We start from the raw sequence: 69966 nt of genomic DNA on the forward strand, positions 1-69966 counted from the left end.
AAACAAACTTTCAACACAAAGCTCTATTGACATGAGCAGTTTCACGAGGCAATGCTGCTGATCCGACTAAAAGATTTCTACAAATTTGCAAAATTAACAGGATTGACAGATTAAAAGTTTTGTACAGCATTATTTCCACTCAATTCTCCATTTCTTGGCCATTCTCTTCAGTCTCATTGTACCTATCTGCACTACATGGACTTTCTATCAAGACCCAAGCTGAGCAGCAGTTATCCTGCCAGAAAAGAACCAAGCTCTGCCAAGGCTGAAGAACCAGAGGAGCCTCTCAATCTGCAGTTTCAATGATTATGCATATTTGTGCCATTCACCTCCAAACACAGTGATTTTCTGCTGCTTCCTGAACACTTCTACCACAAGCTGACAAGGGCACGTTCATTATCCAAACCATATTAATACATGAAGGGACACCACCTGAAAAAATAAACTCCTCACTAACATCATTAAATTTTCCAGAGCACAGCCATCTACCTTACCTTCAGACATGTCAGGAAGCCCTGGGGAGGCATTAGTCCCAGAAGTGAGTGTCCTAGCCAGAACAGAAGGAAGCTTCCTCATGATGCACAACCTATAGGCAGAGCAGAAGAATTTAGTGTCATTAAAAATAATCCCATGAAAATAATTTAGGATTTAATGTTGGATTTATGCTGGTGATTTTAGAAGCACAGGTCTTTACTTTCAGCTTGATTTTTAGAACTAGATACTATCAGTTCAACAGTTCCACTAATTACTTGCTACTAAAACAACAGAGGTGCCCTTAATGCTGGTAAAACTCCAGTTAATGCTGTGGATTCTCCAGTGCAAACAAGGGTCTCATTCCCCTTGAAATTCCAATTGACACCTTTCGTTATCTAAATACAAGAGAGAAGAATGCTTCACTGGTAGTAATTGTTCTCTTCACTGACTATTCAGATGCCCTGAGACAACCAATTTAGACTCAACACTAGTTTCTACCTTGTAGCATCTTAACACAGATGGGATCCATGTGCCTCTAGGAAATCATCCATGACCTTAACTATGCACTTCTCCTGCACTTGGCTGGTGTGCATAGCAGTGGAAGGAGGAATATACCGAAAAGGATTTCACAAGATCTCACAAGCAGTCCCGTTCAGCTAAGCCTGGTTTTCTCCTCCAAAGCCATAACCATTAAGCAAGAAGGGACAAGCATGAAACCCTTCAGAAAATGCAATCCACCCACAATTCACTAATTATTCTACAAGGTAACTAGCCAGCACTACTCCTCTAGGCAAGCATAACTGTGGTAACACAAAACACACAGAGGGTGTGTAAACCCCCTGGTGACAGCTCACAGCATCAGCCTAACAAGGAATATGGATTACTGGTCCCTTCATTTTCTTCCTCCAGGACTAGGGTTCCACCTCAAAAAAAGGAAAGGTGGCAGGTCCTCAGGCACCAACAGAAAAGCAAGGCCATTTACACATCTCACTCTCTTTCTCCCTTCATGTATGTGTACGCTATCTACACATATGTATCATGTACACACAGGCCTTCACTGTCTGCAGATGCACATGGAGGCCTTAAGAGAGTAAAAAGGAAAACAAACACACACACACACACCAAGTAACAAAAAAAAAAAAAAAAAAAAAAAACCAACACAACACTCTGAAGGCAGCGGAGTCCCGTATGCACAGGAATGAGGTGAATGGCGATACGCCTCTGTGACTGCTGCAGCCTCGGGACTCGGTGTAGCACGGCACGGCACGGCACGGCCAGCAAACGCCTTCCCGCCGCAGCCGCGCCCCGCGGGGCCCCTCACGCCCGAGCCCGCGCTGCCCGCGGCGCTGCTCCGTTCCGGGTGCCCCGCCCTGGCCGCGCCCCGGCCCCTCATGGCGCCATCTCCCCCGGCCGCCGTTCCCCACCGCGCCGCAGGACGCGGGGCCGCCTTACCGGGCGGGCAGCATGGTGCTCGCCGGGTCTGTCACCGCGGGGCCTGCCCAGCCACACGGTCCTCCCGCGGCAGACTCGCGGCTCGCCGCGCACAGCACGGGCTCCGGGCCGCCCGCAGCTGGCAGCCCTCGCTCTGCCCCGGGATCGCCGCACCACGGCCCCGCTCCCTGTGGCGGCCGCTCCCCGGGGCGGAGGTTAGGGCAGGACACCGTTAGTCGTCGGGCGGGCCCGGCAGAGCGGGCGGGCCCTGCCGGGGCTTGCTCTTAATAAACGTCGTTATTTTTTTCGTTTTAATGCTCCATTTTTTTCACTGTGCCGTGAGGAAGGCGGGCTGGCGGCGCTCCGCTGGGCACTGTGCCCGGAGCCTGAGGCGAGCCCCAAGCCGTCACACGGCCTCCTGCTCCGGCCCGTCACTTGGTGGCACTGCTAGGGAAGGGAACTGCGAGCCTCGGAATTTTCCAAGAGTCTTAAAATCGTGAAGAGTGACGTTATCACTCTGTGCCATACCCTGAAGGAGGGTGTACCAGCCCCAGGCAACCAGCGACAGGACGAGAGGACACAGTCTTATGTGTGTCAGGGGAGATTTAGGTTGGACATTAGGTAGAACAATTTCTTCACGGAAAGGGTGTTTAGACACTGGAATGGACTGCCCAGGGAGGTTGCTGGAATCACCGTCCCTAGAAGTGTTTAAGGAAAAACTGGGTGTGGCACTCAGTGCCATGGTCTGGGTGACACGTTGGTGTTCAGTCACAGGTAGGACTAGATAATCATCTCGGGCCGTTTCCAACCTAATTCACGTTGTGAAAATACAGCTGTGTGCTTTGCACAGCCAAACAATCAACAAGTTCAAGCAATCAGATTTATTTTTTTTTTTATTCCTGGGAGCTGAAGAAACTTAGAGAGCGACGACAAGGGCCCTGCACTGGGGTGTGTGGCAGAGGGGCAGCCCTGGCTCAATACCAAGACACCACAGAGCCCATAAGGACCAGAGCATTTGTCATAATCGTGTCTGCACCTCCTGGGGACTGGAATATATACCTGTGTCCAGGTGCAGCCCATGGCTTCCACACCAACCACAATGTTTGTGGTTCTTACTGGCCATTTCAGCTTGCCAACAAAACAGTGTATACAGGAGGTACAAGGTAGCCATGAAGTTGCTAAGCACACTTTGCTAAAGACTTAGTAAATGACCAGCAAGATTGGATGAGGATATGAGAAAACTCTGGCAAACACAAAGTACATTGACCAGAGTATTCCTCACATGTAAGGGTAACACCTGAAAACTAGATGGTCTTTAAAGTGCCTCCCAACCGAAACCATGCTGTGATTCCGTGAAAAAGCTGAGGGCGCTATCGCAAAGCTTCTCGCTCATCTGGTCGTGGGAAAAAAATGTGGAAACCTGGTATGCATGTGTGCTGAAAGTTCAAAAATCAAGGTGCCACGAAAAGAATCACCTCTAGGCAGTGCAGAAGCCTGTGCCAAAGACAATCTGTGACTGTGATACATAATGCAAACAACTACTCATTGTGCAAACCCCTCTTAGTTAAAAGGAAACATTTCACAGGTTTCTTTTTAAAACCTGAGATATTTCCCCCTGATTTAAGTACACTGCAGGATCAGAGCCAAAGGGACTTCTACTGTATCCAAATACAATACTTCTATTGTATCCAAAACTGAGGCCTGGCTGGATTTTTTCCCATCATTTATTTCTATAACTTTTATACCCCAAATCATTTGCACACATGATATAGATGATTTTTGGATTCAGGCAGATAATTAGTTATGTCTAAATCCCAAATGCGTTAAACTGCGTAATTACAAATGGCAAATAAGATGCATTAGCCTACAGGAATAGGGTTCTAATGATCTAAAAAATGTTTTCAAAGATAATAAAGAAAAATTATGGGCCTTTTATTGCCAGCATGTGGAAATTCATGTAGCTTGATCACATGAAACTGTTAATTTTGCATTTACCCTGAATTCTGAGCATTGCTTATGCAGTATTTATTTAGTATTTGGACTATTTTGACAGAGATTAATATTTTTTTCTATGTGCAGCCTAGTGCTGATAAACTGTAATTTTAAGTGGCTTGAATAAAACATCAGAAGCAACTGTGAACTTATAAATATCAATGCAAGGTTTAAGGATTAAGAAGAAAACATCCAGTTGAAAACAATAAGAGAATCCCAAATGTCCCAAAATCATGAAAAATTACAGGTCAACACTGAATATTAATTGCATTTTCCATATTTTGCTCCAGACATTTGACAGGACATACAACTTGGATTAAAATACTTGGAAATATTTATTAGTACAATCACAAAATCATTAATTCACTACATTTAAATGTGGAATAAGGATTTTTTTTTCTCGTTCTCCTCTTATTTATTACAGAGAACCTCTGAGGCATGAGAGAGGCATTCATACAGGAATGCAAGGAATCTTCCTAGCAAAGGAGGAAACCAAAAATTAAAACGGGGAAAGGACTGATTAGTTGAACAGTAAAGAAGGCTGGTGCCCACTTTGAGCCTTTTTGCCCACCCTCCAAGGAAAGAGAACATTAGAAAATTTAGATGCAAATAAAAACATGCTTTTGATCCAAGTGCAGATGGGGTCCCATAACTCTCTGAATAAATTGTTCCATCACCATGAAAGGATCTGGGGGAAATGGCTTGGTTATTTCCTGTATCTTCAGACTAGAAAAGACCTCCATCTCTGGGCAGGATGTGGGGAAAACTTGCCTCAGTCACTACATGCACTCCATATGCTTTTATTAACAGCTGTTTATAAAAGTTCCTGTTGCATGATAGAAAAAAGAAAGTGCCACTTGCTATTTTGCAAAAATTTTTCTGTTTCTCCTATGAGTAATATTTAGGGGAAGATACAATAAGAATAATAGGAATTATGCACATTTGAGATAGTTCTAACCATTTTAACTTCTCAAACACCAAAGTCCAACCCTCTTGGAAATGCAGATGGATTCACAATCAACAGATTCCCCGTGGAAAGCTGCTGGCTGGTACAGAAGAGCTAATCCAGAGTTCAGTGCATATTTCACTATAACAGATTATTTCAACATTGGTTTACCTTAAATTCATTTGCTACCCACCTGCCAGCACACATCTTTGCACAATTTAAAAAAATGTTGATCCTTTCAGGAGACTTGCCATTACTCATTCCTTGGAGAGAAGGGCAGGTAACAGGCTGTGACCACTGAAGGATAAAATCCAAGCCCTGTGCAGGTCATTAAAGATTTCATCATTGGCCTCAGCTACGTCAAGATGACATGAAACCTGCTCAAAGACAAACAGACCAGAGACAAAAGGAAGAAGCTGTAAAACACATGCCAAATCAGTCTGATTAATTCACAAACTGAGTTCTTTTGGAACCTTTTTGTAAAATACCCTTAGCATTCTAATTAAACTTACTTATTCTAGAAAAATACCCTTAAGAATACATAACTAAGTAATTATACTATAGTCTCTGAAATATAAATATCTTAGCTATTTTAATTTTCCTTTTTTTACTAAATTTTCCACATTTCCTATTGTTTCATGAAACTTTTTTTGACATATCATGATTTTTTTAAAATATTTTTCCTCTGCCTTGTGAATTTGAAAGCTAAATCAAATGAACTGTATTATCTCGAGCAACACAATATCAGCATATTTCTGAGCAAATTAAAGCAGGACTTTCAAAAACAGTCAAGGGAGAAAATGTTTGGGTCTTTTTTTGCTGAGACTTCAACTTCTAAATCATGTGACTTTTCTGACTTGAGAAGAAAGAAACCAGACACTTTGTTTTCTTACACAGCAGTAGGTTTCCTGACAATGTGACTTCCTCTTTGTCAAGAAATGCAAAACAAAGAGAGTTGAGATAACACAAAGGCTGTTGTCTTTCACAGAGACAGTATTTCCCACTTCTGATCCCAGTCTAATCATTTCTAGGGAACGAAAATATCCGTATTCATTAAAGGTATGTTGTTAAGCAGAGTCTGTTCCTTGATAGTTTATTCAGATGCAGTCGCCCTACTAAATGCCCTGTCCTGAGGGATTTTCAGACTCACAAACCATGAAATAAATTTTAACTTTTCTACTACTAGCCACTGGCAGTTGCTTAGTAATATGGAAATTATTCTGTTCTTTGGGCATCTCTATTCTTGCTCTAGTAGAGGGTAAAGTGAGCCAGTTAGGGTGTTTGCATAAATCCTAAATTACTCTCCCAGGCCTTCAGGCACTTTCCACTGTGTGCCCCGAACACACACTTTATACACACTTCTTTATACAATCCTTTTGCAGTATCATGTTCCATGCTGGTCCTTCTCTCTAAGTGAAGGCCAACCTTGTAGCTTGTCGGATACATGAAAAAATGTGGGTGTGTTGTGACTTAGTGTCTTCCCATACCCCAAACCACTCTTAAAACAAGTCAAATAAAGCTAAATGGAAGATAATGAGCTCCTTTACAATATCTAAGAATGTACATGACAGTGGGCCAACTAATAGAAGAGCGTGAACAGAAAACCACACATATGGCAAAGAGTTGCGCTTCTCTGGGTAGCCCAGCTGTAGGTCCATGGACCACACGGTCATCAAGATCATGATCCAGCTCATTCCTCAGCACACAGCAGTATCCCTAGGTAATGTCCAGAGGAAGCACAGGGCTGAGGATAATTCCTCCATCCTTTCATACTCCAAAGTCATGTCGTGGAGTCCACTCAGATGAAGTTTCCTCATCACACCCACCTCTCTCCTCAGTGACATCCATTCTCCATCGGGATGGCGTCGGAGCCTCCCTTATGGCAGCTCTCCCTGCTTTAACCCCACTCCTTCGTGTTTCTCCCAGCACAACCCCTTCCCCCCAGTCAGGCGGGTTACGGTGCGTGTGCCAGCCTGGGAAACGTCCCAGCCGCAGGGTTAACCTTCCGTGGTTTGAACCTTTCTCCGTAAGGACGCTCCTGCCCGGGGCGTACCCCGGCGCCAGACACGCTTCCCCGCGCCCGGTTGGGTACAGATCACTGCTCCGCGTTCCCCGCAAACACCGAGGGGTTTTTCGCTCTCTGCTCACAGCGGTGCATGAGCTGCCCCAGGGCCGCCCGCGCTCTGCGGCCAGGGCGGCGCCAGGGCTCCTCACACTGCCCCGGGCTGAGCGCAATGGCGGGCTCGGTTTTCGGGGTCCCGCGGCAGCCGGTGCGGGAGAAGCCGGGTCGGCGGTGCGGGAGAAGCCGGGTCGGCGGTGCGGGGGAAGCCGGGTCGGCGGTGCGGGGGAAGCCGCAGGGCGGTGCGGGGGAAGCCGCAGGGCGGGCGGTGCGGGGGAAGCCGCAGGGCCGGCGGTGCCGGGGCTCCCTGAGGGCCGGTCCCACCCAGGCAGAGCCGCCGGGGTCGCGCCCTGCAGCTCCGCCCAGCCCCGCCAGGGGGCACCGTGCGCAGCGGGGGACAGGGCGAGTCACGAGACGGCCGCAGCTGTTGCCGGCAGGCCCGGGCAACATTCCGGGGAGGGGCGCGGCCATTGGCTGAGGGCGAGCACCGCGGGCGCTCCTATTGGCTGATGGTCGGGGAAGGCAGGGCGAGGACGTCTTTAAATAGGGCGGCCGAGGCGCTGGGCTGCACTCTCCGAGCCGGGGAAGCAGCTGTAGCGAGCCGGACCGTCAGCAGCCGAACGCCGCCGGGACATGCTCGCAGCCTGACTGACCGCAGGTGGCCGCCGCGCCCGGGACACGAATGAAGAAACAGCTGCTCCTCCTGTTCACACACCGGGGACTCGTCAGCCGAGGGGGCCGCAGGGGGAAGCGTCGCCGAAAATGGCCTCGTTCAGCATCCGCGCCGCGCGTCCCGAGGACTGTCCCGACCTGCTGCGACTGATCAAAGTGCGGGCGGGGCGCGGGGCGGAGCGGGGGGACAGCGCTACCCGGTGCCGGAGCAAAACAAACTCTTGCGCAAGGGAGGGGGGCTGGGGAGAGGCCGCTCACAACCTCCTTCTCTTCCAGGAACTGGCGAAATACGAGGACATGGAGGACCAGGTGGTGCTAACTGAGAAAGGTACGGAGGCTGCAAGAGCTCACCCGGTTGGCGGCCGGGTGACAGTGCCTGTGTCTCAGGTGCGTGTGTATTCTACTTTTCTAGAGCTGCTTGAGGATGGTTTTGGCGAGCACCCTTTCTACCACTGTCTGGTTGCAGAAGTGCCGAAAGACCAGTGGTCATCTGAAGGTGAGGCTTCCTGATACTTACTTTTGGACGCTAAATACAGAGAAGCATCATTTGCTTAGTATTAGTGATTGTAGATGAGGTTCCACCATTGGACTGGGGTAGGAGGACTAGGTTAACTGGTAAAATTCAATAATGTATAGTGATACTCTGCTGAAGTGGTTGCTAGTCCTGAAAGCATGGGAGATCAGGTATAGCATAATGTGCTTGACTCCAATTATTAAATGGCTTTTCTTGTTTGACCCTGACTTACCTTTATGTAATTCTGTTGAATCACATTTTTTTCTTTAATTTGTCCCCAATCTTCAGGTTACAGTCTCTAGCTTCGCCATGTACATGGCCCTTCTGTGTACATGGATGGGCGGGGAGGTAACTAAAAGATCCGTTACACAATAAAGTAGATGATCATAATATGAGGTAAGGCCTACAGGGACAAGTGCTATTCCCAAACCTTTACCAAAGACACAGTAGATGGCAGAAACCTGTTTGCACGCTTCTATTACAGTATGTGCAGAGTGTTATGGCAGATGTAGTTAAAATACTCAGGGTTTGTGTTTTGAGTGGGCTGTTGTTGGAAGAGTTGGCTGTGGCTCAAGAGTTGGCTCAACTCTTGAGCCATCGAGTTGCAATTGAAGCTGCAGCTTTACTTACCTTCTTGGTGCTGAAGGTAAAGAAAACAGTGTGATGCTCAGTGGAAGCATAAGTGGAAGTGCTTGAAATGCTGCTGTAAAGGTGGCCTGTAAATAGGCCTTCTGGCACAGTAGTTACTGAGAAATATACATAGAAGGATCAGTGTTTTCCAGGGTTTGACAGACTGTTCCTAAGGAAGCAGAGCTGGGGCAGTCATCTAGATTGTGAGCTGCTGTGTAAAGTACTTGTCTTCCAGACTAGAAATGAATCAGTAGGGTGTGCATTATTTTGTAGAAAAAGGCCATGTTTGCACTTACTATGACAGTGCTTTTGAGGATTTCAGGGTATGGACAGAGCAATTTTTTGTTTTATTAAGTTGATACAAATTTGCCAGAACTTGTGTTTTCAATTGTGTGCTTATTTGCAAACTTCACTTTTAATTGTATCCTAGTTTCAAATGTCTGCATGTCCCAGAGAATCTGTATGTTTAAACATGCATGTAAAACTTAGTATTTTTACCTTGTAAACTCTGACTAGCTGAAGTTACACCCTTTGTTTCAGAAACATGCATTGTGGGCTTTGCCATGTATTACTTCACTTATGATCCATGGATTGGAAAACTGCTGTACCTTGAAGATTTTTACGTGATGGCTGAGTACAGAGGTACCTATTGCAAAATTAGATGAGTTAAAGCCCATAGGGCTTCTGTAGATGTAAAACTTAAGCTTCTTGTTTCTTGGTTTTTTTTAGGACTTGGTATTGGGTCAGAAATTCTGAAGAACTTGAGTCAGGTATGTGTAAGTGCAAAGTCTAAACAAGAATTAAAGGAGGTGGCAGGACTCTAGACAGCTTAAAACATTGCCTAGAGTCTGGTAAGCTGAGAAATGCTGCAGTGGCTGCTGGAATGAACTCAGTGGCTTATGGCAGTAGCCAGTTGCTGAGTAATCTGGCTGGGTGTCACTGGGGCCGTCCCCAGGTGCTGTAACCGTGTGGCATTGGCTTTGCAGGTGGCTGTGAAGTGCCGCTGCAGCAGCATGCACTTCCTTGTTGCGGAGTGGAATGAACCCTCCATCAGGTTCTACAAGAGAAGGGGTGCCTCAGATCTGTCCACTGAGGAGGGCTGGAGGCTGTTCAAGATTGACAAGAAGTATCTCTTGAAGATGGCAGCAGAAGAGTGAGAGATTATTCCAGCAAATACGTATTTTCTGCGAATATATGTGCTCTCTGAATAAACTTCTTGCTTTCTGTGTATGTACAGTTTGTAGTGGAATAAAGTAGTGTGGATGCTAATAATGGCAGTGCAGGTGTGGTTATAGAGTAATGGTACTGTGATCTGGAGCTGAGGCATCTGTGAAGTTCAGTATGTGCTTGTGTGCATCCTTTACCAGTGTGGGCTTGTAATCCCTGTATATGGAGACTTCATTCTTGTAAGTGTCATTCAACTGTGTACAATGTACACACTGGTAGGGTTTGTTTTAATTATTGCCTTTTATAAAAATAAAATAGTGTTTTCACTTCATGGTAGTAGTTTTGACTTCAATTCTCACATAAAGTTTTCCATCAAATAACATGCACATTAATAAAAGACTTGATTGACGTCAGCCTTCTCACAAGTTAAATGATTTACTATGGTCTCCCAGGGAGATAAAAAGGCACTTGTGTGCCTGTGGGACCTGATGGCAAGGTTTGAGCACCTGACTGTTTGAAAGGGTTTGAGATCAACCCCTGGTGGTGCAGGGCATCCTGCCTTGTGACCTATATTTTTAGGTATGTTTGGAATCCCTACAGTAAGGTGCTGCTCTCTGGACAACTGTTCCAGAAAGTCCAGAGCTTGGGCCTTCCACTTACCTGCAGAGCACCTCAGCTGGAAGGGCACAGCCTCGAAGGGAAAGATGCATCCTGGTATGGTTTCAAGGCCTGAGTAGCAAAAAACTAGTTCTGACTAGTCACATGAAATGAAAGTATATTTACAAACCACACAAAAAGCTCCATTTGTTACTCTTAGACCCCCAAACTCAAATGTTTCATGTGCAATGTGTTTCTGATCATGATTTCAGATCAGGTTCAGCATTTGTGCTGAGCTGTAAGGGGTAGGAAACCAGCCCTCTGTTTTTTAGCCTTTGCACAGTAGCAGGTGAAAACAATGCTGCTCAGCAATTTTTTTAGTTGTCTTTGAAACAAATTAGCAATTTTGCAGTACTGTGTTTGCACTTCTCGTAAGCTGATGGTGAAAGTGGATGCATCAAACTTTGTGCTGCTCTCCTCTTGCTCTCTGGTAACCCTGCAATAAAAGGCTTTTTGTTTTTGGCCAGCATTGCTTTCACTTCAAAGGAAGAGACTTAGCTGCCTTGCAATATGAACATAATAACATAAAACAAGGCTTTAAACCTGTTGGTCACTGCATAAATCATGTGTCACATGGAAGATAGTTCCTTATCCTAGACAGTAGTGGGCTGTGACTTTCAGTCATGGGAAATGCTGAACTAATTGTAAGAATAAAGTATCACTCTGCCCAGGGCCAACAGAGAGCTGTGCATGAAACTGTTCTTATTTTCTGCTTTGTTTTTAGCTGATGTGTAGCCACCAGTATGCCAGCTCTGCCTAGATGTGAGGTTTGGCTGTCAGAGGTTGCTTCAAGAATAAAAAATAACAGGAGCTCTTGGAGGAGAGCAGAAGGTAGCTCTTCCTTAGGGGGCTGGTGGATAAGAAGCTCAACATTGTCTTGTCTTGCACTCACAACCCAGAAGATCTGGGCTGCATCCAAAGCCCTGTGGGCAGCTGGTCAAGGGAGGGGCTCTGCTCCTCTGCTCCACTCTGGAGACCCATCCAGAGTGCCGCACACACACAGCAGCCTGAGGCTCAATTCCTCTCCTACCCAAAGGAGTAGAAACGTGTTTCTTGCTTGGCCGAAGGTTAAATGCCAAGCTACAAACCTCCCTACCCTTGCTGAGCCTGTTTTCTTCTGGAATTCAGTAAGCCCAAAGAAGTGAGAACAAGCATACCCAAGGAGAGCAGCCCAAGAGCTGGTGATGGAGGCAGAATGGGAAAGAGGAGATGGTCTCTAGCAGTTTTCACTGAGCATCAGGGTGTTGTATCTTCTTGGTGAAGATATACCATTCTCTGAGCTACATTAACCATCTCAGCACATCTCAGCTCAGCTCATTGCTACTGCATCTCAGTCCTAGTGCAATCTGTTTTGAAGTTATTTTAAGCTTGTGCTCTGGCTCCATTTATCAGCCCAGAAGGTGATTGCTAGTAGAGTAGTTTAAGAGTGGTTTGATTTTGAAATTAACAGGTCATTAGATATCTAGGGCAGGCCTGCTTAAATCTCAGGCCCCAGACTTCTGGAGCATAATAAAGCTATCAAAGCTGCATGACTGAATGGAACAAGCTAACTAATTAGGCATCATAATTAGAAAAGTAAATAGCTTAGTCAAATTTTCAATCAATTTTAAATTATCATATCTTGTTCGTCTTCTGCCAATGTGGCTTACCATTGCATTTTCTAAATGAATTCTAATGGAATGGATTCCCAGGCAGTCACAGAAAACAAGGGAGGCAGTGCTAAATGGGGATAATTTTAAACATTCACACGTGAAAGGAAATACAAAGACCAACCTTTCAAATATGGCTTTTGCTGAAATCTTACTAAGAGGCAAGGTTTTTAAAACCAGTAGAAGTATTCTTACAGTTTTGGTAAGAGTCTGCAACAGTGATGCAGTAATGGCATAGGTTAAGAACGGACCAATTTTCAATTCCATCAGTAACTTTTCCTCAAGCTACAGGAGGACCAAAGTGCCTCTGCAACTACAACTGACACATACAGCAGAGTGTTTTCTGTGGCTTTGGGTGCTGGAGAGACCTCACCTGGTGTGACTTTCCTCGTTTCCAGGACCACAGTCACACCGCCAAGCTGAGTGCCAGCCTGTGACGGGGGCTGAGCCACAGCAGCTGGCTTTGAGCAGGTCACTGGTGTCTCCCTGGAGCCCATGGCAGCAGAGGCGCGGGGCTGGCGTGTGCTCGGCGCTCAGCCAGCCTGCGCTGCTCCCGGGCTGCAGCGAGCCTGCCCCCGGGGCAGAGCTAGGGAGCGAGTGTTCGCAGCGCTGATAATATCTCCAGGGAGCCGAGGCAAAGCTCCTCCTCGCTCTCCCTCTCAAACTCGTGCCCCGGGAAGTTCTCTTCTCACAGAGCCAGCCAGCGGAGCATTTCGCAATGGCAGTTTCCACATTCCCGTGGGTGGGGACAGAAGGGTGGCCTCGGACAGACTCGCGGCCGGGGGATGCGTCAGGACCGTGCAGAGGGAGCGCCGGGCCGGCCGCCCCCGCTCCGCTTCGCCTTTTCCTGTTCACAGGCTCCTGCACAATGATCCGAGCTGTAGCCATAGCGACGACGTGGAAGGAGGCTTTTTTTTTTTTTGTCTACATAAGTTACAACAAAATATATGTGAGGAAAACAACCCTTCCCCCTCCCGTCATCTTATAAAGAGCCTTCGATGTAATTCAAAAAACCTATGCGAACTTTAGCCGTGAAAGAGCACGTGTGGGCTTTACTGCGTTCGTGCCCGGTGCTGGGCCCTGGAGCCCGGCCCGGGCAGCCGAGCTGTCCGCCCAGGGCAGGCGCCAGCTCCGCACGCAGCGGGACCCGGGAGAGCGCGGCCTAATTCCCGCGGGGCAGGCTGCCTCGGGCTGCAGGCCAGCCCAAGGGTGTGTGTCGTGCCTCCCTTTCTTTGAGGTGAGCAGAAGCTTTATTTCCTTCGGCTCGCTCAAGCTGCCTCCCCACAGCGCTCGCTCCCCGGGGCTGGGGCTCCGGGCCCCTCACACGATGGCAGCGCCGAGGGGCCAAACCCGCGCGTTCAAACACTTCACCTCACGCAACGGACTAGGCTGTTTGTTTTGCTTGCCTGGGCAGGATTGCTTAATTTTTTTTTTTTTTTTTTTTTTTTTTTTTTTTTTTTTTTTTTTTTTTACCTCGGAGGTCAGAGATGTGGCTGCAATTTAAAGGAAAGCCTCAGCTGCTGTCTGAAACCAAGCAGCAAAGCAGCACCGAGCCTGCTGATAATGTTCAGTCTTGCTGCAAACTCAAAGCAGGCTCTAACTTCACCATCCAGGCGAGATTCCTTCCCAGGACTCTTTCTCTCACCAAGAGAGAAAAGAACGTTTTTTGCTGTCCAGACGTTTTTTGGTCACTACAGCCTTGATGGAGGGCTTCAGAACCCATCGGGAGCCCAGACTTGTCCCCACAGGGCGCTTGTGGAGGAGGTGCGGGGCTGACACAGTGGATGTGGGCTCCGGGCAGGAGCACTGCGGGATGCACCTCTCCCGACCCCCAGGCCTTGCCCTGCTGAGCTCTGACTTTTCCTGCAATCAGAAACATTCTGTGTTTGATAGCAGAATAAAGCACAGGTACACACCTCAATTGAAAATAGTGGTGAGGGGAAAGAAATTCCATCTTCAAACCAGTTTTGGTTTCATTTCACAGATTTACTCCAGGCCAAAGCAAGAAACAAAAACTCCAGGGGATAATTAGCTTGTGAGGATGGAAAACACCGTGTTCAGAAACTGCTCTTAGGTAAATGGTTCTGTTTATTTTGTTTGGAACTTTGCGTATTTCGATTGTTGATATAGCAGGTGTCAGATGGTCACATCCACTCAAAGGAAGTCTCTTCACCACTAAAACAGACTAAAAATAACATGCTTTGGTAAGACAAAACTGGGCGCCCGTCCTCTCCTGAAAGTTTGCTGTACAGCATGCTGAGGGGGGTTTACATCTTCAGAATCACCTCCAAGGAACCCACTGTGCAGAGATGAGACATGAATCCCTAGAATTCCTACTAGAAAATTTCCTCAGAGAAAAAAAAACCAAAACATTAGACACAGTAGCTTTCCACATGAAAGCCCATCAGTGTTTCCAAGTGACTGGATATTGCAGTGTTATTTTCAAAACACACTGATAAAACTGCAGGGTGAGACTTTGGAAAGCTGGTTACTATAATTGGACACCCAGATACCACTGTGGGGGTACCTTTGAACAGACTTTATTGCTCTCATAAAGAGCAAACTCCAATCTGGACTCTCTGTGATCTCCCTGAACTTCCAGATTTGGCCCACTTGCGTCACTGACACACAAACAGCACCACACACCTTGTGCAGGAGGAAACAAGACTCGTAGTTTTGGTCTGCAGTCTCATGCCTTTTGTAATCAGTTCACGTGATAGGATTTGGGTTTCTCCCCCAGCCAGCTTCCTGCTACGTACTAGCAAAAATGTAGGAGAACATTTCCAACCACTGCCTCAGTGTGTTTTAGCTACAGTTGCAGGTACATGGGCCTTTTTCAGAGGTAATGTAGAGAGATGGATCAGACTCTGCATTCATCACTCCTAGAGGTCATAACCTCCATACAGAGGTGTAACTTTGCCACTGGGGCAGAAAATGTAAATTAAAAAGGAGGCAGGAGAAGAGATCTGCAACAGTGCAGGGGCCAGGTGTGGGGGCTGACCACAGCCTGCCACAGGAAGTCACACACACACAACAGAGGAAGCAGCATCAAGGGAAACAGTTTAGGCTTTTTTCTTTCCAGATAATGTAATCAGAACAAACTGAAATACTTATTTCACGAAGTCTGAGAGGCAAATTCTTGGGATACATTAATAATTTCTGGATTATTTTTACCTCCCAGTGATTTCATTAGCCATAACTTAATGGATTAGCAAGTACTAATTTTGGATTTGGTGGTGTAGGAGCAGGAATTATTTGTTGCTGAACAGCAACAGGCATAACTAGAAGATGGAAACAGCAACAAGTGCTAGGATCAAAGAAATAATACCTTATTACTCCAATTATAAACAAAACCAAAACTAGCTGAAGTTTTGAGGGATAGTGTCTATTCTTAGCTAGGTAAGAAAGCCCACCCATTTTATGTAACTACATATCTCTGAAAGCTGTAAAGCTGCCAGACTGTAAAACAGGATGATAAACCAAAGTCCACTGCATTACAAAGTACAGCTGGTCCAAATGACAGTGAAGTCAGGACAAGGATAAAGCATCCTAAAGGAAAACAAAAATAAATTATGTAAGCAAATACTCAGGATTTATAGGCATGAGTTGATTACTTCGCAGCACAAAGTAATAAAATTATTCTGTATTTGCATGCCGTGTTTGCCATCACCACAACTTGAAGCTTGATTACAGAAGTCCTGTAGGGACCCAGAACTCCAGAGCTCCTTTACTTGCCATTTGGACTTTGGGCTTGTCATCAAGCTATTGTCTGCTGTTAAAAGCCAAAGCATTTTTCAGCCCCACAGCTCAACATAATGAGGTATCCCTGCTTCAGTCCCAGGCAGGGCCAGCTTTGCTTCTAGGCACCCATAGCCATGTGCCTCTCCAGCAGTTTGGGCAGCTGGGGCTTCCCTTACACAGGCTTATATCTGGTTTCTCAGCTGGGGTATTTTCTGCAATAAGCACAGGATTGCAGAAGTGAAAGGTCCTTTTACACAAGTCTAAAAACAAGTAGAGGTGTAGAGGAGGATGTGACATTATCTCCTGTTTGTTCTTAAAGAAACTGTAGAGCCTTTTGTATCCAAGCAGTGATGGTCCTTTCATTTAAGTTATAAAGCATCAGGTGCTCCTGTTTACAGAAGTAAAGAGTAGAAATCAAATATAAATGCACCTCAGGTTCTTGCAGCTTGCAATAAAAGGTTTAGAAGCACCAGCATGCTGTGGGCTGTGCTGGACCAGACTTCACCCCTTGCCAGAGTGCAGACACAGACCCTCAGCTAGCTGGGCTGCCCTGCACGTGCAAAGCTCCAGCACCATGGGGACAAGTGGCACTTGCAGCTGGTCCTTCTGTTTCATTATCTTTTCCAAGCTCAACCATGGTGGCCTTACATAACTCTAAATAGCACCAAGCTCATCACAGATGCTGCAGGATGTTTCAGAAGAGTTTCTGTGGGAGCTGGCACAGAACAGAGGGGCATGGATGTGTCCCTGAGCCACTGGAAGCTCTCAAGCCCTTGGCACCCAAGTACTTGCTCTGCACTGAAGGTTGCACTTAGTACTCCGCAGGAGATGCCTCGGGAAACAACTACAGACAGCTCCAAGTGTCAAATCCTCCTAGTGTTGTTTCTGGTGAGACTGCAGCCAGCTAAACCTGCCTGGCTGCAGCGTGGGAGACACCTGCAGCTCAGCACCTGCCAACACACACACACAGGCACACACCATGCCAGCCAATGCCAAGACTGCGCCCTTTTCCAGGAAGGCTGAGCCCCAGCAGTCTCATGGCATGGGAAACAATGTTTGAGGAGAACCTGGGTTTGTCTGAGGCTGCTTCTCTGCAGCGGGGCTGAGCTGGGGCAGTCAGGATTTAGTGCCTGCTGGGACACCACAGCCAGAGTCACAGCTGTGGCCTCAGTGTGGCCCATGGTGGGAGCATGGTGGAGGAGAAACCCGCTGAGGCAAACACAGGCAGATGTGGGGGCAAGCGTGGGTTTGTCCTTCCCCAGGATTTTAGGCATGCCAGGGGCAGAGCAGGGCTGGCAATGGGTCTGCTCTGATGCTGGGCCCCCTCAGCAGCTACTCGGCATCACAGGGAGAGGAATCTCAAACTTCTTCAGACGGGGAAGTGCCTTGTCTGAAGGGGCTTTCAGACTGGAACGTGAAGGCCAAGGGTGTGTTACAGTGCTTTGGGCAGCAGCACACTTGGCTGCCTGTCTCACATGGGTAAAACATACACTGAGTTTTGTAAGTGAAGAAATACAGCACCCTGCAGTGAAGCAGCAAGTCTTCCCAAAAACAGCTTTCTGCAATGCAGCTGGCATGAAACATCAATATTTTTTCCAGAGAGTCTCTTTTACCAAAACACTGCAAACTCGGTAAACCATTGCAGGCCAGGGAAGTACAGCCAGGATGTCCAGGGCTGACTTCAAATCAGCCTTCCCTGTGACATCTGAGAACAACCTCCATGGGCATCCAGCAGAGCTGACAGCATTAACTAAATCCCCTTTTTTTCAGAGTAGTTTATTTAATCACACAGTCTCAGAGTTATGTGTGACTCACATCACGTGTAAGTGAGCACATGTATGTGAGTTCCTCCTGTTCTGCCCCATTAAAGCCATAGTTAAAAGACTTTTCCCACAGACATAGAGTGGAGTTTGACCTCATTCACAGCAAATACAGTTAGTCCCTGAGTGATAATGTGCATAAACAGTACATGAGTTGCACCTGATCATGCTAAGTTTTTTGAGTAGTTTCCATTAAAGGCATAGCAGTGAATTTATAATATTCATGTCCAGCTGTGGGATGAGTGGGATTGCAATAGGCTGGGTGAAAAGCTGGCTGAAGGGCAGGGCTCAGAGGGTTGTAGTGAATGGGGCTACATGTAGTTAATCACCAGTGGTGTTCCTCAGGACTCAGTTCTAGGGCCAGTTCTGTTCAATGTTTGGATAAAAGGAGGTTGAGGGGCAATCTCATTGCTCTCTACAGCTTCCTGGGGAGGGGAAGTGGAGAGGGAGGTGATGATCCCTTCTTCCTGGGATTCGGTGATGGGATGTGTGGGAATGGTTCAAGCTGCATCATCAGGGGAGGTTTAGACTGGACATTAGGAACCTCTTTGGCAGGAGTGTGATCAAACACTGGAACTGGCTCCTTAGAGAGGTCAATGGCCCAAGACTGTCAGTGTTTAAGAGGCATTTGGACAATGCCCTTAACAATCTGCTTTGACTTTTGATCACCCTGAAGTGGTCAAGCTGTTGGACTAGATCTTCTTTGTAGGTCCTTTCAACTGGAATAGTACTATTCTGTTCTGTATCACAAGGAAGTCAACAAAAAGTGTGTTGAAGACACTAAAAATTGCATTTTTATATAAAATAATTTATTGTGTTTTATTCTTTAGACAACTGTATTACTAGAGAATTAAATTGGAGACAGTTACAACCACCAGTAAGAAGTGTGTACTACATCCTCTGTTTTGAAAATTGCTGCCCATTGCAGCCAAGTGCTATGTTTTCTGTCCTTTGTCCAGCCAAAAAAGACATGCTCCACCAGGAGCCCCAGTGTGTTCCTGACTGTGTCCCTGCAGGGTAAGGACGTGGTCCCCAAGCAAGGACTGGCTGGTAGCTGCTGGCTGCCCCCCTGGAGGTGTTACAGGGGGTTTGGCATGGCAGGAGAGCCCACATCCCACAGAGTCCTATGGTGGGGCTGACTAATGGCTGAGCCATGTCTCCAGTGCAATGAGCCCATCTCCTCTCTTTTCCTGGAGGGCAGTGGCTGGGTGCCACTGGGGCTTTTTCCCATGCCTTTTATTTTGTGAAAAAGGCAGGAGGTCCTGTGATCCTCTGGGCTGCCCATGTCACCTGATGTGTGGGCGTGGAGGCTCAGCATCATCTTGAGATCACCCTCCTTGGGCCATCTCCTCCCAGATGGCTCGGTGCAACCTGACCCTGTGAGCTCACACCAGCACTGCTGGCAACACCTCCTGCAAGCCAGCCCTGAAAATTCCGGTCGGGCACCCAACACCTGCCAGTTTCTTTTTAGTCAGAGGCTCTGCAATACTCAGTTTTATCTGTCCTTCCCTGCCCTGTGACAGCCCCTCATCCACTGACTCATGTGAAGGTACATAGTGCCCAGGGAACTTGGCACTTGGCAGGAAACCCTTGCCTCTGCTGAGCCTGATCAAAGGTAACCTTCAAAAATGCCCCAGGAAAAACATTTGGTGCACTTCTCCAGCAAAGTGTTTAATAACATTTATCAATCCAAAACCATCACTGCACTGGGATTATCATATTAACATATTGGTTGTATCTTTCTTATGTTTTCAGTAAGATAATGATGGCTCAGGCTTGTTAATCTACAAAAAGAATTAGGACACTGTAATAGCACAGGCATGCTTGGAAAGAAACTTCTTTCTTATAAATACATTCTGGTTGTCTCTTTCCTTCCTTTTTTAAGGACAAATGAAATAGATCAAGTGAATAAATCAGTGCCTAAATCTCCATCACAGAAGCAAGGACCCCTTTTGATTGCCTTGTTACAAGTAAGTTGTTCTCTATGAAATTTATTTAAAATCTCAAATTAATTTACTTTTCCTGAAGTTTAAATGTTTAAACACCAAAATGTTTAAAGAATGTCTCACCTAGAGCAGTCAAAATAAAACTCATTATGAAATGATAACAAGACTTTAGTGTTACAGTAGCACCTTGAGTGAAATCAGGGCTTGGAGGGCTGTGCTATTGGGTGCCTTCCCACCTCCAGCTTTGTGCATCCTGGAGAAACAGGTTTTCCTCTTACACAGCTGCAAGTTCCCCACAAAAATGTCCCTTAAGCTTTAGCCCGGGGAGAAGTGAGTGGCCTCCTCCAACTCTACTGCTGAGCTGGGAGTAGGAAAGGGGCGAAAGGAGAAAGGGATTGGTAAGAAACCAATCCTTACTAGCGCGGGGAGAAAATCAACAATGGAGAGTGTGCATCAAAAAATCCACTGTAGGTTTTCACTGTGCCCTTTTCAAACCATAGTGCACATGTTTGCTCACTCTTGTTTTGATTTTTCTTTTCTTTCTTGTCCCCATCCTGCAGTCACTGTGGAGGGAAGGTCAGATTTGGGGAGCTCACCTGGCCAAGGGTACCACAAGATTCCCCAGTCAGGACAGCTGTCTCCTGTAGCTGCCTTCACGTGAGCAGGAAACAAAATGTTAGAAAAACAAACACAATGCCAACCTCTTTATAAATAAACACTCATAACCTTGAATAGGTTCCTGTTATGCAAGGCACACCCAACACCCTTTCAGGGTGCTGCAGGGCACCAGAAGTGCTGCAGAGCTGCTGTTTCCAGGATTTTAGGTACAGCCACCCAGATCTGCAGCCTCTCCCACAATGGGGGAGAAGCTGCTGCTGTGCCAGGATGGGGAGACAATCTGCAGGCACCTGTGCCAGCAGTGGGTGATGTGGGACATCACCTATGGCCCCACATACCATATGTGTAGAAATAAGGGCTCCAGGAGCACCAGAAGTGCTCCAGGCAAGCTGGTGCAGAACTGTGGTCCCCTGCACTGGGTCAGATGTGGCCATTGAGTCAGCACAGCCATCATCAGTAAAAATTACCCTGGCTCACAACCTTGAACTTTAAAATAAATTACATTTTTAAAAAGAGTGAGCCTATTGTTTTCCAGCTCTCAAAATAGTAATTGACCAGTTTTTAAGGAAACACTGTTCCAAAATTCCAAAGTGAAAAAAGCAGCTAGTGATAATCATATATGAGGAGCTTGAGCATCTGTATATAAGAAACCTTGAAAGCAGGGATGATGAAATGCCAGAATTCCTCAAGAAAATTACTGAAGTGAGAGAAGAAATATAAAGAAGACCTCAGCAGGGCCCCCAGGCCAAGGAGGTGCTCTGGGCAAAGCCAGGAAAGTCCACCAGAGAGGGGGATCACAAACACAGCAAGACAAAAATGCTGAGAGAAAGCAAGTAGTTGCAGAGAATTAAGGCAACAATCAAGTATGAAAACGTTACAGAATCTTTGCCCAGGAACCCCGCCACTGATCCTGCATGGATCTGAAAGAGTCCCACTTTTCCAGTCAGGAAAAGTTGCAGAACTCTCCTGTTCTCCAGGAGCATCCCTCTGGGGCTGGCAGGTGAACCAGATGGGTCTCACAATGCCCCTCAGCCTTCCTGCAGGCAGAGCAGTCTTCCAGCTGCAGGCAGAGAGTGGAGAACTCTTGTGCAAATTAAAACTGCTCCTCTTGCGCATTTCACTCTACAAGGAAAATATAAACATACAGAAAGTCCCACAGGACTAGTAATTAAAATTAATGCCTCACACCTCCTTTGTGGTTATGATTTTATTTATTGCAGTTTACTTACAAGTGGTGGCTATGGGTTTACTCATGGTAGTAACCTTCCAGGACAAAAATCAGGCTTGGATCACAGCACATCACAATCTTAGTTCAGAGACTTGTGGCCTGAGGTGTGTAAAGTTCTAGCTACACATTTATGTTGCACTTTACCTCACCCACTGGGAGCCTAAAATCATTTGGGTTTTATGCTCCCATAGTTCTGTTACTTTTGGGTGTGAGTCACCCTGGGCTGGTTAGCCCAGGGCAGAGAGTGCTTTTATACCACTACTCCTCTAACATTCCTCAAACAAGAGACTCTTCTTAGCAGGCTAACCTCATCTGCAAATAGGAAGGACAATACTGTAAAAGCAATAATGGTAAAAAGTGACTGGTGAATATCTGGCCTTTTTAAGAGTTCAAGAAGGGTTGTGGTAGCAAAAGAGGATGTACTCACATTTATGCTACCACTTTTTCCACAAGCTAAGCCTCCTTCCCCTTTACTGTTTTCTTCTTGGTCAAAACACAGTTGCTGATTTTAGCATCTGTGTATTTTGCTCTCTTGGACAGGGAGACATCATACTGATCTTATTCCATCAAAGCAGAAGTACAGCCAAAGTTTGTTTGACCCCAGGGACGTGTCCTTGTACAGTTGGATGCCGTGCAAAAGCTGCTTAAATGGCAGAAGACTCCAATATTATGTACAAATTGGCTCGCTCTCTCTCTTGGCAGGGATAGAGAGAGGCGACTAGTGCACATTTCTTTCTTCTTTCAGGCAGAAACAGCTCATCCCTTTCATTGTCAGATGAGCCCGGAGGCGAGTACAGGAGAGATAAACACAGCAGACCGTGCCTCACTGACCTCGCAGTGAACCACAGGCGGGAGAGCGAGTCCTGCGCGGCGGCAGCGCCGAGCTTTCCCCAGCGCCTCGGCCGGGCTGCCTGCCCCGCGGCGCCGAGCCTGACTCAGCGGCAGCGCCTGGTGCATTCCTCGTCTCTGGCAGGATATGAAAAATGTGTCAAGCCTGGCACACGACACTAAACATAATCCTTTGGGCTGGCAGTGGTGCTTTCACCAGCCCGTTTTAGTGCGGGCAGTTTGTAAAAGATGCTTTTTAGACACAAGATCAAAACACCTCTGGCGCGGCTCCTCAATAAATGCAAAGATGACTTCAACGAGCGCTGCGCTGAATTACAAAACTCCTTTATTTTTCTCTCTCTCTCTCTCTCTCTTTTTTTTTTTTTTTTCCCCTTTTGGTCCCACGCCGAAGTATCAGCGCCGTGCTTTGAACTGAGGTTACCTTTATGATTCACGGCATGAATGAGCACTTAGTGTGCGCATACAAGAGCCCTGTACGAATCAGGAAGTGGCTCTTTCAGGTCTCCTGACAAAAGGAAGTGAGCCTGAAGCTTGCTAAATTTACAAAGAGGACGCTGGTGAACTTAATCTGGGGCAGGGGGTGGGGGGAAGGGAAGAATCTCTTTTCACTGAGGATTGATACACAAACTCCCCATGTTTCTGTACACCGTTTTTAACAACAACAACAATAAATGATATGGGCAAAAACTGTGGTGGTGAGGGCAGTCTCCATCGGGCTGCCTGTGATCGCTATCTGGTACGTGCATACAGCCACGGAAACATTTCTGGCTTCGTGCTTCAGCATTCCCCCCTTCGCTGGGGCAGTGAGAGCTTCCCTCCATCTCCGGGGTGAAGATGTGAGCTGGCAGGGAGGGAGCATCGCGGCGCACCCCTGCTCGGGGCATCTCTCCCTCCTGTGCCCTCGGAGCGGGGGCACAGCAGGATCCAGGACTCCTCCAGGCTCCTCCAGGGCTCCTCAGCGCTCCCAGCCAAGCCCTGCATGTGGCTCACTTTCAGTTCTAAGAAACCGATTGAACTTCCCCAAAGGCACGGGTGCTGCGCCCTGGAGTTGAACGAAGGTACTCCAGATGAAGACAGGGAAGATTCAGGTGCAGTGGGACACAGAACAGCGGTTTTTTGAAGATTTTGGTACTAGACGTGGTGGGTCTTGTGGCTTCACACTGTAATGGCCAAAGCAGAGAGAAATTAAGTTCTCCTTGTGAGGTTATTTTTTTTTTACCCAGGTATGCAGGGGCTGAACTAACTACTGTATTAAAATGCACATTGCACAAGACCCTGGAAAAAGATGAGGTGCTCTCTGACAGCCTTCCAGTACTTGTCTGCACAGCCCCAGGGGTTGAAGGACTGCACCAACAGCCTTCCTGCCACAGCATCTGTTCCCTCAGCCAAAAAGCATGGAGCAAATGACCCATCCTGTTACTTCATAGGCTGTTTTACCAACTTCAGGTTAGCTTTGCTGAGGAAGAGCTGGACACTCAGACTAAAGGGCATCCTTTAGCTTTTGTCTCAATCGAATTCTTGAATCTTGTGAATGTTTCTAATCACACTATAAACAAAAAGAGAAGTTCCCTGACCTGGCTGTCCAATTGTCCCCATTGCTCCTTTCACAGTGGGCACAAAGGCTCTGGGATCACAAGCACAGCTCAGGCTGTGCCATGGCTATTTCCCAGGCACACTGTAAGCAAGTCAGCTGGGATCCTCCTCTCTCCAGAGGATCCAGCAAAGCTTATCCACTACAGGATCGTGCCCCAGTAACTGAGGCTGGTGATGGAGCACTGCATCCAGTTTACCTGCCACAGCATTCGTGACTGGCTTTGTGTGTTGGTTGGTAGGTTTAGACCTTAAAATGCACACACACACACGAAGAGTAAGGAGGTGTCAAGAAGCTTAGTCTAGGGCAGGCATTGTAGGTGCATTTCCAATGGAGCACAGAGAGGGAGGAATCTTTTTCAGGGAGCAAACTTGTAACCAGCTGTGAGACATCCTCAGCCCACCTTCGATTTTGGCAGCTTTCAACACCAGTGCAATGCCTATCAGAACACCAGCTTGAAATACGACTGTGAGAGCAGCACTCCGGAGGAATCCATGAACTTCAAGTCCAGCCCAGACTTTCATCTTTAAGCAGAGATAGCCAATATCTCACTGTCATGAAATAGCAGAAAACACTCCAATTGCATCAATACACCAACATTTTCTCCAGAGGGACCCTAAGAAAGCTGCCAGCTCCAGTTGACTTAAGAACCATATCCGGTCAAAAAATACCAGAATCAGCTAATGATACAGACTTAAAAGGACAGAGGGTTGTTGCACAATTAGAAACATACTTTTTTTCTACTAAAACAACTTCTGCTTTGTAGTTTAGATATTGTTATCAAATGTCTTCCTTGTAAACAAGAAGCTTTTGTACCTGTCAAACGCGCTCTGGAAGAGGACTAACCTAGGCAGCTGCCAGGCCACCCAGGTGCAACATCCAACCCTGCTGTGAGCGGCTGCATCCAGGAAGCTCCAGTGGGAAGCCATGCAGGCCTTCAGCCTGAACAGCCTAAATGCTCTTTGTCAACAGCAGTTTATTGTGATTAAACTGGCTTTAGAAGTAGCTCGGAATTCATAGGAAGGTACAGAAATAATCATAAGAAAACAAAACAAAAAAGGGAAAAAGGACCAAATGCAGCAGTTTCTATTTGTCCGGAAGCGAATGTGCTCACACTGAGGTTTTTCTGCCAATAAATAGCAGTAACAAGTCCCTTCAACTCCCAGGGCACTGTTTTCTCAAGGGGTAAAATGCAATTTCCTTCACATCAATCTTTACTGCTCTCCTTGAAGGTGACAGATGCAATGACAAATGCTCCAAAACATTTTAATTATGACTGCTGTGAAGTCTGTGTCTGGAGCCTTCTGCAGTTAGAGGAATGGGCCTAAACCAGAGTTTTGCAATGAACATTTGTAGCAAAAACCTGTGTGTTTATTGATGGCTGCAATATTGTGCACATTCACCTGGGCTAACTGGATTATTCCAGGCTGGTGATGCTCCTTCTAGCAAACAGAAACTTTGCTATCACTTTTGACACGAGACATGCTGCCTATGAGAATCCTCATCCCACTGCAGGGCCATCCTGACGACCTCCAGTTCTACGACCTTCCCATGCTGCAGATTAAAGGTGGTGTTTTTAAGAGAGAGCACTGCAACCTTGCCCCAGCATTTCCTGCAGCCAGGGTAGCCAAGGATGCTGAGATGAAAACACTGCTGCACACAGGCCAGTTACCAAGCCAAAAAGCTTCAAGTGCAATGATGACCAAACACGACACTTGGGTGAGGAATATATTATTTTTAGCCTACATTGTAATAGCCACAGGCAACGTCTGGCAGAAGATAACACATGCATGCACAATTTAGTTCCATGAGTGTGCACACACACACACATATATAGATATGTATAGACATCAGCAGTGGTCAGCTCCTTCCCTGTTCCTCATTAGGAATGTCTGGACCAAGAGAGTTGAATGTTCCTGAACTCTTGGGCTCTTACCAGCATTACACTTTTTTTTTTAATTTCCTGTAGTTATAAAAACCAGAAGACATAAGGAAAGGATTCCAGCTAAGGGTGTCTTGCTCACATTTTGGAAACCATCTCCTTGTCATGTGTGTATGCAGGTGCTGGAAGGCAGTCATTTCCTGCTAGATAAAAGCATTCCAGTTTGATGTCAATCACTTGGGACATTTTTAAGCAATAGTGTAAATATGCTGAATGAAGATCTGATCAAGTGAGAAGCATTTAAGAGATATTTATTTAACCCAGGCTATTAAACATGCACACATGTATATGTAAACAAATAACTGAATTACCAAGTAATCATGTCCTTAAATGCCAGTGTGGCATATGCCAAATATTGAAATAATGTGAAACTGAAAAAAAAACCCAGGCATCTAAAGCTGTATTCCTAATTCTATGGCAGTTATTCTCCATGTGATATGAGAATGCACAAGTGAAGAACTATCTTAAGGGCAGAAACAAATCTATGCTTGTGCCACAGGAGTGGTGTAAGAGAGCATTTACTGCTCTATTTCCCAAGTTTCCTTTCCACTTCTGACAAAAACACGACTTTGATCCTCCCAAACCTGCTTAAACTATGTTGGCAAGTTTAAAGTAAAAACAAAACCACACACACACACACATCTCCTAAACCCCATGCAAGAACTCTGCTCCCTATATCAACATAACATACATCTTTACCAGCCTAAAAACAATCATAGAAACATGCACTGAACATGTTGGGAGATACTGTTTTTCAGCCTAAGGCAACCACATGCCTTACTGCCTGTACTAAAAAAGAGTTGGCCTGTTTTGCAATGCCCACACAGACTGGCATTCACACTGACAAGGTCTGTTTGTTTTTCTCTAGAAGTCTGTGGAATATGCTCAGCTGGAATATCTAACCATGGAATAATAAAGATGTTTACAAGCATTCTGAATCTGATTTACTTTGCATTTTCTTCCCTGCTCTTTTTAGAAAGTTAATGTATCACACAAACACGTATTTCATGTTATCCTTCCCCCATTCATCATATTCACTGATTAATTAAGGAGCATTTAAGGCTCACCAACACAGCTTTAAATGCTCTGAGCTACTTGGATTACAGTAACTTGTAATGCATCAAGCCCCAAAAGAGAGACTTCACAGAAATGACAACAAATGATGAAAGGGCTTTATTGTGCAAAGATTTCAAAATGCTGGAAATCCTTTTGTATTTCCCTCCACATCACTTTTTCCTCCCCTCCCCTGGCTGGGAATAAGGAAACAGCCAAGTTATTCTATAGCTGGTTCCCACCACGCTAACGTTCTGGTTCCCATTGTGCTGCGCATTCAAGCAAAAACAAGAACAAGCATTAACAGCTCCATTCCCATCCATCCACCAGACAGGAACTCGCAGATGCTTCATTACACACCTCCTGCTGGCACTGATGAGGCAGAGGACTTGTATAGAAAGGAGGGGGGGACTCAGACAAAACACAAGAGTCATTGTAATTGTTCCCATTCCCAATTCTGTGAGCCCATGTTAGCCAAACATCCTACTACTTTCAGCTTTCCTCGTTGGTAAAAAATACAGGCACTGTCAACACCGCCTGGAGAACCTCTCGGATTGTGCAAACATCACATCCGCGAGTTTAAAGAAGACAGGAGGAGGAGAAAAAAATGAATCATTTTCTGTAATTGGAATTTTATTTTATATATAAATAATAAAGAGACTGAGGGATTTTGAGACTTGCTACTTGCAATGTTGATCCTGCAATGGGACAAGCATGGGCAGCCTTGAGTCCCACTGCAGAACAGAGGACCAAGTCTCAAGACTGACCCAAAACACGTAGTGTCCTTTCACAGAAGCCATACCAGAAGCCCGAGCAGCAGATCATCAGCCTGTCCTGAGGCAGAAGGCAGATTAGTCACATTCAAAGTGGATTCAAATGGTTTTCATATTTTTCCTGGGAAATCGTTGCTCATATCTATATTTTTATTCACCTATAACCAAAGAAAGGGGACAGAGATTAAGGGGAAAAGGAAAAGAGGGAGAAAGAAGAATTAAATTTATCACAGGCCTTTTCATTTTTACAGTGCAATCAAAACCTTTTTCTTTGATGTGGCAAGTTGATCAAAATCTGTTTGAGGAACATTCTCAACATCAATTTGCTTGCAGTAGAGATATTTAACTCTTAGTATTACTGACATTAGAGCACTAATGATCACATCTGTTCTAGAGGACTCGATTCCCATAGTTGAACTAAATGGAAAGACAAAAGGGAACACTTCAAACACCAACTGGAATCTTGTATAATAAACCAGCTTTCTCAAAAAGAATTATTTTTGAGAAATTCCCATCAAATGCATGTTTTTTAATCTTACTTACTCTGGAGCAAGACTAGGGCGATTTAACTCAAAGAAATGGAATGACATAAATATAGATCTGAAACAGACTGAAAATAAGATATGCCATCTTCATGAAAAAACACAAAACCTTGCCACTTCTGTGCAACTCCCAAATCCAACAGCTGGAAAAAATTAAAGTTTTTTTCTTCCACAGTGGGATATGGTTTGAGCTGAAGTTTGCATATCATTTTTGATGACAAACAAACTAAAATAATAAAGGAGCTGCAATGCTGCTGGTTTTTGGAATAGAGAAATATGTTGCTGTCTTCAACCCAATATGATTTTGTCCTTGGCTAACCATTCACAGTTCAGAGACCCATGCTGTGGCAAATCATTGAGAAAATGAGATTGTCTTTGTTTTAGTAACCACATTCAACTTAGGAATATGACCAACAGTTGAAAATGCAGGGAGGCTTTCAGGACTGATTTCATCCAGAATTAAAAAACGTGTCTTTTCAAAGATCATAGCAATGTTCTCCAACCTTTGGGATCACCCAAATCCAACAAAACATCTGGATTTTGGTATGGAGTTAAATGACAGGATTTGATTTCAAGCACAAGTAACAAATTGCCACCCCCGCACAACAGCTGAACTTGATACTGAATTGAACTTTCACCATCTGGTTCTGCTAGGTCAAAAATCCAGCAGTTCCCTTCATGTGCCTCTTCCAGAAACAACATGAGGTGAAGCATGGAGGTTTCAAAACCAGGAGCACTCAGGTCTTCAGGCTGTTGGGCAATTTATCTTGACTCTCTTAAAACCTTCCCCAAACAAAGAAAATGTGCCTGAAGCAAAAGGCTGACATTTCAAAAAGCGAATAAAGGCCTAGCAGAAATTATATTCATAGCAAGAAATTCTAAAATAAAATAAAATAAAAATAAAATCTATTTATGGATTTCTGTTTGAACCTTGGTATTTGTGCAGTGTCACAAACAAAAGTTCAGTTTTCCTGGGTTTTTATCATTTAGTAGCTCTGTCCTAGTTGACAAGAAGGACAGTATTTCAGTGAATTTTAGGGAGGCTTTTCTTCCTCTCAGTTCTCCTGGGATTCTTTACACCAAAAAAAAAAAATTAAATCCTCCTATTGTTTTTTTAGTTTTTATTTTACATTACTATCTTACAAACTACTTGGAAAGCACATATTCGTAAAGACATTACATTCATAGCTCTAAAGGGAAAACTAAGGTACTCAGTACATCAGCCAGTCAACAAGCTCATGTTGCTCTTGTGAGAATTAGCAATAGCAATTAAAAACACTTTAAGGGAGCCAGTATTAAAAACTAGGTTATCTTTTAAAGCTGCCCATGTAGCAGTGGAACGCTGCTGCTCAGCCGATGCGTGTATTCCACCACATCTGCAAACATATGTGACTGATGCTGGTGCATGGAAAAAAATTGATCCAGTTTGCCACATTTGGACTCTATTTACACAAGTTGGCAGTAAGGGAAAAAAAAAAAATTCTGGTAAATGCAATACTGCATACAAAAATGGTGAGGAGTACCTATAATGCCAGGGTCACTTTCTGATGAAAAGCAAGTTTTTAACATGATGCAAAAATAATACAGGGCGAAGAGAAGCAAGTAGAAAACATGTTCAGAAGAGACATTCTTTATCAACTGATAACAGAGCAGACATCAAACATTCTGTGCTAAATTATGTCCAATTATGTTGCAATTATTTCTAATAAGCCTCAAATACAGAGCAATTTTTATCCTACGAAACCAAACCATCATAAAAAAGTCAAGAGGATGTTCTGTTTTGCTTTTCTAGAAACTGTAATCATAGGCTTTGCTTGAGTTTAGAACACAGCCCCGAGGCCAAGTCAGAACTGGTATCTCGAGTTTCTGCCTTGGAGAGCCTGGAAAATGCTGCCTTCATTTCCTCCATATTTTGTTCCCAACAGGAGCTGCATTAACATGGAAGGTCAAGCACATTATGGACTCTTACAGGCAGTAAGGCAGTGCTGTACCCTGGCACTCACAAATCTTTAGAGAAAACTTATCAGCAGGGAAGAGTTTTCTTTCCCCACACTAATACTTGTACAAGGATGACAAAAAAGGCAAAGAGATTTTTAGTATGGGAGGCAGAAATGGGAAGATGAAAAAGAAAATAAAAGGCCAAAACCAACCAACACCACAATCACAAGGCTTTCCTCAATTAATTCAGAACTCTTCAAAAAGACACACATTTACTTGTTATGCTCTAAAGATGAAGAATTTAGATTTCTTAACTTGGATAGTGTTAGGAACTACATATATTCTTGACAAATTTTAGGACAAGTAAAATTATCTGTCCACACTCTCCTAATAATTATAAAGAAAACTATAAGTCTAACTTGAAAATGTTCAGCTTTTCCCAGTTATTCTGCTGCTTAGCCACAAACTATTACCAGTCTTTACCCTTTACCTGTTTGATGCCAGGTGATGTAGCATTCTACTTCTGGGTTTGCTCTTTATTTGAAGCAGCATGGACTTCCAGAGGCTTGTCACCAACTGCATCACCCTTGAGGAAGAAAAAATGAGAAAAAATGTGCACAATGTTTCAATTGAGGCAATCCATGATTAATGCTTTTACCAGAACAGAAATCCTCTTCAAAAGATGAGACAAAAATATCTCACAAAATCAAGGGTTTCATGAGACTAATTCAGTATAATACACTCAAATATGATCTTCTACCAAACACTTTCTAGACTTTAGTCTTCCTGTAGCTAGTCAAGCAATTAAAGGATTTGAAAGAACAAGTCTTTTCAACAGAAGTGCTTTAATGGAATAATTTTGCCTGTATTAATAACAGAGGATGAATACTCACAGAGTAGCTGCTATTTTGCATTCTCTGAATTCTGTGTGAATTTATACAATAGGTCTCTTTTAGCACATATCCTTTTAGAGGGTGTTCTCACACTTTCCCCAACATTAATGACAGAAATCAAAGAATGAAAAGAAGCTTGTTATAGGGTCTGGTCTATCTGTTTGCCAAGGTGCTATAACAAACATGCATTTGATCACAGCTTTAAATAGATATCCATTTAAAAATACTTCAAGGGCCACACACATGGCTTGGGGACTGAAGCACATGCAAGGACAAGCTGTGATGAGGATGTGTTCAGGCTTGTGAAGACCAGACAAAGAAGAACCTAATTCCTATCCACAATTTCTTAATGGGCATTTATGTATTTGGAAGAGCCAGGTCCTTCTCAGAGGTTCACATCTAAAGGACAGGGAGAAAGGAACAGAAGAGCATGGCAAATTTCACTTAAATCAAAAGGCAAAAAATTATAAATATATTACACCACCGATCACTGGAGCAGGTTTTCCTGAGAACTTTCTAAATCTCCACCCCTGGAAATATTCAACACATGACTACATAAGGCCTGAACCACCAAATCTAATTTTGATACTGTCTCTGCTTTGATTAGGGGTTTGGGTGAAATAATCAGAGGTGGCACCCACCCTCAATTGTTCTTAAATTCTACACATGGAAATTAAAGGCATTTCCTCTTTATTCTAGAAGGCTATTTTTACCAACATGACTTAAATAAAGAGATGACTGGTGACAGCCAGCATGGCTTCACTAATGGCAAAGTGTGCCTGACAAATTTGGTGGCCTTTCACAGCAGTGGTGGACAAGGGAAGAGTGACTGATGTCACCTCTGACTTGTGCAGAGCACTTGACACTGTTCTGCAGGACATCCTTGTCTCTGAACAGGAGGGACATCGATCTGATGGATGGACCACGCGGTGGATATTGGCTGGATGGTCACTCTCAGAGCTGCAGCCATCAGTCTGATGTCCGAGTGAGACCAGGGACAAGTGGTGCTCCCCAGGGCTCAGTGCTGGGACCGGCGCTGACATCTGTCAAATCTGTCAGCAGCAAGGACACTGGGATGTGGGGCACCCTCAGCACATCTGCCAACAATCCCAAGTGTGGTGGTCAAGATGCTGTAGGGAAGGGATGTCATCCAGAGGGACCTTCACAGGCTTGAGAGGTGACTCATGTGAACCTCATGAAGTTCAGCAAGGCCAAGTCCTGCACCTGGGTTAGGACAATCCCAAGCACAAACGCTGTCTGGGCAGAGAATGGATTGAGAACAGCCCTGGGGAGAAGGATTTGGGGTTGCTGGTTGATGAAAACCTCAACATGACCTGGCAATGTGCCCTTGCAGCCCAGAAACCAACCATGTCCTGGGCTGCTTCACAGGTAGTGTGAGCAACAGGTCTACTTTGGTCTGCAGGTCTTAGAAGCAAACCAGGAGTGCTGTGTCAGCTCTGGGGCCTGTGACATCAGAAGGATGTGGACTGGTTGGAGCAAGTCCAGGGGAGGCCAGGGACATGATCAGAGTGCTGGAGCACCTCTCCTACAAAGACAGGCTGAGCGAGTTGGGATTGTTCAGCCTGGAAAGGAGCAGGCTTTGGGAAAATTTCTAGCAGCTTTCCAGTGCCTAAAGGGGGCTACAGGAGAGCTGGAGAGGGACTTTTCAGAAGGCCCTGAAGTGACAGGACAAGGGGTAATGACTTCAAACTGGAAGAGGGCAGGTTTAGATTTGATATTGGGAAGAAATTCTTTGCTGTGAGGGTGGTGAGGCACTGGAACAGGCTGTCCAGACAAACTGCTGATGCCCCATGCCAGGAAGTGTTCAAGGCCAGGATGGATGGGGCTCTGAGCAACCTGATCTAGTGGAAGCTGCTCCTGCAGGGGGATGGAACTAGATTATCTTTAAATCTCTTCCATCCCAAATCCTTCTGTGATCCTATAATACTAAATGTGATGGAAAATGCAGCAAAAGAAGCTAGAATAGACTGGAAAATGTTTCAAAGAATGGGTCAAATGTATATATTACCAGTTAAACATGACAAAACACCAAGTCTGTGCAATCCTGCATATTCTGTGCTGGAGATATGGACTCAATATATCAAGATTCAATTATGAAGATTTTTCTTAAATGTCTTATTCCAAAAATGCCCAGCAAGACCTTTAAAAGGTAATTCTTTCTTTCAAAAATCCATTTTGTTTTGATTACTACCCTGAATATTTCATAGTAGAGGAAATCACATCCACAAACCACATCCATTTCAAAATAATAATCTACTCTGTAATTTGCCTGTACAGGAACTTTTAAGTTATGACATTTTACTAAGATTTACAATGAATAATCTGACTAACGATGCCTTATCTCAGAGTTTACTCAAAGCTCAACAAATGAACTAAAAATAAACTCCTCACAGAGAAGCCTGTGTTTTTCCATTTTCTTGTTTTAACTTGTAAAAAGTAATTATTGTCTAGGTAAGTTGTTTTTTTGGTTTTTTTTTTTTTTTTTCCTCTGAAAGAGGAAAACAATCTAAAGCAACACACACACCTACACAAGAGAACAGGGGTCTTGCTAAATTCCTTTGTTTCTATGAGCTCAGGAGATCCCATCACAGGGCTTGCCTTCAGTATCACTATTAAGCCTGAGTTATTTAATTAAAGCCAACCCACTGATAGACTATCATTCCTCACACAAAGTCATTTGCTGGATTAGCAATTAAGAAGTTTTTAACTCCATCCACTGTGTATGCCCACTGTGTAAATGGTGAGCCTAAGTGAGACAGCTCAAGCAGTAATGTAAGTTTGCCAGAAAAGGAATTCCTGTGGCACAGGCACATGATTTTAGAAAAAAGTGCCAAAGCCCTCTAGCACACTCAAAACCAGGTCAGAAGCAAAAAATATGTTTAAATCAATGACTCAGAAGACAGATTTCCTCTGTGCCAGGGTACCCTCTCATAACCAGAAGCAGGAATATATTCAAGACAGTCTTTCTACTTTTTGGCTCAACATAACCACTCCATAACAAATCTGGGTGGCCAGAGGAGTTAACATATCAGAGCTCTATTCCACAGCAGAAAAGGAAATATTTTGCATTCTTGTGTTTCTGACTGTTTCGAGTGAAAGGTGACTGATAAGAAATCTCCATAATACATTAATTATCAAATGTTCAATACATAGGGATTTCTTGGGATTAAAAAAATAAAAGAAATACACTGGTGCTAAGAGGACTGTACAGTTTCAGTATGTGAGAGATTAAAAACCACCCCAACTTAGCTCACACAGCATCTAACAGAGATGCATTGAGACCTAAACTTTAAACTACAAACTGCAAAAAACCCCACCATGATTACTCTGAAAATTTTCCTTCCATACAAAAAAAAAACAAAAACCCAAAGGAAGCCAGCTAAATGTCAAACCCCCAAACGTGTGGTGCCTCTTTCCCTTACATTACAGCTGAGCCAGGTGCAGAAGTTTCTGTTGCTACCTCAGAAGCCTTGCAGATGGCCAGACTCTTTTACACTAATCTTAGCAATTATAACTTCAAAAGCATATAAGATAGGTATGTATCTTTTATGCTTATGGAAACTCTTATGGAAACTCTTGAGAGGGAAAGTCTGGCCACCAGAAAAAAAAAAAGGCATCTGCAAAAGAAAAACTAAGGCTCACCTGGGTTTACAGATTAATAATTTACCTTCTGTCCTCTTTTGTTTGCAATGTATTGCTTGGAATAAAGAGAACATCACTGCCTTACCTAATTCATCCTCCTCAGTCAATTAGTAACTCCTTCTTTGTTTACTTAAGTTGACCTTGAACTTAATTCTCACAAAAATATGAAGTACTTTCAAAAATATTGCTCTAAGCTGCCCTTAGAGAGATTAGCTTTTTGCAGAGCACATTCTTTCTGTCCATCCCACTTCTAGCACATCTAAATTCCCCACTGCCCATACTGAGGATCCACTCCAAAAGAAGTAATATTTCTTTCAAGTTTCATAATGTTTTTATTCTTACTACCAAACAATAAAAGGAGGGTATGTGACAGGAAACAGCATTTTCTGCCAGAAGTAGATGTTTATCTTTCAGTTGAGATGATCAAATTTTTGCCTGCCTATTCAAAACCTACCAAAGCCAAGCCTGAAGAGCATTTTCTGTAGAAAGAAGCTCTCTCAGCTGCTTGTGTTGTAATGACCAAAATACATGTGACTTCAAAACTCTCTTAAAACACAATTTAAGGTTTTATGGTCTCAGTCTGTGATGCTGACTGTGAGGCTCCCCAGCCAAAACAGTGACACCACAATTTTCAACAGAGCTTACAGGTGAGGAAGGTTTTGGTCCACAATCTCCTTGACACTTGTTCTAAGCAAGTACAGGATATCAGCAAAAGCTGAGCCCTCTCCACACCTGGAAACATTCTGTAAGCAGTTAGCACTTAATAAAATACCCAGAGATTGCCATAGTGATAGATTCTAAATATATTTTTATATAAATATATCTATATATTTTACATGTGTAATAAAAACATATGGGTTTAAAAATTATATGTATTATATATTTGCATTGCTAAGTCACTAGTGGTGTCCATCAGCACACCAGCACACACAGAAAGGAATGAAAACCAAATAATATGCCATAAAAGTTTATCAGTCTCTGAAGCTGAAAGGGAAATTAGTTTTGTGTGAGATTACATTACTAGTTGGGCCAAAGTGGGAAAGAGCAAATACAAGAAGAAAGGAACAAGGGCTGAAAGGAGGGTGCACTTAAGAGCTGTAGTGCTGTTCTGCTTTTACACAATTTGGCCACTAAAAACAAGGGGTGCCCAATTGAGTGTTGCTGGAAGAGAGAGAATACAAGATTGTTAAAAATACAGCAAAAGTGAGAACTAAGAGAAGAAAAATATTTTTCTGTGTGCTTCAGTTTTAGCAGAGAGATTTTATCCTGGCATCCTGAAGAGCTCCATCCTTCAACAGCATATTAAAAACATTTATCTGACTGACTTGCTCTATGGAGGGGATACAGCTACAGTGTTTTGAAATGTAGGCACAGAAGGTCCCAGAATTCATCTTTCTTGGCAGAACTCAGAATTCAGTTGCTATGACCTCAATTTGGCACAGGATTTTGTTTCATAAAACCTTCAGAATAATTAACATACCACATTTATTTTAATGACATATTGCTGCATAAACATGAAGTTATGCACAGCTGTGGTACCTATGACTATCAAACAAATTATGAGCAACGTAACAAATTATCAGAAGCCAAAAAGAGCCACCCATATATTGACTATTTGCAAGAATCCTTTGTGTAGCAACAGGAAAATGCTGGAGTAGATGTCACAAAAACAAAAATAATGTCTTTTGCTCTGGCATAGTTTCATGAAATGGGTTACATCTGCTGCAACAACAACTCAAGAGTAACATTTAGACCTGTCTTCATTATTTCAGGAATCTAGCTGCCTAGAATGACAGTAAGAAATACATATACAAAAGCAACCAAATTCTTCCACAAGTCTGTCAAATTAAGCCAGAAGTCACAGAATCTATCCTACAATGCTTTGCCAATTTTAGTATATGATAGTTAAAAGCATTTTCTTCCATAACACTTCTGTATGAGTAAAAGCCTCCAATAAAATTGAACTTAAATAGAAATTCTTCTGCTTGAAAAGTTGATACTGATTTGGTGGCACTAATAATCTGTGTAATTATTTTCATATGGAACAAAGCTAAACCAAACCCATCTGTTCCACCCAGATTCTCAACTATCTATTTCGTAGGGTTTCATCACCCCAGGCTAAAGGCAGCTTCAGAGCAAAATTCTTCAACTAGAATAATTTCTCAGTCCCCATTCTAGACAAAAGCATGTGACTTTTTACAGCTGCTGCTCAGCTTCTCTGCACAGCAGGGAGACAGGACCCTCTCTTCAGGAACTTCCAAGGACAAAGCACCAGTAAGGCTGTTTGCCTCAGTGTAAGGGATCTGTAAACTTGGAAATGCAAGCAATTTCATCAAGTGACCAAGTACTGTTTCTTCATTTGAATCACAGGGTTTTTGTACCTTGTCCAATCCATCAGGTTACACAGCAGCAGTTCCTACTGACAGTATTAGAACAGCGAGATGAACTTTTGGAGAACACTCATCAAGGAGCATTTTGCTCCTTTGTGCAAGTAACATGTTTTGGCAACTAAAGGGTGTAATTTAAAGATTGTGCAAGGAAGAGAAGAAGGAAGTGTGTTTATTTAGTGCTCTCTGCAATTCTGCAGGATGTTTGTTTTTCTGCTGAGAGAGCAAGTGCTTAAATAAGCCTTATAGCAAAATGAAAGTGTCAAAAGTTTTTGCCTTCCAATAACAACCATATGTTCCCTTTTGAAAGCCCAGGACACAATAAAAGGAAAACTTCAGCTGTTTTTTACTAATGCTGTCAGTTTGTCTTTCTGAAATATTTTAACATTGCCTCTTTTTTTGAGTTTCTTTTTGACAGCCTAGATTTTAGGAAAGGAACAGAACGATTAACCAACCTTCAATTATTCAGGTTCCTTTACTGAAGTGCCTTGGGCCAATACATATGAGTATCCACTCATGATGAAAGTCTTCACTCTCAGACATGTGAACATTTCCTCAACCCAGCTTGTTCGGAACTAGTCCTACACCCAGCCTCACCAAGGGAACTTGGTCCCATCCCCAAGGTCTATCCAAGTGCAATTTGGTCTCCAAAACACCTCTCTCCCAGCCACAGTGAGTTTAGAAGTGAATTTAAAACCACAGAAGCTTTACATTACACACCTGAATTTTTCTTTCTTTAAGCAGCAGCTAAAAAAACACCTAAAAAGCTTACAGGTTTTCTCTGGCACACATTTAATCCACTTGCTCAGTTCTCCAGTCTCTCACACTATGCTTCACTAAGCCATGTACATGTATTTCCTAGAATTCTGTTTGCTCATCTGTATCAGATTATACTGAAGGAAGCTTCCAAAGACCATTTCTGAAAGTTTAGCTTGAAGTAAGCCTAAAGTTTTTCTACAGCTTAGAAAGAGAGAATGAAAAATTTCTCTTCAGAAATAAAGGCTAAATCACAGTGGAACAAAACCACTGTTCATAACTTTTTTTCTGAAAAGGCAGTGGTAAATTCAGAAATCAAGTTCCTCAGACTTCTTACCTTATCACCTTTTTCCTCTGATTTCTTCTTCTTAGGATTATCCTTCCAAAGAGCTTCTACAGCAATATATCCTTGAAGACTCCAGTCATACAGCTGTGTGCCAGCAACCTTTGAAACAAAAGTTTTTAGAAAGCATGAACGTAATAATCTGAGGAATACTGCCTTGCTTCTTTTTTAAGTGGAAAAAGTGTCATAACACAAGATGTTTAACTCTTCCTGCTCAAGCTCACAATTAATTAACATAATTAATTAATACAGAATTAATAAACAACTTGGAAAATAATGTCCCATGAGGAATAAGAAAAAATAATGTGCTAAAAACCTGTCTGAAGACTACCTGAATATACATCTGTACAAATGGGAGTGGAATGATTCTGTGTGGAAACAATCCCAGTTTCCTTAGTATTTGACATTCAACATAATTAACATATGCAAAGTATTTCTTAATTTGACCATACCCATTTCAAAGACCCTACTGAGGGTTGTCACTATTTTGCAATTTTAGATTTTCTTCTTATTTGTTTTTTAGAACTTGCTGATAGATGAATGTTATGTATAACCAGCTGTCAAATCCCAAAACAGAACACAGCTAGGAAAGACTGTGTTTGCTATATTACACCAACAAGTATTTTATTAAAGGGAAAGGCCCTAAGTCTAATAAAACAGGATGCCTTGTCCCTTATGTGACATGGAACTGTAGTATTAATAGCATCCTTTAAAATTAAAGTGTGTTAGGTTTTTATAGCCAGGCTCAGGTCTATATTGACTTTCATATCACTATCTGTTTCTGGAAGAAGAACAGCAAAAAGGGCAATATGTCCAGCTAAACAGCTATTAAACTAAAAAAATTTATGAAATCAAGAACTAAGAAGGTATTTCCCTGTCTTCTACAGGAGGCAAAGCCACAAAACATGAACTCTGAGAACAGCGCAAACGTAAATGTTTCTCAAACAATTTTCTGGTATTTCTGAAAAAGTTTCTGAACTACATTTTTCAGTTTCTTCCAGTCTCCATCAATTCACTGTTCAGAGATTTCCTAAGCCAAAGGTGATTTTTATGTGTGTAAAGAGGCCCAAGGAATTTCCCTTCAATGAACTTTTTGCATGGAGTTCAAGGGAAGTGCAAATTTTTAGCAACCCTGTGCCAAGTGATTCCACTGCTGGGTACAGGGCACACATGGTGTGAAGAGCCACTTCCCCTTGCTTGTCTGATCTGTAATCAGCAAGACTGATTATACCAGTTACTGCACAATGGTACAAGGATGTGCTTCTGGGCAGATACCATGTGCTTGCTACCTTACAAAAGAAGCTATTGAGTAACTAGAATTAAAAGAAAACAAACCCAAATCAGCAACTACACTTCCAAGTCACAACTAAATCCAAACTGTAGGCTGTTTTAAATACAAAGTATCCTTTTTGTCACAGTATCTGACCAATTACTTTGGTTTAAATAAGTCCATTGGATGCATTCACTTTTCTCTACAGCTGAAAGTGATAAGTCATCAGAAAAATGCACATCAAGTGAACCAATTAAATCTCCAAAATTGCCCAATTGAAATATTACAGGTATAGACAGTTATGCTGTTTTTCAGTATCAGAACTGTTAATTCTCTAACATCTAGCACTTCAACAAACTAGCTGGCTCATCTGAAAAGATAGTGGTCCCTTGTGCAAACAGCACAAACCTACCAGGACTGAAAAATAATCAAAATAAACAAAATGCTGGTTTTGTCTGTAATGTTACTGAAGACACAACTACCAACATAAAATGAGAAAATACAACTGTCCTTAAACTATATTTCTGTTTCTGCTTAAAAATACTCTATTAAAATACTTAAAACCACGCTAAATGCCTAACAGTACAAACTTTAAAATATTCTTATAGTCATATAAGGAGCCATATGACCAAGTGAGTTATGAATTTTATTAAATGAGAAACTGATCATTCATGTTGCTGGATTAAGTAGCTACATCACAAGGTACACACCCCAGACAGTTTAGTCTGCCAAAACCAACCAATGTTTCACCAGTGCACAAACCTCCCAAGTGCCAGGACCCACAGACACTCCACAGTTGAAAAATACAGCTCTAGGCAGACTGGAAGTGCAAGCCACAAGGTCAACACACTAAAATACCAGTGCTGTTGAATGCAGCACTGTAAGTGGGTTTGTATGCTAAAGTTTGAACAAACAAGTTCAGAAGTCAGATTGAATGGTTCTCAACAGGGATTCTGAAAGTTTCAGGAGGCCATGGGCCACCAACACCCACACTGGGCACTACTGGGGCAGCATCTGTGGTCTCCAAGGCCTCATGTGCCACACAGCACCATGAGCATGCATTACTGACTACACTGGATGTTACACAGAATCACACACATTCAGAATTTTGATCAGCAATTCTTTATCTACCTTTCATGCTGAGAAACTATTAACTGAGAACCCAGTGGTTTTTCTACATTTACAAAGTGCCATTTCACAAGCATTCAGCAGTGAACATGGATCAAGTGACCCCAACTCCTGCTTTCCAGCTCCCAGCTCCTGGAATCATGTCCTGCTCTCAGCTGTTTATGCCCTATAGACTGAACCCAGCAAGGAACAAGGTACAGGTTCAAAACACACAGAAATAATGTGGTTTGCTGTGAAAGAAACAAAACTCTACTGAGAAGCTTTTCTTACAGTCAAGAAGAATGAAAGCATAACACACAGCACTTTAGTAAGTTGAAAGGTTCTAATAACAAAAGACAAAATTTAATACCAATGATAGAGTGATTTAAATAACTGCATAATGGAAAGTTCTTTCCAGCTGGAATATAAGCCACAGTACATACAAAGTATTTTGAGCATATTATGATTAGCTGGAAAGCAATACCATTTCAAAACACTAACTAGGGTTCCACCAGAATAAATTCAGCTCCTCTACCACATATACAGCCTGACCTTTTGTTCAAAGTTATTAAAAGTATAGTACTGGCAGTGAGGAAAATTTGTGATTTATTAAAATTTGTAATTATTTACTAGATTACATACTAAAGCAAGGAAAAATAGTCTATGAATTTCTTCCATCTTCAATTAGATGATTAGAGTCTGAAAACTACCTGTTACCAATAATGAACTCTGTTGCTACAACTTCACTTAGGAATTCATACATCTTAATTAAAGGAAAAAAAATTACTTCAGATGTATTAAATGTTGGACCACAACTACAGATCCATTTTGCTGTGTCTATTCCCAACTCTCCATTAGAAAGTCTTAAATAAAGGTGAGACAGAAACAAAACCCCCAAAAATTAAAAAAAAAACCAAAATAACACAACACCCAGTTAAAGGAATTATACAACTGTAAAATAAAAAGCAGTGATGAAGTACTTAAGTGTGAAAGAAAAATAAGAACATAATATAAAAAATAATTTAAATTAATGTTACAGAATATTTTCTATTATATTTCTAACTTGGCAAGTGAGCTTTGTACTGCAAGAATTCCTTTCTAAGTTTACAGACATTTTTTGAAAGGCTTATGAAACATTTAAAAATTATTAATAGAGAGGAAAGTGTTTTCAATTTCAGATTAAATACTAAAAATTATGGATTGTAAGAGATTATATGATTAAAACTTTGCTTTTTTAAGGAAACAAACACAAGACAGATTAGAGGAACCAAAACAGAATGTAGGATATTACTCTCCCCACAGAAGTTTCCAAATTCATATGTCTACTGTCCTGACCAAGTCAACAAAGCTAAACCCATTCCAATCTCCTACCAGATTTTTCATTACAGTCAAACTCAGAACTGTGAATTAATCAAAGAGCAACCATGCACTTCAAAGTTCTCATAAAATAAACTCAGCATTGTGAAGCTGTTAGCACCAAATCCATAGTTAAGCCTGAACTGAGCTTATTTCAAAACAGTAACATCAGTTTGAACAGCGTTCAATCGCTTCCCACTTCACTGTTCAGAAGGCAAGTAGAATTTTAATACACAGTTTCCAACAGAAATGTTTAAGCTTCTTAAATTTTGATGTGTTTTTTTCCCTGCCACTTGCATAATTTTCACTCTCTGAGAATAAGCCAACAGAATTATCTGTATTTAGAGCATCTGAATCCTGGAAGCAGTAAAAAAAGATTCCATCAGAGATCAGAGTACCACCATGCTGGCAGAGCTCAAACTCAGCAGTTTTGACTCTCCCTAAGTCAATGACCTTCAGTTTTCAAAGAACATCATATGTTGCTGAGAATACCATATTACCATTCTGACATCTCAAAGTTATTCACAAGTGGCCAGTAACTAGAAATTTACCAAAGGCTGAAATATAAAGAATTTCTGAAAGATGCAAGTATGTGCACTGTGAGTGGTTAAAAGCTGGATATGAATCACAGTGTGGTGGAGAACTAAGGAATCTGCCAGGAGTGTGGACAGCAAGGCACATGATTTAACATCAGTAAGGACTGTAAGCAATTCTGTGGTCTCTTCAGTTCTTTCTCTCACAGAAAAATCATTTAAGCAAATGCTAGTTAACATGTTTCTTGTGTGCCTGAAAAAACAAATCCATAAATAGGGAATGCCCTGTAAGTTTGCAGCAGAATTCTTACCCTGTTCCAGAATGTGCATGCTACCTTTCTTAAAGCCCCCCCCAAAAAAGCAGAAAATGTCAGTAACATTTACCTCAAAATGTCATGAGACTTGTCTCTAGAAACTCCTTTCTTTTCTTTCAAACTCGGTTTTCATTTGCTCACAAGATATTTCATGTTTCCTTAGTATTTTAAATAAACACACAAACTGTACTAACTTAGCATATTTATGTTAATTTGGTGCTACATGAGGTTAGAGATTTTGAAAGGAAATTACATTCCTCTATCTGAAGACACTACTGCAAATGTTAGAAATAAAATGCCATTAAAAGGAACAAGTCTGATTATCTTTCAGCCTAGACTGCATTTGTTTGAAAAAAAATAACCATAATTTTGTTAATTGCCACTGATGTGGCTTTTAAACCTGGATGACTAGTTAACCTGAAGCTAGGAGGCAACAATCAAAGACACTTGTGCAAAGAAATGTATCATCACTGACCTTTGCAATAGCAACCGCTTGCTGAGGGTAATACATGGAGGTACTGATACCCATGAGAGCTGCAGGATACACCAACTTCTTTATTTTTGAGCCTGTTTTGTAACAAAAAAATCAAAAACCATAAACTACTGTTAGAGTATATGTTAGCCAAGTCAGCTGAATGGCCCTAACATTTTCTTTATAAACAATTTTCTTAAATACGTTTTAGTATGTTTTCTCTTTCACCCTACCAGTTCCTTAAGAAACATCATCACTCTGATCAGTAGGGGCCCCCCTAATAGTTTGCTAAACTTTGTAAGCTTCACTAAGATCATATCTTAGATTGATTCTGCACATAAAATCCTTTGGACATAAACTGCTGACCAAGACTGGGACTAGGACTGGACACATTTAGGCTCCTCTGAGCAGGAATTTAGGAAGGAAGGAGGCTGACTGAATCCTGTGACTCAAGAGGAGGATGCTCCCCAGACCTGTCCTCTGTGCAGTAAATGATCAAGGGTACCTTGCATTCAAATCCTTTCAAATCATTGCTTTATATCAATAAACACATTGCTGCTGCTCTCTTACAAGTGAAGTGCATCACTCCATCTGCAACACGAGTTAAAACTAATTATCTCTAATGGCATTTTAAACTAAGCTGGATGACTGCACAATAGTCACATGATTAAACTTTGAATACCATATTCTCTACTTAGTGAGCAGCTGTGCATATTTATGTATCATGATTAGACCTGGAGGATTTTATCTGCACCTTCCAAGAGGGCAATTTCTCCACAAAGACCAAGGGAAGGAAGAATAAAATAAAGAGGACTTATGGTAGCATCAAAATCAAGGGGCACTTCCTTCTATGGTTTGAATACTTTCTGGAAACAACAGTCATATTTTAAACTATTACCAGGAAAAAAAAAAAAAAAAGGTTTACAATTATGGCTCCCATCCTAAAAGATTCACAAATTTAACATTTTTAGTATGAGGTATTTTCATTTTCATTAAACTTAGGATCCTCTGATCTTCCAATTCCAGTCCCAAGACTGCACTCCCCCATCTCCCCTCATTTTGCTACAGTCATAAATAATGGAAGCTGATCTCATTCATCCTCATGCTACATGAGAAGCAGGAATACAAAGAAAAAGAACTTCAAAGAGGAAAGTTACCTTGATTTCATTAGGAAAAAATACACTAAGAAAAAAAGTGAAGTACTGCTTTCACTAGCTTCACTGGAAAATTAAATATTTTGAGGCGCACTTCTAATTTGTACACAGCCAAGCACACACTACCAGCTCAACATATTCAGGCCCCATAAAGCCTGAAACCATGTCCTCACTGGTATTTAAATTCTACAGCTTTTAAGTTCTGTTACCTTCATTTAACTGCATTAGGAATATCTTGATGTAAGCACAGAATACTTCTTCACACTTAACATTTCTTAGACTAATGCTTCTATTTATGAAAGCATCATTTTTTCAGTGCGATGAAATTAACTGTATCATTTTTCTGTAGTGCAAAATGTGTAGATATTTACAGTACACCCAGAGTTCATAAGTCTATTTGCTGAAACACCATCTGCAGCATCTCTGTACATCAACATACAATACTTTGAAAAAATTCAAATATACCTCTAATTGGACATAGATCATAGTCATGAACATCTGTATTTTATCATAACTCATTCCACTGTTGTTTTCTACAGTAACATATGTGATCAAGAACTTAAGTAATTAAAATATTTTTAGGCTAAAAGATACTAAACCAGTTATTTGCCATTTCTGTTATACTAAAATACTACTGGGAAATATGGAAGATGAGATTTTAGTAACATATACAGCAATGATAAAAACGGTAATTGTTGATTATTAAACACCTTTTCCATGAAGTTTCTTTATAAGGAACAGTGTAGAAACATCCTTTTAACAGTTAATTCAGATCTCCTTGTCACAACTAAAAATTACTACCCTAAAACTCACAAAAAATTAGTTATCAAATATCATAACATAACCAGTTCAAATGGTTCCCACTTACCTCTAGCAAGAAACAATCCAATAATTCCAGCAAAACTTATCACGCCAAGTCTTGGATAAAATCCAGCAGGTGGTTTTTGGAGAAATTCATAGCCCTCTGAAAAGAAGCCAGAACAAAGTGCTTTAATGTAATGTGAAAGTGGTTTTGTGATAAGGAATCATCAATACACGCTGGCAATTGTTACAAAACACAAAGAGTTATCAAAACACATTTAACTATCATGTGCATTTTAGATATGCTGGCAAAAAATTCAAAGCCTTTGAAATCTGCTCTAGTGACACATGAACGAAACTGAATATGGTATTGTATTCACCAATTTTCATAGGAGCTTTGCCTTTGCTCCTGAGCCATCTGTTTTGTTTTGCTCTTTGCATCTCAATTGTATCTTTTTCAAATTAGTGATAAAAACTTTAGCAAAATGGAATTTTACAGTTACATGTTAACAATAACTAGTTTCAGTAAAATACTGTACAAAAACCAAATCACAGAACAATGGAAAGACACAGTAAAAACAAAGTGCACTGTAAGATGGGAGTCTGGTGGGGGAATGGAAAACTATGGAAAATCTTCCAAGCTAACAAGTTCAAAAGACTGAAACTGCTAAGTTTAAAGAAAAGAGGTGCAGTATCTGAAATGAGCTCTACATAGAATCCATGCTCAGTCCTGGTAAGCCCAAGTATGAAAGGATGCTCCCAAAAATAAAGACAAATTAAAATTATTTTGAATTAATTCAAAATTCTTAGGAAATCTATGGAAGCAAACCAAAATGAACAGGCATTACAAACAAAAGACCTAATGCTTGCAACAAGTAATTAGCTTTACAGGAGATTTCAGTTACTAAGCTGGTTCAAGCAAATACTGCTGGAGGCTGGGTCAAGCAAATAGTGCTGGCTGGAAATAAATTCTGAGGGGTTCCCCTTCTCTTCCTGCATTTTTTAGTGACATTGATAAACATAAATGCTGGTCTCAGATTTTAATTTCTTATAAATGTAAAGTCATAAGTGACCCACAAAGGAAATTCAAACAGCTACACAGTAGAGATAAATTAATCTTAAATGCATTAGAAATTACACACATAATGATGCTTAATGGTTTTCTCTGTAAACTGAAGATATAGTACAGTCCTGCATTTTAAATTGCTAGTTAAGAAAACTAAGCTGATTTACCTCTACCATGCTCAACAGCTTTTTCTAACTTGGGCATAGCTTTGGCATAAAGATCCTAAAAAAAAAAGAGAACAAGGGTAAATAGACACCAAGGAAGTAAAGTATTAACTATAGAATGTAACTGAGCTGACAAAGAAAGGAGAAAAAAATAACAAAGAAAAAAGTGATGGGTCCCTAAAATAACTTACTTTTATTTCCACTTCCACTCTTCACTTATAGGGCTATGCTTGCTCAGTGTTACATTTAGCATAACTTAGAGATTTTTCTTAAAGGACCCTTTGGGCAGAGATAAAATACAATACTTTGAAACACAGATGTCAATCTCAGTATTTTATTGAGATCAGGCAACTGTAATTCAGAACTATCTTGGTTTTCAGTGTATGCAGGTATTGCAAAAATACTTGGGGTGATGCAAAGAAAGTAAGTATAACACTGCAATAAATTCCTTCCTAACACTTTGAAGGGGTATGTGAATAATTCTGCAAGGTGATAAATTCCACTTTCCAGGAGACTGTCTTAGGCTAACAAGACTGCATTTTGAAGTGACTTGGAAATTAGATGTCCATAGACATCCAAAGTAAATTGAAGACACTGCATCAACCCCACGGACCAGTTCTACATTTTTTTTTTCAGACTGAGAATATTCAGGAAATAAAAGACTGCAGACGGCCTTTTATCAAAATAGAAAAAAAAAAAACTCAATAAAAAGAACCCTGTTAACTGTTATTTACACTAATAATGCTTCAGAGGAACAGTGTAAGGCTGTAGATAAATTAGGGAACAAATTCATAAACACATATGCCCAAAGCTAAAGCAGAGAATAGTCTTGCAATTCCACCTGAGCTGCATCTGTGCAGAAGTGAAAGCATTTGATTAGGATACTGAATGGGGATATCTTTAGAACTTTCATCTCCTCACTGGCAAGAGTGATGTAAAAAAAACCCACCTGGCATTAAAATAAAAAAGTGTTAGCACATGACACACAACATAACTTTAAATGGACATTGGTCTTATTAAAAGCCAATATAAGAAGAACTTGCTCTAATGACCCCAGAGATAAAGTCTGATCTTCTGTCACAACTGAAATATAACTGGCTTATTTCTACATCTGAGTTTTGAGCTGCATTTCCTCTAGTTAAGTAATTTTGGAAAAGTAAAAGGGATATACAAACATAACCAATTTCATTCTGATTATCCTGGGTTATCTGTTTGATTTTAAAGACAACTGAGACACACCTAAATATTATTTTCTTCAACACAGCATGGATGGGCAGGGAGTTTAAAACCAAAGCTACCTCTGACTACAGTTAAGCAATATTGTCCCAAACCCATAAAGTTTACATGCCTGCTTCATAAAATGAGTCAGTAAACCACTGCCAGGAAATGGGTTCTCGTGTGTGAGCAGAAGAGCACATCTTATGTCAATGATCACCAGACAGACAAAAAAAAAATAAAACAAATAGGATGACAACAGGTCAGTGAGACATCAAGCAAGGTTAAAGGCCAGCCTCCTCTCCAATTTCACTCCCCAGGTAGGGGTACCACAGGCAACCAAGCAAAACACACGTATTCAGGAGGCCAGAGCTCTGACTGTCCTGTGAAATACTGCTTCCCCTCCCAAGCTGCAGCCAGTGCTCCTTCTGGGGGCACTTGAAACACAAGACTGAGTAACTCTGAAGAAATGTTTCAGTCCTGTTAAAGGCAGCACCACACAGAGCTTCCAGGCAGAAAGGACACCCTGATCTGACCAGCTTGGCCTTCAGTGGAGAGCTGGGCACACAGCTAGCAGCTCAAGGGGATTCACAACAGGCAGAGGGCAAAGCAGAGAATCACCTGCAGCTGCCAAGAGACAACCACAGGGCAAGGATTCCCCCACTTCAAAAGTAAGCCTCAACATTTCCTGGGCAGGAAAGGGCAAGAAAGCTATCCTGGGGCTTTGCAATCTAATACAACAATTTAGGCTTTGATCACAAAAATCTTGGTTTTCCTCTCCGCAACAGAGCCTATTTTTATATTTAATGACTATTTACTCTAAACATACTACCTAATGAAAAATAGATGAGAAAGTTTTGAGGCAAAGTCTGGGGATTAGGTTTACCAGTACTTAGTGGCCTGTGATTTTCTCTCTTCCAAAGATCTGCATTCCTTCCCTCAACATTCTAGTTCAGCAAATACTGATTTATTTTTTGCTAAGTTGTGTTTTGTCACAGCTGCATTGAGGGCAACTTGGTTTTGCTGCTCCAAAAAACACTGCTTGATAATTTAAGACCTCAAGCCTGAAAACTACAAATACCACACTCCTGTCTTCCTCAGCCACAGAGCCGGTGCCAAATCCAGATATCCCCAGGTATATTTAAATCTAAAGTTCACTTCAGAAAACAATTCTTTTGGAAGGAGAACCCCTAAGCCCAGGGTTTAGTTCAGCCAATTAGTATAAAGACACAAATGGTTCTGTGTGAGAAAGGGGCAAACATTATGAAGTGAACTGTGGAAAACTTTATGCAAGGCAGAAAACTTTCAGTGATGCCACATTTTTTAAAAATGCTGTTACAGCTATCAACTTTTACTTTGCTGCTACCTGTTAATTCCAACTCAGAAAAAACAAACTACAATCCCAGCTAGAACTTTATCCCTGCTGTCACCAGCTGCAATACAAACCATTATACCTGACACCAGGCTGTATATGGCTCCATAACATGCCGTAAACGGGAAACCCCCTCTTCCAATTCGGTTCTGGGATTCTCCACATATTTAGTCTCACGAGCTGGGGAGGAGTACAGTGACAGCTGTGAATATTAGCAAACAAGATGTTAAAAACAAAGTTATAATTGTGTAAGTAGGTCTTCAGGGCATGAACAGTCTAAGCAGAGAACAACTAACACTGTGCTTACTACATAAACAATGCATAATAAAAATTCACACAGCTCTGAGACAACCATTATGAGCAAAGTTTAATTATACAGGACATAATTATGATGAAGATGACTTCTAACTGCTATACAATTCATTCATAGCTGCTATATGATCCAAGTCACAAGTTATAAATTAATATTAAACTAGTTTAATAAGAACACACAACATAATTGTGAAAAATATTTCCCACCTTAATCAGCACTTCTGGTTCCCAGTTAACATACTGAATGTACTAGAAATCACAATCAATCATTTTCTATATATGCACAAGGCATCATTAAAGAGCCTAAGCAGCTTCTAACAAAGGTAACATCCAATACACATGTGCCTGTTTGTTACTGAACAGGAAAATGGTACAACATCCCAACCTTTGGTCATTAACCACATCAGCAACTGACAGCATTAATGGCACCCTGGCACTGAGCAAAGAGGAACTGCAACGAGTGATGGGCATCTTCACATAATAAATGCTAAACTACCTTGTTTAGTTTTTAGAATCACCACAACATTTACTACAATTACCTAAGAATATTTGAAACCGTATTCCATTAAAAGAATCCTATGTTTGTACTGTTGAAGATGAACAGCAAAGCTCAGAACAAAAGAAAGCCTATTAAAATTTCTAGCAGTTTATATACTACACAGATGTTCAGTGTAAAGAGCTTCTATTTTACACCATATTTATACTCTATTTAGTAGGTTATTGTAATTTGATGATTACAAGTATTGTTGCATTAAAATGTAGCTAGCTCTCTTTTCAAGATCAGCTGGAAAAGAATTGTCTCTGTCATAATTAAAAAAGCTGCTAACCATAACATAATACAAAATTACAACAAATTTATCCAATCATTTGGTAACCTGTGCAGGTGGATTTCCCGTAATACTTTGAAAGACAAGGATTTTCAGCCTCACTTGCCTAGGAAACCTGGTCATCCCTGGCAATCACAGTCACAAGCTGAACTTTGATCCTGTTGGACAACCTAACAGCAATGTCTGGCACAAGGACAGAAGCCTCCAAGATAAGGAAATTCCCATATATTTTATGAAACTAGACAGCTGACACAGTAGAGATCCAAACTAAGAGCCTGTGAATGGCAAGAAAGGCAGCCAAAACTCCATGGCTTGCACATTCTGCTGTGCTGGAGGTGATGGCAAGCCCATTACTCAGCTCACATGAACTCCACGCTGCTGCCTCACGACTGACTCAGGCCAGCAGAGGTTGGGCACGCGATGGCCCAGGCTGAGGTTCCCAGGCCAGGCAGGGCCAGGAGCCCACTGCGCCTGCAGCTCCTGTGTACCAGGGAACTGCCAGCCACAACACCTAAGTGTGCACAAAAACCAGTCTGATTTAGTTCCAGCGCTTACTGTACAACACTTCAGCTTGGGTTGAAGTACTCAAAATTTTTAAACAGCTGCATGCTCTCATGCATGTAAAGCTGGATTTAGTTACTAACAACTTATTTTGATTCTTTTAGTGTTGGAGGCTTTTAAAAGCCTGTGTAACAATGCTGCTGAGTCTACAGTTTGACAGGGTATTTTAAGGCTCTACTTATGACCAAAACATTTGTAACATATTAAAGAAATGAAAACATAACAGGTATTTATTACCACTACTTATTGTATTTGTTGTTGCTTAGGTCCGAATACTGTGAAGAAAGGAAAATTGATAAATTCTGCAGGCTACTAGGGCAGATTCAAGGTATTGCCTGACAAGAATTTTGATCATAAAAAAGAATATTTTTAGAAGTACAACATTCTGATTCACTGTTTTAGTGGAGAACATAAAATTAATTTATATTAGAATTTACCAACACTACTTACAATAAAAAGTAAGTAGTATTATCCGGATAAAAAGCAAAGAAAATATGCCTGTGGATTTGAAATATAACCGTAAGTAAATCTACAAACATGAAAATGTAACTTCTGAATGAAGAATAGACGACTTTAATGTAGAAAAAAGATCTTACACACAAGCAAGCTTGGCCCTATCAAGAACATCAAATGCCATGCCCAGGTAAAAGCAAAACTGTATAGAAGTCTCTGTTGAGGAAAATTGAGAAGCAAATTTAAAGGCATGAATACAAAAGGTGATAAGATGTACCTAAATGCTTTCACACATCAAAACACAATGTTTTCAGAATTCTTTAACTAGAAGAGCACCAAGGCTATAACCACACTTACCTCCTCAATTTTCAGCAACTCCTTTTTGGAAGTCTTCTCTGAAGAAGCAGCAAAAACCTGGACAGAGAGCAAGCTCAGGCTGACAGGGGTGGCCCCCAGCCGAATTACCTGGAAACATTACCGGAGGACAGGTACATCATTATGTGCAAACAAAACTGCAGCGTGTCTGAACACACCCAGGCAATGTTTATGTCCCTCTACTTGGTAAAAAGTGATCTCAATAGATGCTTGGAAATTAGGAGAAAGGAGGGTCAGCAGTACACAATCTAATGCTCTCAGGCACTGATGTAGTACAGTAACATCTAAATCACTCAGATAGTATTTGAAAATGCCTAAGGCTAAATGAGGCAGTAGAAATAAAGGCTAATCTCATTAGTTTTCATCTCATAAAAAAGATCTTGTTTTAAGTAATTTTTGTATTAACTTTCTCATTCAAAGATTATATTCTTTCTCAAAGAATGTATTATATTCTTTATCAAAGATTATACTCATATTTTAAACAACTTTGTGAATGCTCATAATACCTCCATTTTTCCATAGTAGTACCAAGAAGTTCAGTGTTTTACTTCTACTTAATATCTGCATATAGATTTAGGAAAACAAGTAGACCTACAGCTATAAATACCAGAACAAAATCAATTATTTCCAAGAATTTTAGGAATGTCTCCTACTTTTTGTAAGAAACATTAATTACTTGACTGTTTTTTTGAATAAATTCAATCCAATCATGCAACCACCACTAGTAAGGTGGATATAATTCTTCCAGTATTCAGGACCTATGCTAAACTGAATTTCTTAAAGGGAAAGTCTGCTTCAACTTAAACAGAAGAAAAAAATCTTAGCTGCACAGTAAATTAAGAATGCTCAGAGAGCATTTTCCAGCAAATGCACATCTTTATTAATGGAAATGTGCAGAGTTACAACAGCCTGTGTTTTGCTGGATCAGGTTACAGCACGAGTGGATCTAACACCAAACTGGAGGCGTCTGGCTCCTCTCCAGCACTGGCTCCCAGAAGTCCTGCTGCTCACCTTGCCCTAGCTTTGGTGGCCGGATGCTTCCACCGGGAGGCAATTCACCTGGCCAATTTGGCAAAAGATTAATCCTGAAAGAGAAGCGGAGAGCTTTGTGCGGGCTTAGCAAATTGAACCCTTCCATGAAACAGCCTGACAAGCACCAGAGGAACTGTATGGTCCAGGGGACAGGGGATGAGAAAGGAGAAGGCAGCAAGGCCTCTTCCTTTCAACAAATAGCGGGGTCTGTTGCATTGACCTAGCTGCTTGTGACACTGAAGCCGTGGTCAAACCATCCCTCCTTCACACTGTGATGGTGGTGACTGGCCCAGCCACGGCACAACTGCTCTGTCTCTCACAGAACTGTTAGAAAATAGCTTTAAAATTATCCACACCACATCAGCTTATTGTAGGCAGTCAAGCATTTGCAGCTTAAATTTCTTCCACTGCTTTGCAGATGGAATGCTTATTAAATGTAACCAATAGACTCCTCAAACTAAAAATTAGACTTCACAGTTATGAAACTTCCTGAAAATGTTCATTTAAGTGTAGAGAAACAGCACACAAGAACTAGGTCACATGATTGTTTTTTGGAAGATGTAAGGGATCTGGTGGGTCAAAAGGTATGGAAAAACTTGCTTAAAATTGAAGTTTTTCCTTGTCTGAATTTATGGACTCATTACTAAATCACTATAAATGAAACACCACAATGACTGGATCAGCTGTTTCAAAGCCAAGGAAAGACAAGGATAATCTTTAATAGTGTTTCCTTAAACACTTTTCACATACTTCTGTTAGCCAGGACAAAAACAAACACTACTAACCATTAATAGCCGTAGAGTTTATTTCCTCAATCTTTCATTTTTTCACTGCAAAACTGTTATGTCACTGAAAAGGCAAAAATCTAAATGCATTTTCTCTTTGTAATATGTTTTCAAACAGTGTAAATGGTGCTAAGTGTCACAAGTATAAACAGTAAAACCAAATGTTTTAGATATTTGAGATTTTTATATAAAGACACAAATAGCACAGCACAAGACTGGAAGCACCTGGGTTTCACAAAACAGTATCAGTGACATAGGACTACTCAGACTGAAAAGTTAACTGTTTATATTATCAAGATACTGAAGTGCAGACATTTTCCATTGTTTTTAATTTTTAACAAAATGAAACTAACCTCTGAAAGTGCAAGTTGAATCTCTTCTTAAATGTGCTGTTCAAATCATACTTCAATGGTCTCCTACATCAGCTACCTCATGGGACAGGCAGAACTACTGCTGAAATACTGCATATTTGCATACACAGAACTACTTGGGAGTATGAAAGATCAGCTGCTGTACTTGTTTCCAAAATGCCCTGTAGGATCTCATTTTTGATTTCCATACTAACCATATATTACCAAAACAATTGCTTTAGTAAAACATTTGGACTGATTGAGCTGTGCCTTCAGCCTGCCAGTCCTATAGCCACTCAGTATCAGAAAAGCAGAGCTGACATTCTTTTCTATTGGCAATGCTCTGCAGTTATTTTAAGCAAAAAAGATACATTTACTCCTCTCTAGCTAAGAATTCAATTTTATCTTTAGGACTTGATAGGAAAAGCTTGAGCATACTTTTGAGAAGGCTGATACTGGTCCTAAAGTATGAAAACAGTTTTCCTCATCTTTTTCTATTCTTCCTCCTATTTCTCAGCCCAAACCATAAAAACATCAAACCAAAATCCAAATTCTTGAACATTCCTGTCCCTGAAGCAAAAGTATCCTGGACAAAAAGCTACCTTCCCTTTGGCTCTTAGAGGCATAACATCAGGTTGGCCTGAAGGACATAAATCCTCACTGGCTATGTAAAAGTACTAATACACTAATACAGATAGTGCCTAAATGCACAGGCTCACATATCAACCCTCCAATGACAATTCAGCATCAATTATGGAATCCTCAATGATTCTGTGCACAGAATTCCAGCATTAAAGGACATAAAGAAAAAGGAATTTATGACAAGAGCAGAGCAAGCAAGGGCTCAGCACATCAGTATCACAGACTCCGGAATTGTCAGGGTTGGAAGGGACCTCTGGAGATCATCTAGCGCAACCCCCTGCCAAGGCAGGGTCACCTGGAGCAGGTGACACAGGAACATGTGCTGGTAGGTGGGCTTTGGATGCCTCCAGAGAGACTCCACGACCTGGGCAGCTGTTCCAGTGCTCTGCCACCCTCAACATAAAGAAGTTCTTCCTCATGTTGAGATGTTATATATTACTATTTAGTATCCTCGGTATACTGGTATCTAGATATATTATCAATATTTCACACAGAAAATGGTACCAAGGAAAATGAATACCAAGAAGCGAGCATCACCAGGTTTTGGTGGTTTGGTGTTTTTTTTAAGCAAGCAGCCTAACAACGATCTGACTGGCACAGAGTTGCTTTTAGCCTGATGGGATCTGGGGCTGCTCTAACCACAGGCAGAAATCTCTGAGACAGCCAGAGCCGGACGGGGCTTTCCGCAGGTTTCGCTGGCAACCTTCAGGCACTAAAAGGAAACTTTTCAAGATCGAACCGACGCTTTCAAGCGACAGCTGCCCGGGCCCGAACCGAGCGGTGACAGAGCCCCGCGGTGCGGGCAGCCCCGTACGGAAGGGACGAATCTGCGCGGGGGGCACCCGGCAGCGGCTGTAAATCGGGAGTGTGCCCCTCTCCGTGCAACGCGAGGGCACGCGGTTCCGAAGCGCTAAGAGGAGCGGCTAAGCAGCTGCGAGGACAGCGGCAGTGAGAGCGGCGGAGAGGAGAGAGGCAGAGGGCGCGGGCGGAGCGCGGAGCCCCGAGCGCGGCCGGCGGCGGGCCCGGCCGGGGACCCCTCCTCACCTTGAACATGGCGGCGCCGGGCGCGCGGCGACGGGGCGACGGCGTCACCGCGGCGTGACGTCACGGGGCGGCCCCGCGCGCTGCCGCCGCCGCCCGGGCGGCGGAGGGGCTCCGGCCTTGGCGGGCTCCTGTGGGAGCAAAGCGCTTGCACGCTGATCCTCAGCCCCGCGGCACGGCTCCTGTGGGAGCCAAGCGCTTACACGGCCCAGCTCCTGTGGGAGCAAAGCGCTTACATGCTGGGCTGCACGGCTCCTGTGGGGGCAAAGCGCTTGCACGGCCCAGCTCCTGTGGGAGCAAAGCGCTTGCACGGTGATCCTCAGCCCCGCGGCACGGCTCCTGTGGGAGCAAAGCGCTTACACGGCCCAGCTCCTGTGGGAGCAAAGCGCTTACACGGCCCAGCTCCTGTGGGAGCAAAGCGCTTACACGCTGGGCTGCACGGCTCCTGTGGGGGCAAAGCGCTTACACGGCCCAGCTCCTGTGGGAGCAAAGCGCTTACACGCTGGGCTGCACGGCTCCTGTGGGAGCCAAGCGCTTGCACGGCCCAGCTCCTGTGGGAGCAAAGCGCTTGCACGCTGATCCTCAGCCCCGCCGCACGGCTCCTGTGGGAGCAAAGCGCTTGCACGCTGATCCTCAGCCCCGCCGCACGGCTCCCTGTGCTGCCCTGCAACCTTTGTGAGGAAGGCTCGGCCGTTCACAGAATCAGTCACAGGAATCAATGAGGTTGGAAAAGACCTCTGAGAGCGTCGAATCCAGCCTGTTACCAAACCCACGTCAGCTAGACCACGGCACCACCAGGCTGGTGGAGTCACCATCCCCGGACGTCTTCAAGAAACGCAGTTTCTTGAGAAAAGCTAATGGCACTGAGCGCCACGTCCAGCCTTTCCTTAAACCTCTCCAGGGTCGGTGACTCCGCCAGCAGTCCATTCCAATGTCTGCTCACCCTTTCTGTGAAGAAATTCTTGCTGAGTCCCACTAAAGGCTCTCCGGCGCGGCTCAGGTCTGTGTCCTCGTCCTGCCGCCGGCCGCAGAGCCGCGCTGGAGCGGGCAGTGCCGGGGCCCCCTCAGCCGGCCGGACACACACCGCTCCCTCAGCCGCTCCCCGCAGGACTCCCCACGCCCTTCACCGGCTCCCCTGCATTGCAAATGCCGGCCAACCCAATCGGAAGAAGTGACGATGTCTGACTCAATTCAGAAGGCTGAATGATTTCTTTATTATAACTATGCTAAAATACGTTAACATACTAGATAAAGGAAGATACTAAAACTATATACTACCTTCTCTTAATTCTCACAACTCCTAACCCTCTCTTTAGAGTGCAGACACAGGTGGATTGATCGGACATCAGGCTCAAACAATCCTCGCCAGAATCCAATCAAGCACTCACTTCAGGTAAACAATTCTCCAAACACATTCCACACAGGAAAACAAAGAGCAGAAATTGGTTTCTCTCTAACTGCTCTCTGTGCACCTCTATGAAAAATCCTGAGAGGGAGAGAAATACACTTGCCACATCAGTGTCCTCCTGGCTCACTGCCAGAATAATTCACATCGGTGAGCATGATTTAGTTTGGGGTAGAGTTAATTCTCTTCACAGTGGCTGGTAAGGGGCTGTGTATTGGATGAGTGCTGAACATAGGGTTGATCATACAGAGATGTTTTTGTTACTCATGTGTTGGAGACAGAATATCCCTTTCATCAGCTGGGATCACCTATCCCAGCTGCGTCTACTCCCATGCACTCCCAGCCCCTCGCCAGCATGGCTGTACAAAAATCAGAAAAGGCCTTGGCTCTGTGTAAGCCCTGCTCAGCAATAACAAAAACATCTCTGTATGATCAACCCTGGGTTCAGCACTCATCCAATACACAGCCCCATACCCTCCACTGTGAAGAGAATTAACTCTACCCCAGCCAAAACCAGCACAATGGGGCTAGTGCATGGGTAGGGTTCTGTGCCTTTCTATCTCACGATATTAAAAACAAACAAAAAAATCAAGCACCCTTTTCTCAGTATTTTTACATTTCTGGTCTCTGCATCCCCTGTGGCATCTCCCAGCTCACTTAGGTGAGTTGGACAGGTGCAAGTTTTTTCTGCTCACATCTGCAGCAAGAGAGGCTGTTGTTTACAACCCACAGTGACTGACTTGTAACTCAGTGGGAGATGAATATGAGAAAATGGACTTGGAACAGGCTGCCCAGAGAGGTGGTAGAGTCAGCATCCCTGGAGATGTTCAACAAACACAGTTTCTTGAAAAAAGCTAACACTGATTTTAGACTATGAATAGCACCATGTTAGTCTTGGAAAATGTTAGAATTTTAATGCAAAAGGTGAATCACCTGAAGAATAGGTAGCAAACACTTCATCAGGAACAGTACAAGGTATGCACTCTTGCACGATCTTCTTTGTGATGGTAATTGTTGTTCTCTCTTAAAATTCCTACATTTCTTTACTGCAGATTCTTTATAGACCTAACATAAGCAGTTTAACCACTACATTGCAGAACTGAGCAATGCTCCTTAACAGCAAATTAACAGGACAGCAGAAATACCATGAACAAATGGTACAAGATGAGCTCCAGTACCCACAGACAATACTGGTATTTTATTTGATTTCATTATAAATATTTTAGCACAGAAAAGTTAAACCTAAAATGCACCCAAGTGACCAATGAGTGAGGAACACCAATTGTCCTTTTTCTCCATTGCACCGTGCTTTGTACAATCGTTTACAGAATATAAGCAGCCAGAGCGAGGCGAATGTTTATAGAAGACTGATTGGTAGCATTTTGTGGAGGTTTTGTCAGGATGTGGAGTGATGGTGTAGTTTGCAAAGCAGTTGCATTTTTTGATGCATTTTAATAGTAATTCTCAAAGAGTTTGAGAAAGAAAATGTTCAAAGCTCAAAATTACAAGTGAGGCCACAAGAGGAGTGATGACATCAAGGTGAATAGTGGCACCTGCTCTGGTTAGTTTTCAACCAAAGCTAACTCCCATGCCATGGGTAGGATCAACTGTTCCTCAATTTTTCTCAATTTTTGCAGGAGGCAGACATAAGAATATTTCTTTTTAAGTTTGGTACATGAACAGTAAAGAACATTCCAATTCTTTCTGGACATAAAATGTGTAAATGTTACAAATACATATTTTTGTTGTCAATTTATATGCAGTGGCTGTATAGAAATTATTAATACAATTATGTAAAACAGATATAAGTGTCTGAAGAATAGATGGTTGTTTTAAAAAAAATTAATTCAAATAATTTTATTAGCTCAGGTATCTTCAGTGCACTTTTTTCGGTAATGTGGATATTAATCTTTAAAACTATTGGTAGACAGAATAAAATAAATGGGAAAACCTTTGTAGAGAACAATAAAAATAGCTTTGCTTTCATGTAGGTGTAGTCCTCTCTTATACTGGAGAAGTTGTCCCTGCCAAATTTCCCTGGGACAAGGATAATATATGGCATAATGGATTATGCACGGTCCAGAACACTGTCAGACAGGCTTAAAAAGGAATGGAAGTTTCTGCTGCTGAGGCCACAGAATAAAGAGGTTTGGCATGATTGACTCCTGGCTGTTTCTAATGTAAGGACCTCTAGCAAATTTCAGTTTGATTTTGCATGCCAGTATTTTTAGAAAATTGGCTTTTGTAAACACTTGTGAAAGACACATTTCCTTCAGAAAACTGCAGCTTAGAGAAGCTTGAAAATGTTGCCACACTTCATAAACTATGTCATCACAGGCAGAAATACAATTTAAGAAATTAGATCTCTAATCCAATGCCTTAGTTATTATGGTCTGAACTTTCATAATGTTGTATTAGATTGCTTGTTTACAGTTTATTTTTTTGGTCAGAAAAATAAAATCATTCCTTTACTACTAATATAATTTCAGTTCTTTGCCATACATGTATAATTGTAGAGAAAAATTGATTTGTTGCTTTCCAATGTTTAAAATATGAATGTGTAACATCTGTCCATCAAATACCTACTCACACTGATTACTAGAAAACATTAGAATTCTGGAAGGCTGGTTTGATGTTCTCCTTCATAATTCTTCTGTGTATTAAAACAAACAACCTCAGCACCCTCCCCCCCCCATGTTCTTCCATGCACCTTTTCTCATTAAAACAAGTGATTTTTAAAAGTACCATGACTTGTCACTACAGTTTTGCCAGCCTGTTCAGAATTGGGTTTTGATGTCCTTATAAAATAAACCGCTCTTCTGCCTCTTAGAGCTTTTTGTTTGTGTTGTAAGTGGAAATAATGCTGTTTGGCAGATCTCTCTTCAAGTTCTTTGAAAACATGTAGTTAATTGGGAATACACAAAAACAAGGGCTCCAGTAAATGCAACCTTCAGTTGCTAACAGCTTCACCCAGTGCTGGGAGGGGGCACACAGCTTTGCTGGGCGGGTCTGAAAAGCACTGATCCATTTCTCAGGTTCCTGTCACTTTTAGCACATATTTGTTAGGCAGCTAGTTGAACTGCCTTTTATTGTGTGCATGATGACACTTTTCACAAAACCTTTGTAAAGGGGAGTAGTTTGCATGTCCATAAGAATACCCCTTCATCCTTTCTACTTTATTTACTTCCTAAACAAAAAACAAAAACAAGCAGAAATTGAACAGGTTTTTTATTTAATACCATCTTATTTAGAGTGAAACTTACCCTGTGCTTTTTCTTTTAATAGCTAAGGTTGGTCGTTTTTCGACCTTTGTCAAAGGCCCTTTATTGGAAGCAAAGTCACACATTCAGAAAGTAAATTGGGTGTTGAGAACAGATGCCATTGCAGAGCTATTTGTGTTCTCACTGACCTACCTTTAATTGCAGCAAAGTCTTTACTGCATTCACATCTGAGGTAAACCAGGACGAACTTCAGCACCTGTTGTCTCACCAGCTTTCTCACATTTTGACAGCATTCAGAATACACTCTGTGCTTTCCAAATAAAGATTCTATAAAATAAGACAAGGGGCAGGTAGAAGAGAGACATACATAATGCAAAAACCTCAGTATAATTCAACTGCATCTATTTAACTTTTGATATACCATGGTTAAAAACCCTAATGTCCCTTCCCTAATTCAAATCCTTGGCTTCTTGCTGCAGCCACCAGTAGCTCTGGTTCCACATTTTTCAGCTACTCCTTCCAGCCACAGTGAGTAATTCTTCTGTCATTCTATCAACAGGTTGTTGATACCACCACCAGAAATGTGTGGATTGTCTAGTAAAGCCCAGGTAACAGGCTACCAGTAGCACTAGGAACACAAACAGCTTTTTGATGCCCGTAAATACTCATCAGAACAAAACCCAACTCCTTTCAAAATTAAAATACACCTCAGATTTCAGTTGAACAGGATACATTCTGGAAATCAGCTCAAGCCAGATGAAAGGTCCTGCATCTATTGCCAGTCTGTATATATTATGTACATGAATTTTTTTTACCTTAAAAAAATATTTTCACAGGAATCCCTAATTTCTTAGTAAGGTGATGTGAATAGCTTTACCTCATTTGCCTGTAAATGTATTGATTTTCATATCTTCATAAATATGCATGCATATTAAATGTAGTACATTATTTACCTAAACTAATTTCTAGGTCTACCAAATAATTTTCAGTTAAAGGTACACATTCCTTCTGGAAGCAAAATACCCTTTTTGGAACAAAATCTCATTTTTGTGCAGAAATCATTGGTCAGGAAGTCCTTCTGCCATTCCTTGCTCTGTGGTACCATGGCATTTGTTCAGGCTGGGTTTGCACCTTTGCATTCCTTTGCCTCATTTTAATTAAACCCCATATCTGGTACCTCCCACTATTGCTTCTTTCTAGGAGCATGTGCCAAGAGGAGCAACAGCAACCTTACACAAGCTTAGTCCTGAAGTGCATTTAGGAAACTCTAGGATAGGTCTCTCACAATCACTGACCAAAGCAGTCATTTAGAGGTGTCCCCTAATGATCCCTGATCTGTTTAACACACTGCTATCCCCCACTGCTTCTCATGTGACACCATTGATGCCTACCCCCCACTCCCTCTGGACAAGGGCCATGGCTGGCATGATTACAGCTCATGGTGCAGGAACCAAGGGGGCACAGGGCAGTGGGGCACAGCCTGACAGAGCCAAATTTTAACTGCTTCTATAGAATATAGCATTTGAAACTATCTCCTCAGACTCGTGAATTAGTACAATATGGTGCTGGCACACCAAAAAACAACACTTTAGCTTGCTTTGGCTCTTGTATAGATGAGAAAAATGTCACATTGCTCAAGTGTGATCAAATAGGTTCTCGCTCTTCTCTGCATGTAACAATGCAGAATATTACACAGGCCCAGAAACTGGGTTTTACAAATAGGAGCAACTTCACTGAACATCAAGAGTGGCAATTTCATGAACTGAAAAGCCTGAGGGATCAATCCATTTTTACAGAAAATGGGAATATGAAACAGGTAAATTGTATGTCTGGTTCCAGGAATTATCTCTGGAGGATATTGGATTATTTCCATCCACAGCAGATGCATAAATCATCAAGAGTTAAAGTACTGGAAAATTGCTAACCCATCCAGTCACATTAATGTGTTCTGCCCTGCTTTGAACAAGGCTGCAGATCTGAGGGCAGATTTCTCTGTGGCTTTCTAATCCAGTTTAACAAGTTTAGCAAAAAATACATTCTTGTAATTAATTTTTGCCATGGGAAAAATAAAAATCTCTGCATAGCAAAGCTAGGACAAAATTAAAATTGAGAATCTCTGATCACTTTTTAAGAAGCAGAAGTTCTGCAGAGTACAATTCGTTATTATTTGGGTGTTAACAATTTTGTACTGAGATTTCCTTGGCTAAGGTATTTAGTTTATTTAACTTACACAGAGATCAATCTCACTCCCCTTGTTTTCAAAGAACAGCACTAAGCGAAAATCCACCTTTTTCAGAAAACAGCTAAAACACTTCAAAGAAGGTTGGTAATTGGATCAGTTCCCAACTCCAGGACTATGAAAAGTCATTCAACTAAAAGCTACAGTTCAGTTAATTATCACCACCTTTTTTTTTTCCTTCTGACTGCATAATGCTTTTCAGTGCTTTGGATAATCTGTCAGGAGAAAGGTTAGGAAAAGTTATTACTTCACAGTAACTTCCTGATTGCAATTAAATGAATTCCAAATCAGGAGAAGAAACATACAGATTAAAAAAAAAGCTTTTGCCCTCTGAAACATCTTCTGAAACTTTGGTATTTTTGATTTCATTATAGTAAGTTAAAGTTCAGTTCTTGGTATCAAGTTGCCACCTGTTAGATGAAAAAATCCCTGCAGAACTACCTGTAAGAGTAAGAGAAAGAAGTGAGAGCATGTGTGCCACCAGGCAAATCCTATGGAACATTTTCAGCCAAGGATACCTAAGTAACTTGGACTCTTTCCTGGGCATAAATTTGCCAGGAGGGCTTTCTGAGAGGTGGAGAATGATAGCAGAGCAACTCTTTGCTTTCCAGGAGTGAAAATAAAGCTCATCTCTATACCAACATAGGGGAAACACTTAAACCATGCCTTCCATCGACACCAGAAGCACAATCCCATTCATTTTGTATGACTTTGGCAATCTGGGAAGGTAAACACAAGGAGAACCCACTGACCACGTTAGAATTTTTACCCTGAAATGACAGAACTTGAACACAGAGGAAATACTTGGTTTCTGTTGGGATTATGTAATTCCTTTGACAAAGAAAGGATGGTAAAGTCAGAAAGTCTCATCAATAGCACCCAAGTACATATATACAGACCCATACCATGCACAATTCACCCCAGGAAAGAAAAGATTCTCACACAGAAAAAAATAATTACATGGTGTAACTCAAACTTTGAGATGAAACACATGACAAAGTCCAAAGAAACCAATGTTTAGAACATGCCTGGACATATGGAAAAGGCTGTGGGAAAAGAGGCTGCCAGTTTAAGCCAAAGACAGACATAGCAGTCTGGTAAAATTAAATAGTGCAATGAAAGGGTTAACCATTAAAGTCTACCTCATTAGAAAACCAATATTTTATTCAGCACCACTTCTTCAACAACATTGATTTGTAATATAGGAGAAATTCTACCAAGGGTGACACCACCAGGAGACATTTGATGACATCAGATTCACAGCAAAGAGGTTTTTTTTTAATTCCTTTACATACCACATATCATCAATCTAGAATGTCTGGTGCTCAGCACATGATGCTTAATGTTGGCATTCATTCCAATGGACAGATGACTGACCAGTCACTGCAGGCTTAAAGAGACATCATGATGAGGTTTGTTTTTACCTGTAAATATTGCCCACAGCACCTGTCAGCACAAGTATAGAATTGAACATGGAAGTGAAAAGTGTTAAGAGAACAAGAAATTGAAGCTGCCTTTACACATATTCCCCACCCTCTTCTTTGAATGAAGGTTTTGCACATGCCGAGAAAGTTGCTTTAGACAAGGTGGTACTTCAGTTAAAGGACGACACTGAACCATCAGCAAGATTTGTCAGGCTAGAGGCTGGATAATGGATCACATATCCACCAGAGTGTTGTGAATTCAAAAGGTAGAGAACTGATACAGAATTTGTGTAACACCCAGAGCAACACTCTGCTTTCTCATATTATGAAGCTAATGGATTCAGAAAGGAAACAAATAAACTAACAAAAAAGCAGAACTCCAAAACCCCAACCTATAACAAAAAGGGAACAGCTGTTGAAATTCGAATTTCATGTCAACAAGAATAATTTATAGCAAAGAATATAGAAAGCATTCACCAAATAAGCCCTTTGCCAAAATAACATTAATTTCATACCATACAAAACAAGTGAACAAAACAAGTCAAAAAATAAGCCCACATATTAAAAAAATAAGTGAAGAGTTTAGTATGAACCAGTCAAAATGTGAGAGCTGTTAGTAAAATAATGGAAACTTTGTTGGAGATGCCTGATGAGCTACAGAGGTGCTAACAAGTAAAGTCAGGCATTGTGATAATATTGGAAAAAAGGTATTGCCAAAAATTCAACCCAGTTCACTGAGAAGGGAAATTAAAAAGGCAAATAAAAAGAAATGTAAGTAATATTTACAGTTGGAAAAGACTGTCATCTTCTACTGTATCAATCTAATGCGTTTGGTCTCCTTTTAAAGTCAAAATGGGGACATATCAAAATTAAAAGTGGCCCTTCCTCCCTTTAATTCCTCCACAGCATTCTCCTATTGAACAGTGCACTGTGTAGGATGAAGAAAAGTTACTAAACAAGGAGAGGAAGGAGGGGGGAATGTGGAAATTTACTTTATGCAAATGAAGTTTAAAGTCATTTGAATTATTAAAATAAAATTAAAATGTTATTTTAGAACACAATATTGAAAAAAAAATAAAGACATTGCAGTTATTTTCAAATATTCTTGACAGCAGCAGACTTTTAAACCAGGGGCTTTGATCTGAGAGAGACTTGACAAAATAGTGACAGACAAAGTGTGGCAATGGACTGACAAGGAAGGCTTTCATTGGACTGCTTGAGAAAATAGGATTATAACCTGTTTTACCTGCCCTCCCACCCTGCTCCTCCTCCCTGGTACTGAATGCTGATCTGACACCTTAATCCTGAAATGAAGTTTCCCCTTCCTGTTACAGGAAAGGTTAAGAAGTACAAGCCGGCCCTCTGGCACTGTGAGGTCCAGGTGTGCAAGGGAGGAACACGCCTTGTCTGGGGGCCTCGGAGCAGGGAATGCTCTCTCCTGGCTGCTGACAACACCAAACGCTGCCCTGGCTGCTCAGCCTTGGCAGTCTGAATTCATAACTTCACACCAGGGGACAAATGTACCAAGTCAACTCCAAACATTTGTTCAAGCCTGAAATGCAGAGTAAACAGATAAACACACTCCAGCAATTAAGACAGGGAACACAGCTGTGAAACAAAGCTAAAGAGAAGCCTGACGTTGTTTATATAAGCACATCCAACTTGATGGGACAATTTTAATAAAATCTTACATAAATATTGTAGCAAGACAGTTTTGAAGAGCTGTTTAACTGAGTTATCTCTGAAGTCCTGGAGAAGATAATCCAGGTCCACTACATTTTTGAGTACTACAAAGTTTACACAAGAGTGTTTAAAGATTAAAAATATTTTATTTACACTTTTCTTTATACACATTTTATACATTTTTTTTCAGCTTGAAACCCAAACAGAGCACATATGCAAGTCTGAGCATACTGTACCCATAGCAAAGGAAAATTACTTTCTGCCAAAAAAAAAAAAAAAAAAAAAGACAAGAAAAATGCTTTAAAACATTTATAAAGAGGCAATTCTTAAATTATTCAGATAAGCTTATAGCAGTCCCAGGGTAATAATTAGACAGTTAATCCAAATGTATATATGAGGACATAGACATATAATTCTGATTTTCTATAGGAAAAGTATTTCCAATAGCTAGACACAAACACAGTACAGTTTGAAAATAACTTTTCCTGTTAACTTATCAAATACATTCTTTTCAATACAAACAATCTTATATTGTACACTGGAATTGTGGGAATTATAGTGGAATTGCAATCTCCAGCATATAATAATTTATTTTAGAAAGATCTACAAAAATAACAATATATAGGGAAAAATATTTAACATGAACACAAAATTCACTCTTCCCTTCACCTGCTCCAACATTGACATAAAAGTTAGGTGGGTCCCACTGAGGTAATAAAAGCCCCTCTAAATATAGCTGACTTTACAGTCCTACAGAGCACTTCATTTCCTAGACTTACAGTAAGATTTTTCTACCAGAGCCATAAATAAAAACTATCTGCAAATTGAAATTATTTTCCCCAGCTACCAACTTAATATTAATCCAAAGGTATTTGAAATTGATTTTTGAAAGCTATTTTTAAAAGATTACACAAATTGAACTTAGAGAAGTGTAAAAATACTAGTAGAGGGACACACAGGAAAGCTGTGCTCAAAACAAATTAGTTTTTCTGCCACCTGCCAGATACAATTAAGTTTTATGAAGTTTACCCACACAAATTGGAAATTTTCAAGTTACCAACTTTCAAAAGTAGAACACAGATGCAAAAGTAGTCATTAGTATTTATTTTAAGCAGCTTTAAGTTGTTTAACATACATGAAAATCTCAGCATGTTAACTACGGGACACCAGCAAGATGATGATGTGTTCAAATAGATGATGTGTTTTCCAGTTATGTTCTTTCCCACTCTCATTTAGTAAACCCCGCCACATGTGACAGACAACTTCACTACCTATATGTATTCAAGTAACTTCACCACCTATATATATTTTTATTAACAGTAGAGATGTTTTCTCTGATGGCCCCAACCCTATAAATTCTTAAGCACAGGCTTAGTAACACATGTGCTTACATGTTTTCCTTTAAGTAGCTTAGAATTTTCTGCTTCTTTGTATTGGACTATTCACATATGCAAAGTCCACATCTGAAGTGCTAAAAGAATCTGGGGTCAAATTCAGTTTTTTTTAAAGTATATTAAAAAGGCAAAATACCTCTACAAATGCAATTACTTCTAAAAAGACTTCAACATATACAGGCTGACACAAACTATAAGTTTATTTTAAAGAACTGTCAGTGTCTCCCCACAATGCTTACCCTCCCGTTGCTAAAGAATGGACATAGTGAGTTAAGCAATGGGGTTTTTTACATCAGTTTGAATCTGCAGCTGCTGAATTTTATCTTTGTTTCCTGAGTGTCAAGTGAGGCTTCATCCCTGACACAAGTAGTTACCATATTATCAGCAAGAGGAAAGGCAGCACTTAGGATTCTAAGGCAGGAAGGACTCAAGAATACATAGCTGCAAAGCTCAGGAACCAGGGCAATATTACAGTCAAACCCTCAGAGCTAGTTCTAACAGGACTGCTATCATACTGCAGGAAGTCAGGTATCCACATTTTTCAAAAGAAAATAACATAAAAGCAGGTTACCAGGTAGCTCATATGCTGCCACTTGCTAGCAGTGCTTTCTGAAACAGCAGGACCTCTGTAAACCTAAGGTCTGCTTTCTTCCAGTCAAATTAATGGGGAAAAAAATATCTAAAGTTTCTTTTTGCCAGCTGACTAGTGATGCCATTGCCTCCCACAATGAAACTACCAACACTTTGTGGCAGAAAGTGAGCTATTTTCTCCTTATGCAGTACTTAAAAAACAAATCTGCCCCCTAAAAACAGACCTAGGAGCATATGAAATGGGAACTGGCAGTATCCTCCAGTCCCTTTACAAGAACATTGTGCTTTTTGTCCATTGTCTCACTAGGAAAGAAAATTTCTTCCTGAAGTTGGTTGCTAAATTAAGACATGAAGCTGATACATTTTTTTTCTATATATGTGAGGAAAAAAAACCCAACTAAATTGCAACTCATTATGTCCACCTTTCTAAAAAAAGGCAAGTACATTTGCTTTTCAAAGCAAATCATATGTTTTCATAAATTCATAAATATCATAAATTTTAAACATGTGGGTGACCTTAGATTTGCTGGTATTCCATCATGAGATGGGAATAGAACCTCCTCAAATCTAATAAACAAAGATCATAACTTTGCTATTCCTTGACAAATGAGAGGCATTTAAATGTTTTTTAAAACCCATCTTAACCTGACCCTAATGCTCAAAATTTGATAGTAATGGGCAATTCTTATTAGCCATCTTAGGTTTGTTCCCATTAAGGTACTAAATTATCACTAAATTATCTGGAGCTAAATACTAAGAGCAAACATAAAAGAATTCAATTAAAAAATCCCTCCCAGTAACCAAAGTAACGGTCTCAAAAGTTCCATTATACTTACATAAAGGAGAAGAGAAGCTAATTTTTGTATTTCAGGTATCAAACAATGAACGCACAGTAGATATGTAAATTGACAAAACAGTCTCATATCCCCTCCATTCAAATCCCAAGCAAATTCCAACCATCCCTAATGCTGGAAAGGTTACAGCCAGCCTCTCAATAGAGACATAGCTTCAGGGAAGCTGAAACCAACAGTTCAATTATAATTTCACTGAACAATTACTACTACAATCCTGAACAAGATCTTTCAGAACTGGGCACCTGAAGATAAATATGAGCTTAAAAGCAGAGCACCAAAACCGATCTGGTTCTTCATTTTTCAAGTGTCAGCACTCAGCAATGACTTTATTGGCAGCTGCTGAGTGCACAGAGCTTCAGAAGATGCTTAAATGCAGACTCAAAAATGTAACTTGAGACACCCATATCCTAACCATTACTTTTAATAAAGTCTTAGCCATGTCTCCAAGACATCTGACTCTGAACACCTGATATCCAGAGCCAGGGCTGCTCCTCACACTGGCACTGGCCCCACTAAGTGAAGTACTCTACTCTATGTAATGTGCCCTTGACAGCCGCCTCACACAGGATTAGCTTGCTGCCTCATTAAGAAATAAGCTGGTGACAAAAACAAAAAAAAACAAAAAAAACCCAAAAAAACCCCAAAAAAAACCCACAACAAAAACACCAAACAAACCAACAAAAAAACCAACCCCAACAAACACACAAATTCTCCAACCTGTCTTTTTATTCTCTTGTGCCCCAATATTCCATGAACTATGTACAGTCAGCACACAGCCAGCACCTACCAGAGTCAGTTTATCCCTCCCCATGTAGGGTGATGTACACATCTCACAGTGAAACTGAGGTTTTAGTGTAAGCCACATTTTCTTTAACTTAGGCTATCAAGAAAGTAAATTAGATTTCTAATCCAGTAAACTGAATTCTTATTAAAAAAGACAAATTTAGCTGCAAACTAGTCTGCATTTGAAGGCTGAGTATCAATATTTGGTCCAGTCCCTTCTGGTGTAAATAACTTATCACTACAGCTATGATGTCAAACATTCCCTCTTTGTTCTAAAACATATGAAAATACTCCATTAATAAATCATTTCTAACAATAAACAACCCTAAAAATCTGTTGACTTGCCATATAGCTCCAAAAACTGACATTTCAACACAGAACATAATTCCTACAAAGATAATGGAACACAATATGAGAAGTTTTACACATTGTTTTAACTTCTATAATTTGAAATTCATTTACACAAGTAGGTGTTATTTTTAACATAGAAAATTTAGGGTGATTTTGGTCCCTTTGTAAGTGCATTCTTTGCAACTCCCTGAGTAGTGTACATTCCTTTTCTACAGTGAATTCTGACTGGAAGATGCTGAATAACATGGTTTTGCATTGCTGCATATAAAGTAAAGTCTATTGCTTAAAATGAAACCCAGCAGCATAAGATTTTACAAAATATGCAGCTCACATTTCAGCATCTGAACTACGTGTGAGCCTTCAGCTTCCCCAGATGGCTCCTTTGGGGCTCTAGAAATGCTCTAACTTATATCCACAAAGACAGTCCAAATGCAGTTACTGTTATTATTTATGTCTTGGCAGATAATTCTTATCAATCTACTGTC

At 41.7% G+C, this 69966-nt stretch overlaps 4 protein-coding genes and 1 long non-coding RNA gene across 8 annotated transcripts in view; 2 read left to right on the plus strand and 3 right to left on the minus strand.

The window, feature by feature from the left end:
- The window catches only part of ACOT9 (acyl-CoA thioesterase 9), a 23616-nt gene extending 21247 nt beyond the window's left edge, over positions 1-2369 (minus strand). For 2 of the 3 annotated variants that reach the window (XM_085559934.1, XM_021552950.3), the window contains exons 1-2: positions 1927-2369; positions 495-586 (exon numbers count right to left, since the gene is read on the minus strand). Coding sequence is in view for 2 of the 3 variants with exons in the window: in XM_021552950.3 (XP_021408625.3) it covers positions 495-586; positions 1927-1940 (106 nt within the window). In the remaining variant the exon portion in view is untranslated. The remainder of the gene's footprint in view (positions 1-494; positions 587-1926) is intronic. The other variant, XM_021552949.3, reaches the window with a different exon arrangement.
- A 1839-nt stretch (positions 2370-4208) lies between these two features.
- Positions 4209-7523, minus strand: LOC146768803 (uncharacterized). The gene is made up of 2 exons (XM_085559981.1): positions 6670-7523; positions 4209-5220 (listed from the first exon to the last, which is right to left on the minus strand). The coding sequence occupies exon 1, from the start codon at positions 7431-7433 to the stop codon at positions 6939-6941; it is 495 nt and encodes a 164-aa protein (XP_085416107.1). The 5' UTR covers positions 7434-7523; the 3' UTR covers positions 4209-5220; positions 6670-6938.
- Positions 7524-7531: 8 nt separating this feature from the next.
- Positions 7532-10276, plus strand: SAT1 (spermidine/spermine N1-acetyltransferase 1). Of its 2 annotated transcripts, XM_021552951.4 has the most exons (6): positions 7532-7790; positions 7911-7962; positions 8047-8130; positions 9319-9420; positions 9508-9548; positions 9765-10276. In XM_021552951.4, exons 1-6 carry the CDS (start codon positions 7725-7727, stop codon positions 9933-9935), a joined length of 516 nt encoding a protein of 171 aa, XP_021408626.1. In that variant the 5' UTR covers positions 7532-7724; the 3' UTR covers positions 9936-10276. The 2 variants fall into 2 exon arrangements, with proteins under 2 accessions (XP_021408626.1, XP_031359512.1); XM_031503652.3 differs by having other exon boundaries at positions 7911-8130.
- Positions 10277-13360: 3084 nt separating this feature from the next.
- Positions 13361-22453, plus strand: LOC146768804 (uncharacterized). The gene is made up of 4 exons (XR_014949954.1): positions 13361-13488; positions 14236-14325; positions 19698-19782; positions 22350-22453. It is a non-coding gene; the product is annotated as an uncharacterized LOC146768804 (long non-coding RNA).
- A 5198-nt stretch (positions 22454-27651) lies between these two features.
- APOO (apolipoprotein O) lies at positions 27652-55579 on the minus strand. The gene is made up of 9 exons (XM_021552943.4): positions 55540-55579; positions 51669-51776; positions 49241-49360; positions 46575-46629; positions 45409-45504; positions 43390-43481; positions 38329-38436; positions 30783-30878; positions 27652-27970 (listed from the first exon to the last, which is right to left on the minus strand). Exons 1-8 carry the CDS (start codon positions 55546-55548, stop codon positions 30810-30812), a joined length of 657 nt encoding a protein of 218 aa, XP_021408618.1. The 5' UTR covers positions 55549-55579; the 3' UTR covers positions 27652-27970; positions 30783-30809.
- Between the last annotated feature and the right edge of the window lie 14387 nt (positions 55580-69966).

This window comes from Lonchura striata, chromosome 1, assembly GCF_050655825.1.
Source record: "Lonchura striata isolate lonStrDom1 chromosome 1, ASM5065582v1, whole genome shotgun sequence".
NCBI lineage: Eukaryota > Metazoa > Chordata > Aves > Passeriformes > Estrildidae > Lonchura > Lonchura striata.

What these genes read in the sequence shown, in the direction of transcription:
- LOC146768803 (XM_085559981.1), bottom strand. Translation starts at nt 7,433, where the DNA reads ATGGCCGCGCCCCTCCCCGGAATGTTGCCCGGGCCTGCCGGCAACAGC.
- SAT1 (XM_031503652.3), top strand. Translation starts at nt 7,725, where the DNA reads ATGGCCTCGTTCAGCATCCGCGCCGCGCGTCCCGAGGACTGTCCCGAC. An exon ending in ACCTGCTGCGACTGATCAAA is followed by an intron (nt 7,791 to 7,910) that starts GTGCGGGCGGGG and finishes CTTCTCTTCCAG; the next exon opens with GAACTGGCGAAATACGAGGA. An exon ending in CGTGATGGCTGAGTACAGAG is followed by an intron (nt 9,421 to 9,507) that starts GTACCTATTGCA and finishes GGTTTTTTTTAG; the next exon opens with GACTTGGTATTGGGTCAGAA.
- APOO (XM_021552943.4), bottom strand. An exon ending in AGCTGTTGAGCATGGTAGAG is followed by an intron (nt 45,505 to 46,574) that starts GTAAATCAGCTT and finishes GCTTCTTTTCAG; the next exon opens with AGGGCTATGAATTTCTCCAA. An exon ending in CAGAGGAAAAAGGTGATAAG is followed by an intron (nt 30,879 to 38,328) that starts GTAAGAAGTCTG and finishes TTCTTCCTCAAG; the next exon opens with GGTGATGCAGTTGGTGACAA.